Here is a 60,948-nt window from a genome sequence, read left to right as displayed (position 1 = left end):
TGTAGAGTCATAGCCCCAGCATCACAGAGAACGGTGTTGAAGGGGAGTGTCAGAGTGAGGGCACAAGAGCTTAATCACTTAAACACTCCCTATACTCTAACTCTATGACCCATCAGTTCCACTTTTTTTTTTAATTTTATTTATTTATGATAGGCACACAGTGAGAGAGAGGGGGGGGCAGAGACATAGGCAGAGGGAGAAGCAGACTCCATGCACTGGGAGCCCGACGTGGGATTCGATCCCGGGTCTCCAGGATCGCGCCCTGGGCCAAAGGCAGGTGCTAAACCGCTGCGCCACCCAGGGATCCCCCAGTTCCACTTTTAGATTTAGATGCTAAACATAGAAAAAATACAAATGTCTTGCACTAGGGGAATGGAGAGAGAAATGAACGAAACAGACCTAGATTTATCAACATAGATGGACCTTGGAAAGGTAACATTTCATGAAAAAAGCAAGCTACAGAGTTTCAACACTGTATGATATCCTTTAGGTAAAGTTTTTAAGAGCAATAGAGAATTATATATTGTACAATTCACACTATACACATACACAAAAACTCTTAGGTAGATGAAAAATTCTAAATGTTGAAAGGAAAACCTTAACCTCAGAGGAAAGGACAGGAGAATATTATCAACTTGAAACTGGTAATATTCAAACATAAAGGCTCAGCAGAAGAGTTAACAAAATTAAGTAACCAGGCACAGTCCATGAGCAGATTATCTGCAACACATATGACTGGAAAAAAAAAGATTTTTATATTCTCATATATTAAAAAACAAAAACAACAACATTTAAACCAAGAAGCAAATATAAGATAAGCAGCCCATTATAAACAATGAGCAAAGGATATAGAACAGTCAGTGCACAGAAGAAAAATCCTAATGGCCAATCAACAGGTAAGAAAATATTCCACCTCATCATTAATTAGGGAAATCCAAAAGAAATGAAATCAATGAGTTGTCCCATAAAGAGAATCAGGATGTATTTTCACACCAGTGTAGGAGCCAATTATAACAGGTATACTCTGTGTGTGTGGTGACTAGATGACCCAAAGGGATTGATCAAATGGTAATAGGAGTTTTCACAAAGAAGCTTTCTCCATAGTACAAGACAAGGGCCAGCCTATGTGAGTTCTCTGATGTTCTGTGAGGTGTGCTTTCCGGCAGAAGGCTTTCCCACATTCCTGACATTCAAAGGGTCTCTCTCCTGTGTGAATTCGCTGATGTTCAATGAGGCGTACTTTCACATAGAAGGCATTTCCACATTCACTACATTCATAGGGTTTCTCTCCTGTGTGAGTTCTCTGGTGTTGACAAAGGGATTTCTTCATACTGAAGATTTTTCCACATTCACTACATTCATAGGGTTTCTCTCCTGAATGCATTCTCTGATGTTCAATGAGGCGTGCTTTCACATAGAAGGCATTACCGCACTTATTACATTCATAAGGTTTCTCTCCTGTGTGAATTCGCTGATGTATCCCAAGAGATGAGTGCACCCTAAAAGATTTCCCACATTCATTACATTGATAGGGTTTTTCACCTGTGTGAGTTCTCTGATGATTATTGAGAGTCATTTTCATTCTGAAGAATTTCCCACATTCACCACATTTATATGGTTTCTCACCTGTGTGAATTCTTTGATGTTGATTTAGGGATTTCTTTGCACGGAAGTTTTTCCCACAGTCACCACATTCATATGGTTTCTCCCCTGTGTGAGTTCTCTGGTGTTGTGTAAGGGATATCTTAACTCGAAATGTTTTTCCACATTCACTACATTCATAGGGCTTCTCCCCAGTGTGAGTTCTCTGATGAATCATGAGGGTTGCCTTCTCAGAAAAGGTTTTCCCACATTCAGTACATTCATAGGGTCTCTCTCCTGTGTGCGTTCTCTGATGTAGAATGAGTTGTGACTTCCTGCCAAAAGACTTCCTACATTCATTACATTCAAAGGGCTTCTCCCCTGTGTGAGTTTTCTGGTGAGCAATGAGGTATGATCTTGCACTAAAGGTCTTTGCACATTCACCACATTTATAGGGTCTCTCCCCTGTGTGTATTCTCAGATGTTCAATAAGATTTGATTTCCTGCAGTAAGTTTTCCCACATTCATGACATCCAAAGTTTTTTACTCCTGTGTGTGTTCTTTTGTGTCCAACAAAGCCTGTTTTCTTGTAGAAGACTTTCCCATATTCGTTATATTCAACAGTTTGATCCAAAGCTTGAATTTTCTGATGCTGAAGGTCATTATCATGCCTGAGGGTATTACCCCCAACAGAACTGTTGCCACACAGCAGTGAGAGAGATCCTTTAAAAAAAAATCAGAAAAAATAAAATAAAATAAAAAATGAAAACAAATCAGATCATTCTTTCACTTAAATCTCAAAAATGGCATCAAATTAAAGTGCTTAACAAAGCCTATAAAGCATATCCTATAAAAAGTGCTTAACATATCCTAAAAAAATACATAATTTGGCCCCCAGCTAATTCTCTGATATTGCCTCTTACCACCCTCACTACCCACCATCAGGATACCCAGCCTCAAAAAAAAAAAAAAAAAAAGATACCTGGTCTCTTTGCTATTTTTAGGATATATCACTCAGACCAGGCCTGATACATACTGTTCTCTCTACCCAGAATTTGAAAATCTACATGGTTCTGTCTGTCTCCTATCACCGATGTTGGCACGCTAATTTCAACCTCACAAAAAAGTCTTCCCTGAGCACATTCTCCACAAGCACACAACCATCATTGTCTATCTTTCTTATCTTGAACTGATTTTCTTTTCACCACCAAACATTTGTTTCTGGTCTCTTTCCCTCATCAGACTGCAAGTTCCCGGAGAACAGAGATATCAACTTATTCACTGCTGGACCCCCACACCTAGAACATGACCAGATTAGAGTTGATACTCATTTAAGATTTGGTGGAACACTAAATGAATGTATGAGTGAATGCCTGACAACAGTAGCCATCCAAGACAATGGAGGGAAGGAAGGTAATTTAGAATACTAAAGAGAGACAGTCTAGCTAAGAATGTCTAAGATTAGGCAGGCAGGGATGGATAAGAGTGGTAGATAACTACAAAAATCAAAATAAAATAAGACCGAAAACTTAAGTGTGAGCATAATAATGGCATGTGTGATTTAGGTATCTGAAGTGTGTAGACCTTCCAGTCATTTTCAAAGAGCAGGGGCCTCTAAAAAGAGATTACTGAAAAACACTGTCCAAAGTGTTTTGCCCTGAATTTCTGGGCTATTATTTCCCCTGTTTCCATATGTCTGATTATTGCACACTCACCTGGGTAACAATGGCCTGAGGAGTCCTCCTCTAATATCCACAGCTCCTCGCCTCGCTCCAACTTGAAGATCATCTCTGGTTTGGCCACGCAGAGGCCTGTTAATGGGAAATGGCACAGGACATGGGCCAAGCTGTCTGAGCTTTAGGGCCTCTGATGAAGGAGGAAGGTGCATCCTCATGAGCTGCACAAGGAAGGGGGCCCATTTAAACCTTTCATTGGGGGAAGTGACAACACACACACTCTTCCTGATGCCCCAAACTGATGAATCATCTGTGACCCTTGAATCTAGCACTAGAGTATCATTAAAGTCTACAACAGTTGCACACATTACAGTAACCAAGAAAGGAAACACATGCTACTAGGAGTTACATGGACAATAATCCTCACCCACAGATGCCAGGTTGCTATAGTTCTCCAACATCACATCCTTGTGCATGGTCCTCTGAGCAGGGTCCAGTCTGTGCCATTCCTGTCGGGTAAAATCCACAGCTACGTCCTCAAATGACACAGATACCTGTAACAACAATCTACAATGATCAGAATGGGACACACAAAAGATGTATGGGAACTAATTCTCACCATAGAGCACCATTAGGAGTTAACTAGAAGCTACACTGGACATCTGACTTTCTGTCTTGCTTGATATACATTGTTGGGGGGGAAACTCCAGAACAGCCATGCTATTGTGTTAATTTACCAATCCATGAAGAAAAGACTACTAACTACTTAGTGAACACTTTGTACCCGGACTTGTCTCAGTTGCTGGTTAAAAGAAAAGTCAGAAGATGGAGTGCCTGTTGTTGAAGAGCTCATACCCCAAAATAAAGAGACTTGTATATAAAAACATTCTTGCAATGAGGTATTATGGGAGCTGTGCTAGACATGTATAACAGGGTGCAATGGGCTTTCATGAGGGAGGAATAGGATTCCACTTGGTGTTAGCAGATTTCACTTAATTTGAGGAGACAGAGCTTTGAATCCTTAAAAAAGAATATAATTTCCCTAAAAAATATGGGGCAATAGCATAAGAAAAGGCAGGTAAACATGAAATACACAGAGTGAGTTATAAAACTACACATAGAGAAGCATGACAGAAAAACAGCACTTCAGGCTCTGATGAAATAAAGTGCTGTAGAAGACATTTAGGGGCCAGAGAGTGGGAGGATTTTCGACTCTTTTTTCCTACGGATCCTCAGTCTCTAAGACTCTTGACTCCTTACACCATCAGAATATTTTCTGACCTTCCCACAATATATTTGTATCTATAGACTAAACAGAAGTACCTTCAAGTGGAAGAGAGGCACAGACTACTACTCCCAGGATAATGGCATGAGCAGATGGGTTGAGGCTAGCAAGATTAAAACTAGAGAGATACTGGGTTGGCAGAAGGGAAATTAAAATAGATCTTGGACCTCAGCTGGAGTGTTTATGACACATACTGATGGACATCCAGCTGGCAGGTGGATATATGGTTCTGAAGCTCAGAAGAAAAGGCTAGGATAGGCCAAGGATGGGGAGGCAATAGCATTTCAGTATGAGGCGAAGCCACCAGAATAAACTGGATGGCAAAGAAAAAAGAAAGAGCTTGAGAGAAGTACGAAGTACTGATTCAGCAAGGACACCTAAGTTACATGAAAATTGAAGGAAGAGGGTCCCGGTGGGACAGAGAAAATGAGAGAACTGTTGTTTTTTTAATGCAGTCCTTCCCCAGACCCAAAGCTCCAACCTTCTAGCAGAAGAAACCTCCTACTGTAAGGAAGAGAAATTCCTTTCCTTGGCAAGGAGAATAGTGGTCTGAAGAGTGTAGAAAGGATCCTATTGCCTTTTTTGTAACTGCCCACCACTTGGCCCCAAGGGCAAACCTAGTTACAGAAAATGAGTGCCAAAGCAGAGAGACTAAAGCCCTAACTGTCCAGCCAAAAGACCATGGAGGGGATCGTGGGGGAGCAGGATTGTGGAGAAGACTGTCCGAATAAAATGGTCTGAATAACATGAAGCAAAAATGACAGACCTGAAATAATTGGGCAAATCCACACTGAGGGCTGCTGACTTTCAACACTTTTCTTAGTATTAAAGGTAACTAGTAGACAGAAAATCAATAGGGATTAAAAAAGAAAAAACACAATCACCCATCAACCAATTGACTGTGCACACCATTCCTCTCAAAAATATAGAAATTAAGTTTCTCCAAGTACACGTGGAATACTCCTCAAGCTAGAACATACTCAGCATCCTAAAACAAACCTCACCACAAAGACCTACCGAGTACCAAGGAACATTGATCTGGAACAACCCACTCTGAGCTATATCTTAATCAGACAATTAGAATTTAAAGACAAAGAAAATTTTCCTCAGGGTCTCAAAGCCAAAAAGATGAAATAATGCCAAGTCAAGAGAATTAAACTGCCATTAATTTATCAAAAACAAAGTAATAGTAATACAGTATTGTCAAGAAAGTTAAGGGGGAAGAGTACAAATGAAGGAAATTATATCCAGCCAAGATACTCTTCAAGTACCAAGGCTGTTAGAAGAACAGCTGAGTATGCCAAAGTGCTTGTGACCTTCCTAAGGAATTTAATAGAGGTGCACCATTTAATTTGGCAGCCACTAGCCACATGTGGCTATTTATTTTTAAGTTTTGATTAATTAAAATGGAACAACACAGAAAATCCTGTCTTTCAGTCACATCAGGCATATTTCCAGGGTTCAACAGCCACACAGAGCTGGTTACAATCCTAGACAGCATAGATACAGAACATGCTCATCACTGCAGGAAATTCTGTTGACCAACATTACACCAAATAATGAGTTTCATCCAAACAAAACCAATGAATGGGAAAATGCTGGAAAAAGCCTAACAGCAAACATTTCATAAAGCTGTAAAGCTAAGGCTGAAACAAGGCTGGGGTCATGGGTTGAAGGATAATGCATAAACATTAAGTTGTTCTGACAAAATAAAAAAACAACCAAAAATAGAAGGAGAATAGAAAGAGAAAGAGAAAAGATGAATATGATCATTGACTGCTAAGGAGGAGGGAGGCAAGATGGCGGAAGAGTAGCGTCCTCAACTCATCTGGTCCCACTAACAAACCTCGATAACTTTCAAAACATCCTGCACACCTACGAATTTGACCTGAGATGTAAAGACAGAACAGGTAGAACGCTACAGAGAGAAAAGTTTTCACTTCTGACATGGTAGGAAGGTGGAAAAAATTAAGTGAGGGAGAGAAGCCATGACAAGCTGGGCAAAAGCGGAGCCACAAACGCCGCCAGGGCACAATAGCCCAGCCCTGGACGAGTGGGAACTATAAAAATCCGCCCCTGAGTTTTCCCTGACTGAAAAGTGCTCAGCAGGGAAATAGGGCAGAAACGCAGGAGGGCAGAGAAGCATCAAGATTCCAGGAGATACTGTAAGAGGAGGGGCGCCCAGGAGAAAGCTCACCGCAAACCATGGTCCACAACCTTCCAGGGCATTTGGGAGAAGCTGGCCGGTTATGCAGGGTGGCTCTGGAGCTCCCTTTACCCTAGAGCCCAGCAATGGACAGAAGCGGCTGGCCTCAGTTCTCTCTGGCAGAGGCGATCCCTGGGAGTGCGGGTCCCGTGGCACAGGGTCCACGATCAGAGGGCGCCGAAGCAGAAAAAGCCATCGTCCGTTACCCCAGGACAGGCGGAAGCAGGGAGGTCACAGGAAAGCGAGAACTCTGCCACTGGGTGCCTGGCAAGCTGTGCAGATCAGTGCATCCATGACTGACCCCAGGAGCATCTAGGCAGTGTGGACTGGGAGGCTGCGGTTAGGTACTGACAGGGTGCCCTTGGCTCCGGAGCTGAAAATCTGGCCACCACTTTTTTTCACTGGGAGAGGCGGGGCCTTTAAGGAACAAAGGCCTCACTGGATAAACAGCTTATACTGAGTCTGGCACCTGGCAAGGGGCCGGGCATCTCTGCCCAGGCACAGACACCTGGGAGTCAGCACAGCAGACCCCTCCCCCAGAAGAACTCCAGGAAGAACAACAGAAAAGCAAGTTTACTGAACAAGCAGCACTGTAAAGATCTAGGACTGAAGGAAAATAATATATAGAACTAGAGGGTTGTTTTTTTTTTTTTTTCATTACAACCCATTTTTATATCAGGTTAAAAACTTCCAATATTTTCTCTCTTTTCCCACCTTAACTATAATATTTTATCAACTCTTCGTTTTTAAGCGTCTTCCTTTTTGAATTTCATATTTCTACAATTATATGTCCTAGATATATTTTTTATTTCTGGATTCCTTTCAACATGCTCAATTTAATTTTGGTAGATATATGAGATATGGATTTTTGGTCTGCTGTTTTTTCCACTTTGTTTTGTTTCACAATGCTACAAGTTAGTACTTCCTAACACACAGACCAAAATACATCCGAAACCAAGTGGAACACCATTTTGGTTCATTATGTGAGACTATATTCTCTCTTCCTTCCCATTCTGCCCCCCTCTTATATTGTTAATGCTTGGGGAGTCGATGTTGGGTCTTTATATAAGTTTTACTGGTTTATATGAATTTGGAATTGAGCATCTTCTAACATACATAACAAAATACACTCAGAACCAAGAGGCTCACCCTCTAGGTCCCCTCGGGGAGATATTCTCTCTCTACCACCACTTCCTCACCACCACCACCCGTTCTTCTTCTTCTTTCTCCTTCTTCTTCTTCTTATTCTTTGCTTTTGGTTTCTTATTTTTACTATTTTGTTTTAAAATCTCTTTTTCATTTTAGTGGCCTTTTTGTTTTATTTTGTTCTGCTCTTCTTTTTCTTTTATTTTCTGGTCTCTGACCTTTTTGGAATTGTCTAGGGTGTATTTTTACATAGGTCATGGTTCATATTTTTGACTCAGCTCACTCATATAGCCACTCTGCACTAGACAAAATGACTAGAAGACAGAAATCACAAAAGAAAGAACCGGAAGCAATATGCTCTGCCACAGAATTACTGAACGCGGATTTAAATACCATGTCAGAAATCCAACTCAGAAGCAAAATTATAAACTTACTGGTGGCTCTGGAAAAAAGCATAAAGACTCGAGAGACTGTGTTACTACAGAATTGAGATCTAATCAGGCTGAAATTAAAAATACTTTAACCGAGATGCAATCGAAACTGGATGTTCTAACTCTTAGGGTAATGAGATGGAAGAGAGAGTGAGTGACATACAAGACAAGTTGATGGAAAGGAAGGAAGCTGAGTAAAAAAGAGAAAAACAATTAAGAACAATGAGAAGGGATCCCTGGGTGGCGCAGCGGTTTGGCGCCTGCCTTTGGCCCAGGGTGTGATCCTGGAGACCTGCAATCGAATCCCACATCGGGCTCCCGGTGCATGGAGCCTGCTTCTCCCTCTGCCTGTGTCTCTGCCTCTCTCTCTCTCTCTCTCTCTCTCTTTCTCTCTCTCTGTCATAAATAAATAAAAATTTAAAAAAAAATTTAAAAAAAGAACCAATGAGAAAAGGCTTAGGGAAATAAATGATAGCTACAGAAGGAAGAACATATGTCTAACTGGAATTCCAGAAGTGGCTGAGAAAGAGGACCACAAGGTGTATTTGAACAAATCATAGCTGAGAACTTCCCTAATCTGGGGAGGGAAACAGGCATTCAGATCCAAGAGATAGAGGAACCCTCCTAACAAAAACAATAAAATCCGTTAAACATCTTGACATTTAAGAATGAAACTTGCAAATTTCAAAGATAAAGAAAAAATTCTTAAAGCAACTCGAGACAAGAGATTCTTAACTCATATAGGGAGAAATATCAGATTAACAATAGACCTCTCAACAGACCCCTGGCAAGCCAAAAAGGGCTGGCAGGATATATACATGGTACTAAGTGAGAAAAACATGCAGCCAAGAATACTTTATCCAGCGAGGCTCTCATTCAGAATAGAAGGAAAGATAAAGAGCTTCCAGGATAGAAAGAAACTGAAAGAATATGTGACCACCAAACCAGCTCTGCAAGAAATATTAAGGGGGATCCTGTAAAAGAAAGAGGAAGCCCAAAGAAATAAGCCACAAGAACAGGGACTGTATAGGTAATATGCTGACATTAAACTCATATCATTCAATAGTTACTCTGAACATGAATGGGCTAAATGATCCCATCAAAAGACTCAAGGTATCAGACAGGATAAAAAAGCAAGACCCATCTAAATGCTGTCTATAAAAGACTCATTTTTGACCTAAGGACACCTCCAGCCTGAAAATGAAGGATGGAGAACCATTTACCATTCAAATGGTCCTCAAAAGTAAGCTGGGATGGCAATCCTCATGTCAGATAAATTAGAGATTATACCAGACTCTAATAAGAGATGAAGAACACTATGTCATAATTAAAGGGTCTATCCAACAAGAGGACCTAACAATCATGAATATTTATGCCCCTAATATGGGAGCTACCAAGCATATCAATTAATAACCACAGTGAAGACATGCTTAGGTAATAATACACTAATAGCAAGAGACTTCAACATGGCAGTTTCTGCAAATGACAGATTTTCTAAGCAGAACATCACCAAAGAAACAAGGGCCTTAAATGATACACTAGGCCAAAGAGATTTCCCAGATATACACAGAACATTCCATCCTATTGCAACAAAATACACATTCTTCTCAAGTGCACATGGTACTTTCTCCAGAATAGACCACATATTGGGTCACAAACCACGTCTCAACCGATACCAAAAGATTGGGATTGTCCACTGCATATTTTCAAACCACAATGCTTTGAAACTAGAACTCAATCACAAGAAGAAATTTGGGAGAAACGCAAACACGTGGAGGTTAAAAAGAATCCTACTAAATGATGAATGGGTCAACCAGGAAATTAGAGAAAAATTAAAAAGATCCATGGAAACTAATGAAAATGAAAATACAACCATTCAAAATCTTTGGGATATAGCAAAAGCAGTCCTAAGAGGGAAATATATCACAAATACAAGCATCCCTCAAAAAATTGGGAAAAAACCCAAATACACAAGCTAAACTCGCACCTAAAGAAATTGGGGAAAGAACCACAAATAAAGCCTACACCAAGCAGAAGAAGAGAGATAACAAAGATTTGAGCAGAACTCAATGAAATAAGAGACCAGAAGAACTGTGGAACAGATCAACAAAACCAGGAGTTGGTTCTTTGAAAGAATTAATAGGATAGATAAACCCCTAGCCAGTCTTACTATAAAGAATAAAGACTCAAATTAATAAAATCATAAACGAAAGAGGAGAGATCAAAACCAATACCAAGGAAATACAAATGATTTAAAAAAATATGTGAGAAGCTATATACCAACAAATTAGGCCATCTGGAAGAAATGGATGATTTTCTAGAAACCCACAAATTACCAAAACTGAACAGGAAGAATTAGAAAACCTGAACAGGCCAATAACCAGGGAGGAAATTGAAGCAGTAGTCATCAAAAACCTCCCAAGACACAAAAGTCCAGGGCCAGATGGCTTCCCAGGGGAATTCTATCAAAAGTTTAAAGAAGAAATCATACCTATTCTACTAAAGCTGTTCCAAAGGATAGAAAGGGATGGAATACTTCCAAACTCGTTTTATGAGGTCAGCCTTACCTTACTTCCAAAACCAGACGAAGACACCACCAAAAAGGAGAATTATAGACCAATATCCCTGATAAACATGGATGCAAAAATTCTGAACAAGATACTAGCCGGGCAGCCCGGGTGGCTCAGCGGTTTAGTGCCGCCTTCGGCCAGGGCCTGATCCTGGAGACCCAGGGTCGAGTCCCACGTCGGGCTCCCTGCATGGAGCCTGCTTCTCCCTCTGCCTGTGCCTCTGCCTCCCTCTCTCTCTCTGTGTCTCTCATGAATAAATAAATAAAATCTTAAAAAAATAAAAAAAGTTTAAAACAAAAAACAAAAAAAAAACAAGATACTAGCCAATAGGATGGAACAATACATTAAGAGGATTATTCACCATGACCAAGTGGGATTTATCCCCAGGATGCAAGGGTGGTTCAACATTCGTAGAACAATCAATGGGATAGATCACGTCAATAAAAGAAAAAACAAGAACCATATGATCCTCTCAATAGATGTAGAGAAAACATTTGACAAAATACAGCGTCAATTCCTAATTAAAACTTTTCAATGTGTAGGGATAGAGGGAACATTCCTCAATACCATAAAAGCCATTTATGGAAAGCCCACAGGGATTATCATTCTCAATGGGGAAAAACTGAGACCCTTTCCCCTAAGATCAGGAACACAACAGGGATCTCCACTCTCACCACTGCTATTCAACGTAGTACTAGAAGTCCTAGCCTCAGCAATCAGGCAACAAAAAGAAATAAAAGGCATGCAAATTGGCAAAGAAGAAGTCAAACTCTCCCTCTTTGTAGATGACATGATACTGTACATAGAAAACCCAAAAGACTCCACCCCAAGATTGTTAGAACTCATACAGCAATTCGGCAGTGTGGCAGGATACAAAATCAATGCCCAGAAATCAGTGGCATTTCTGTACACTAAAAATGAGACTGAAGAAAGAGAAATTAAGGAGTCAATCCCATTTACAATTGCACCCAAAAGCATAAGATACCTAGGAATAAACCTAACCAAAGAGGGAAAGGATCTATACCCTAAAAACCACAGAACACTTATGAAAGAAACTGAGGAAGTCAAAGAGATGGAAAAACATTCCATGCTCATGGGTTGAAAGAATTAATATTGTGAAAATGTCAGTGGTACCCAGGGCAATTCACACATTTAATGGAATCCCTATCAAAATACCATGGACTTCCTTCAGAGAGTTGGAACAAATCATCTTAAGATTTGTGTGGAATCAGAAAAGACCCCGAATAGCCAGAGGAAGAGTGAAAAAGAAAACCAATGCTGGGGGCATCACAATGCCTGATTTCAAGCTGTATTACAAAGTTGTGATCAACGAGAAAGTGTGGTACTGGCACAGAAACAGACAGATATATCAATGGAACAGAATAGAGAACCCAGAAATGGGCCTCAACTCTATGGTCAACTAATATTCGACAAAGCAGGAAAGAATATCCACTGAAAAAAGGACAGTCTCTTCAATAAATGGTGCTGGGAAAATTGGACAGCCACGTGCAGAAGAATGGACCATTCTCTTACACCATACACAAAGATAAACTCAAAGTGGCTGAAAGATTTATTTTTTTAATTTTTTATTTATTTATTCATAGAGACAGAGAGAGAGGCAGAGACACAGGCAGAGGGAGAAGCAGGCTCCATGCTGGGAGCCCGACATGGGCCTCGATCCAGGGTCTCCAGGATCACGCCCTAGGCTGCAGGCGGCGCCAAACCGCTGCGCCACCGGGGCTGCCCTGGCTGAAAGATTTAAATGTGAGGCAAGAATCCATCAAAATCCTAGAGGAGAACTTGGCCACAGCAACTTCTTGCAAGATACATCTAGGAAGGCAAGGGAAACAAAAGTAAAAATGAATTATTAGGACTTAAGATGAAAAGCTTCTGCACAGCAAAAGAAACAGTCAACAAAACTAAAAGACAACCTACACAATGGGAGAAGACATTTGCAAGTATCAGATAAAGGGCTAGTATCCAAGGTCTATAAAGAAGTTATCAAACTCAACATGCAAGAAACAAACAATCCAGTCATGAAATGGGCAGAAGACAAACAGACATTTCTCCAAAGACATACATGTAGCCAAGAAGCACATGAGAAAATGCTTCACACCAGCTGCCATCAGGGAAATACAAATCAAAACCACAATGAGGGGCAGCCCTGGTGGCGCAGGGGTTTGGCACCGCCTGCAGCCTGGGGCGTGATCCTGGGGACCTGGGATTGAGTCCCACATCAGGCTCCCTGCATGGAGCCTGCTTCTCCCTCTGCCTGTTTCTCTGCCTCTCTCTCTCTCTGTGTGTGTGTATGTGACTATTATAAATAAATAAAAATTTTTAAAAAATAAAAAAAGAAAAAGAAAAAAAAGAAAAGAAGGGTTGCAGAAGGGGAGGTAGGTGCGGGGATGGGGTAGCCGGGTGATGGGCACTGAGGAAGGCACCTGATGGGATGAGCACTGGGTGTTCTACTATATGTTGGCAAATTGAATTTAAGTGTACATAAATAAATAAATAAGAATTTTTAAAATAAAAATAAAAAATAGTGAACAAATTTTACATCTTAAAAAAAAGATCATGGACTGCTATAAAGGGAAAGGTGAGAGACAAATTAGATGGATTTGATAAGGTCGAGCCCCACAGTCCATGTAGAGATTACTTAAAAATAATCTTTAAAAAAGGTAAATTGCTACACCCATTATGGAAAAACAGTATGGAGGCTGTTCAAAAAATTAAAAATAGGCACATCTGGGTGGCTCAGCGGTTGAGCATCTGCCTTTGGCTCAGGTCATGATCCCAGGTCCTGGGATCAATTCCCACATTGGGGTCCCCCCAGGAAGCCTGCTTTTCCCTCTGTCTGTGTCTCTCATGAATAAATAAATAAAATATTTTAAAAAAATAAAAATAGCGCAGCCCAGGTGGCTCAGTGGTTTAGCGTCACCTTTGGCCCAGGGCATGATCCTGGAGCCCCGGGATCAAGTCCCACATCAGGCTCCCTGCATGGAGTCTGCTTCTCTCTCTGCCTGTGTCTCTGTGCCTCTCTCTCTCTGTGTGTCTCTCATGAATGAATAAATAAATTAATAAATTAATAAAATATTTTTTAAAAATTAAAAATAGAACTACTATATGATCCAGCAGTCCCACTTCTGGGTATATATCTGAAGGAAATGAAATCAGTATCCCAAAGATATATCTGTACTCCCATGTTCACTGCAGCATTAATCAGAATAACCAAGATATGGAAAACAACCTAAGTGCCCACTGATGGATGAATGGATAAAGATGGATATTTCTGAGTATTATTCAATTATGAGAAAGAAGCAAATTCAACCATTTGGAAGAACATGGATGAAACTGAAGGACATTATGCTAAGTGAAATGAATCAGACAGAGAAAGACAGATATTGTATGTTCTCATTTATATGGGAAAGCTTTTTAAAAAAATGTTAAACTCATAGAAGCAGAGTAGAATGTTACCAGAGTTATGGGGGAAATGAGATGTTGGTCAAAGAATACAAAGTCAATTATGTAGAATGAATGTCTAGAGATCTATGGGGCACCTGGCTGGCTCAGTCAGTGAAGCATGAAACTCTTGATCTCAAGGTTGTGAGTTCAAGCCCCACAATGGGTATGGAGATATACTTAAAATCTTAAAAAAAAAAAATTCTAGAGATCTAATATACAGGCATGAAGTCTATCTATACTTAATAATACCATATTGAACAATAGAAATAAATATGTTTTAAAAAAACTAAATTATAGGTGTACTCATCACACACACACAAAATGGTTGGAGGTGCCTGGCTGGCCCATTTGGAGGAGTATGCGACTCTTGATCTCATGATCAAGCCCCACATGTGGTGTAGAGATTACTTAAATACAAGTTTTAAAAAATGGTAACCATATGAGAAGATGTTAATTAGCTTGACTATAATAATCATTTCGATATGTATATGTGTATCAAATCATGTTGTATACCTTGAATATATATACAAATTTTATGAATAAGTAAATAGAAAGAGAGAAGGGTTGACTAAGGGTACTATAAGAAGTATTAACACAAAGGACGCTTGGGTGGTTCAGTCAGTTAAGCTTCTGGCTCTTGATTTTGGCTCAGGTCATGGTCTCAAAGCCATGAAATCCAGCCTATTATGGCCTCCATGTGAGCATGGAGCCTACCGAAGATTCCTTTTCTCCTATGGGGTACCTGGGTGGCTCAGTCAAAGGGCTGACTCTTTGTTTCAGCTTAGGTAATGATCTCAGGGTTTTGAGATCAAGCCCTGCCTTGGGCTTCATGCTCATCATGCAGTCTGCTTGAGATTCTTTCCCATTCCATCTTGCTCCCCCCTCCACTCTTCTCCCCACTTCTATGCTCTCTAAAACAAATAAATAAAATCTTTAAAAAAAATTCTCTCTCCCCCAGCCCCTCCCCTGTCCCATTCTCTCTCTAAAAAGAAAAAAAGTATTAACACAAAGGAGATTAACAACATAAAAATACAACCTTCCTTTTTTTTTTAAATACAACCTTCCTAATTACAAAAAAAAATTAAAAGAAACACTCAACAGAGAACAAAATACAGTGAATATAACACATATGCACAGTAATTACATCAGAAGATGAAAGAATTGAGATGAAACACATTTGAATTGTTTATATCATCAAACAGTAACACAAACAAGTGTAAATAGGCTTATCTCACCTATTAAGCAAGAAAGGTTTCCACACTGCCTCATAAAGCAGAACCCAGAAATGCTGTGCACAAGAGACATGTTTACAACACAGTCATTCAAACAGGCTAAAATTAAAGAGATGGACAAACATTTACCAAATGAAAACAATATAAAAGAAGGAACTGGAAAAAAAAAAAAAAAAAAAAAAGAAGGAACTGGAATCCTGATGTCAAAGTAGCATTCCAAAAGTTATATGAGCCAAAGGAGAATACTTTGTAATGTTAAAAGCCCTGTCCAAAATGAAGATTTAGGGACGCCTGGGCAGCTCAGTGATTGAGCATCTGCCTTTGGCTCAGGGCATGATCCCAGGGTCCTGGTATTGAGTTCCACATTGGGCTCCATGCAGGGAGCCTGCTTCCTGCTCTGCCTATGTCTTTGCCTCTGTGTGTGTGTGTGTGTGTCTCTCATGAATAAGTAAGTAAAATCTTTTTAAGAAATGAAGCTTTAACAACAAAATATGTGAAGATACCTATGCACAAACTTACACAGCAAAAGCCTATATAAACCAAAAATGTTAGGAATGCAAAAAACAAGCATTCCCTAAGGAAGGGGAGACTTTCAACATACCACTTACAAAATGAGACAGATTAAGTAGACAAAAAAATAAGTGAAGATACAAAAGACCCAAGCAATATAATCAATAAGGTGAAACTTTTGGATCTATATATATTGAACACTATACCCAGATCATACAAAATATAGTTTCTCTTGAGCACACATGCAGCAGTCACAAAAACTGATCATACAGTATGACACAAAAAAAGATAATCTCAGTAGGTTCCTTAAAATATTTATTACAAACACAAATTACAATCAGTAAAGAAATTTAAGAGTTACAAGTTAATAAGCTGATTCTAAAATTCATATATTAGGGATGCCTGGGTGGCTCAGCAGTTGAGCTTCTGCCTTCAGCTCAGGGCATGATCCCGGAGCCCCGGGATTGAGTCCCATGTCAGGCTCCCTGCATGGAGCCTGCTTCTCCCTCTGCCTGTGTCTCTGCCTCTCTCTCTCTCTCTCTGTCTCTCAGGAATAAGTATATAAATAAAATATTTTTTAAAAATTCATATATTAAAAAAAAAAAAAAAACGGGAATAAAGAGCCTAGATAGCCAAAGCAATTTTGAAAAAGAAGAAAAGGGGCACCTGGGCGGCTCAGTGGTTGAGCATCTGCCTTTGGCTCATGGCGTGATCCCAGGGTCCTGGGATTGAGTCCCACATCAGACTCCCTGCAGGGAGCTTGCTTCTCCCTCTTTTTATGTCTCTGCCTCTCTCTGTGTCTCTCATGAATAAATAAAATCTTAAAAAAAAGTTAAAGAGGTTATATTACCTCATTTTAAGACTTGTAAAGTTATCGTTCTCAAGACAGTGTGGTAGTTTTGTAAAGATATACACAAGACAAAGTAAGGTTTAGAAATAAACCCACATATACATGGTCAATTGATGTCTGACGAAGGTGTCAAGGATATTCAGGGAAGAAAGAATACTCTTCTCAACAAATCTCTCTGGACAACTGGTTAGTCATATCCAAAAAACTTCAGAATTTCTGAAGGATCTTACTCAACTGTTAAGACTGATTATCTCCAGAAGGTGAGACTATGAGGAATGTTCAAATTAAAATTTTGATATTTCTGGTCATTTAGTGAAGGTTGTAACTAACAGGTTTCTCCATTATAAAGTTACCAATTGTCCCTATGTAACCAATGACTAATCTGTGGGGATGTAACTTGAGACAATGTAAATATTTTGTTCCTCATTCAACTTTCACCCAATAACTTTGGCATCCATCAGTGATTCTTGCTTGACTCAATTATTACTTTAATAGTTTCAAAATGGTTATTTTTCTAACTGTCAATCTTCCCACATTATTAATTGGTGCTACACAAAACTGTAATTCCAAAATCTGCTGGCAAAGTCCTAACAGGGGCCATAGTCAGATCAGAAGGATAGAGGGATACAACAGTTGATGGAATTAAGGTGGAAGTTTGGATGAAAATAGGAATGTCTGAATGGACTTTACATGTAGATGCATCTCCTTCATCTAAATGTATTCCTAGGGGCACCTAGGTGGCTCAGTGGTTGAGCATCTGCCTTTATTTAGCTCAGGTCATGATCCTGCAGTTCTAGGATTGAGTCCCGCTTCAGGCTTCTCGTGGGGAGCCTGCTTTTCCCTCTGCCTATGTCTCTGCCTCTCTGTTTATCATGAATAAGTAAATAAAATCTTTTAAAAATTAAATAAATGTATTCCTAAGGTGGATATTATGTCTGACTAGGGAATATTTCTCCTGTCTAGTACGGTAAAACAAAAAGAATGTAAGTTCACCCTTTGGGCAGTATTAATTGTACATGATAAATGAGAATCTTTAGAATTGCCCAAACCCATACAAGTTGTTATTCTGAAGCAGTACAGAATACGTGGTGAGGGGGCACCTGGGTGGTTCAGTCGATCAGACTTTGGTTCAGTTTCACCCTGGGGTCCTGGGATAGAGCCCTACATCAGGCTCCCTGCTCAGCGGGGAATCTGCTTCTCCCTCTACCTCTGCCCCTGACTCTCCCCCTCCCTGCTCGTGCTCTCTCGCTATCTCTTTCTCTCCTTCTCAAATAAATAAATAAAATCTTAAAAAAAAAAATACGTGGTGGACAAAAAGAGATAACGACTTTAGTGGCATGTTAGAGGCTGAATTACTGGTCCAAAAAATTCTCCTAGAATAGCCCTGTGTGCCCTGTGAAAAAGGTGGTTGACACAGACAACACCACACTGTCACGGCTTAAATAAATTAGTAACACCTGACAGTGTTAGTAGCTCCTGATATGGTTTCCACAATGGAAAAACAAAGAAAGCTAAGGAGACTAGTTCTCAGTGACTGATCCTGCAAAGGCTTTGTCCTCCATCTGTTGAGATAGGAAAACAGTAAGCAGCCCTCTGCTTTCATATGGGAAGGATCCTAATTTACATTTACAGTACTACCACAGTGTTCTCTGAATTCACCAGATGTCATAATCCAACTGTCAAAACTTGGTTAGAAGAGATTTGGATTTGATACAGGTCCCAAGGATAATAATACACTACGTTGATGACATCATGATACGAGAGACACTGAAAATCAAGCCAGGACTGACCGGCAGTGAGTGACACACGGGGACAGAGGTGAGTTGATAAATCCAGCGAAAATCCAAGGGCCCACTCAAATGGTGAAATTCATCAGAATCCCCAGGGCAGGAGCTCTTCATGACATTCCACAGGCAACAAATAATGAACTACTGTTGGACTGTGAGCATGGGCGAGAGCCAGAAACTGGCTGTCATTCTTGGAACATAAGCAGGCCTCAGGCCCTGTATAAAGCATCTGTGATGAAATTTACATTTCTACCTGAAAGGAGGATTCTGCAGTCACTTTGTCAACCAGCACAGATATTTCTCTTCCTACGATAAAGACCAGGGATCTAAACTTACCCAGAGAGGGGGAGGGGCAAGATGGCGGAAGAGTAGGGTCTCCAAGTCACCTGTCCTCAACAAATTACCTAGAAAACATTCAAATCATCCTAAAAATCTACGAATTCGGCCTGAGATTTAAAGAGAGACCAGCTGGAACGCTACAGTGAGAAGAGGTCGCGCTTCTATCAAGGTAGGAAGACGGGGAAAAAGAAATAAAGACACAAAAGGCGTCCAAGGGGGAGGGGCCCCTCGAGGAGCCGGGCTGAGGCCGGGGCGAGTGTCCCCAGGACAGGAGAGCCCCGTCCCGGAGGAGCAGGAGCTGCACCAACCTTCCCCGCGGAAAGGCCTCCCGGGGAATTGGAGCAGGATCCCCAGAAAGGCGGGGATGCCCTCGGGCTCCCAGGGACAGTATCAGAGGAACTGCGCCCCGGGAGATGCGCCGAGCTCCCTAAGGGCTGCAGCGCACACGGCGGGACCCGGAGCAGCTCGGAGGGGCTCGGGCGGCGGCTCCGGAGGGGGCTGCGGGGCGGGAGCGCGAATTCAACAGCGCAGGCTCCGGAGCACAGGGCGACGGGACACAGCCCAGGATCCGCCCTCCCCCCGGGACAGGCAGAGGCCAGGAGGGCCCAGGACAGCGAGGACGCTCCTGCTGGAACTGAGCAGATGAGCGGCCCCGCCCGGAGCCCCCAGGCCCTGCAGACGGAGAGCCCCGGAGTTACTGCGGGGGCTGACTCCAGGGTCCCAGAGCTGCCCCCGCCACTGTGGCTTCCTCCCGGGGCCTCACGGGGTGAACAACCCCCACTGAGCCCTGCACCAGGCAGGGGCTGAGCAGCTCGCCCAAGTGCTAACACCTGAAAATCAGCACAGCAGGCTCCTCCCCCAGAAGACCAGCGACACGGACCAGTTCCAGGCGAAGTCAAGGGACTTAAAGTATACAGAATCGGAAGATACTCCCCCGAGTTTTTTTGTTTGTTTGTTTGTTTTTTGTTTTTGTTTTTGGTTTTTTTTGTTTTGTTTTGTGCTTTTTTTCCTTTCTTTCTTCTTGATTTCTGATTGCTTCCCCCACCGCACCCCCCCTTTTTTTTCTCCTTTCTTTCTTCTTTCTCTTTTTCTTCTCTTTTTCCCCTTCTTTTTCTTCTTTCTCTTTTTTCTTTTTCTCTTTTCTTTTCTTCTCTCTCTTTTTCTCCTTTTCCCAATACAACTTGTTTTTGGCCACTCTGCACTGAGCAAAATGACTAGAAGGAAAACCTCACCTCAAAAAAAAGAATCAGAAACAGCCCTCTCTCCCACAGAGTTACAAAATATGGATTACAATTCAATGACAGAAAGCCAATTCAGAAGCACTATTATACAGCTACTGGTGGCTCTAGAAAAAACCATAAAGGACTCAAGAGACTTCATGACTGCAGAATTTAGATCCAATCAGGCAAAAAATTAAAAATCAATTAAATGAGATGCAATCCAAGCTAGAAGTCCTAACGTTGAGGCTTAACGAGGTGGAAGAATGAGTGAGTGACATAGAAGACAAGTTGATGGCAAAGAGGGAAACTGAGGAAAAAAGAGACAGGCAATTAAAAGACCATGAGGATAGATTAAGGAAATAAATGACAGCCTGAGGAAGAAAAACCTACGTTTAATTGGGGTTCCCGAGGGCGCCGAAAGGGACAGAGGGCCAGAATATGTATTTGACCAAATCCTAGCTGAAAACTTTCCGAATCTGGGAAGGGAAACAGGCATTCAGATCCAGGAAATAGAGAGATCCCCCCCTAAAATCAACAAAAACCGTTCAACACCTCGACATTTAATAGTGAAGCTTGCAAATTCCAAAGATAAGGAGAAGATCCTTAAAGCAGCAAGAGAAAAAAAGTCCCTGATTTTATGGGGAGGAATATTAGGGTAACAGCAGACCTCTCCACAGAGACCTGGCAGGCCAGAAAGGGCTGGCAGGATATATTCAGGGTCCTAAATGAAAAGAACATGCAACCAAGAATACTTTATCCAGCAAGGCTCTCATTCAATATGGAAGGAGAGATAAAGAGCTTCCAAGACAGGCAGGAACTGAAAGACTATGTAACCTCCAAACCAGCTCTGCAAGAAATTTTAAGGGGGACTCTTAAAATTCCCCTTTAAGAAGAAGTTCAGTGGAACAATCCACAAAAACAAGGACTGAATACATATGATGACACTAAACTCATATCTGTCAATAGTAACTCTGAACGTGAACGGGCTTAATGACCCCATCAAAAGGCGCAGGGTTTCAGACTGGATAAAAAAGCAGGACCCATCTATTTGCTGTCTACAAGAGGCTCATTTTAGACAGAAGGACACCTACAACCTGAAAATAAAAGGTTGGAGAACCATTTACCATTCAAATGGTCCTCAAAAGAAAGCAGGGGTAGCCATCCTTATATCAGATAAATTAAAATTTACCCCGAAGACTATAGTGAGATGAAGAGGGACACTATCTCATACTCAAAGGATCTATCCAACAAGAGGACTTAACAATCCTCAATATATATGCCCCGAATGTGGGAGCTGCCAAATATTTAAACCAATTAATAACCAAACTGAAGAAATACTTTGATAATAATACACTTATACTTGGTGACTTCAATCTAGCTCTTTCTATACTAGATAGGTCTTCTAAGCACAACATATCCAAAGAAACAAGAGCTTTAAATGATACACTGGACCAGATGGATTTCACAGATATCTACAGAACTTTACATCCAAACTCAACTGAATACACATTCTTCTCAAGTGCACATGGAACTTTCTCCAGAATAGACCACATACTAGGTCACAAATTGGGTCTGAACCGATACCAAAAGATTGGGATAGTCCCCTGTATATTCTCAGACCATAATGCCTTGAAATTAGAACTTAATCACAACAAGAAGTTTGGAAGGACCACAAACACGTGGAGGTTAAGGACCATCCTGCTAAAAGATGAAAAGGTCAACCAGGAAATTAAGGAAGAATTAAAAAGATTCATGGAAACTAATGAGAATGAAGATACAACCGTTCAAAATCTTTGGGATGCAGCAAAAGCAGGCCTGAGGGGGAAATACATCGCAATACAAGCATCCATTCAAAAACTGGAAAGAACTCAAATTCAAAAGCTCACCTTACACATAAAGGAACTAGAGAAAAAGCAACAAATAGACCCCACCCCCAGCAGAAGAAGACAGTTAATTAAAATTCGAGCAGAACTAAATGATATCGAGACCAAAAGAAATGTGGAACAGATCAACAGAACCAGGAGTTGTTCTTTGAAAGAATTACTAAGATAGATAAACCATTAGCCAACCTTATTAAAAAGAAGAGAGAGAAGACTCAAATTAATAAAATCATGAATGAGAAAGGAGAGATCACTACCAACACCAAGGAAATACAAAAGATTTTAAAAACATATTATGAACAGCTGTACGCCAATAAATTAGGAAATCTAGAAGAAATGGACGCATTCCTGGAAAGCCACAAACTACCAAAACTGGAGCAGGAAGAAATAGAAAACCTGAACAGGCCAATAACCAGGGAGGAAATTGAAGCAGTCATCAAAAACCTCCCAAGACAAAAGAATCCAGGGCCAGATGGCTTCCCAGGGGAATTCTATCAAACGTTTAAAGAAGAAATCATACCTATTCTACTAAAGCTGTTTGGAAAGATAGAAAGAGATGGAGTACTTCCAAATTCGTTCCATGAGGCCAGCATCACCTTAATTCCGAAACCAGACAAAGACCCCACCAAAAAGGAGAATTACAGACCAATATCCCTGATGAACATGGATGCAAAAATTCTCAACAAGATACTAGCCAATAGGATCCAACAACACATTAAGAAAATTATTCACCATGACCAAGTAGGATTTATCTCCGGGACACAAGGCTGGTTCAACGCTCGTAAAACCATCAATGTGATTCATCATATCAGCAAGAGAAAAACCAAGAACCATATGATCCTCTCATTAGATGCAGAGAAAGCATTTGACAAAATACAGCATCCATTCCTGATCAAAACACTTCAGAGTGATGGGATAGAGGGAACTTTCCTCGACATCTTAAAAGCCATTTACGAAAAGCCCACAGCAAATATCATTCTCAATGGGGAAGCACTGGGAGCCTTTCCCCTAAGATCAGGAACAAGACAGGGATGTCCACTCTCACCACTGCTCTTCAACATAGTTCTGGAAGTCCTCGCCTCAGCAATCAGACAACAAAAAGACATCAAAGGCATTCAAATTGGCAAAGAAGAAGTCAAACTCTCCCTCTTCACCGATGACATGATACTCTACATAGAAAACCCAAAAGCCTCCACCCCAAGATTGCTAGAACTCATACAGCAATTTGGTAGCGTGGCAGGATACAAAATCAATGCCCAGAGGTCAGTGGCATTTCTATACACTAACAATGAGACTGAAGAAAGAGTAATTAAGGAGTCAATCCCATTTACAATTGCACCCAAAAGCATAAGATACCTAGGAATAAACCTAACCAAAGAGGTGAAGGATCTATACCCTAAAAACTATAGAACACTTCTGAAAGAAATTGAGGAAGACACAAAGAGATGGAAAAATATTCCATGCTCATGGATTGGAAGAATTAATATTGTAAAAATGTCAATGTTACCCAGGGCAATTTACACGTTTAATGCAATCCCTATCAAAATACCATGGACTTTCTTCAGAGAGTTAGAACAAATTATTTTAAGATTTGTGTGGAATCAGAAAAGACCCCGAATAGCCAGGGGAATTTTAAAAAAGAAAACCATAGCTGGGGGCATCACAATGCCAGATTTCAGGTTGTACTACAAAGCTGTGGTCATCAAGACAGTGTGGTACTGGCACAAAAACAGACACATAGATCAATGGAACAGAATAGAGAACCCAGAAGTGGACCCTGAAATGTATGGTCATCTAATATTCGATAAAGGAGGAAAGACTATCCATTGGAAGAAAGACAGTCTCTTCAATAAATGGTGTTGGGAAAATTGGACATCCACATGCAGAAGAATGAAACTGGACCACTCTCTTTCACCATACACAAAGATAAACTCAAAATGGATGAGAGATCTAAATGTGAGACAAGAGTCCATCAAAATCATAGAAGAGAACACAGGCAACACCCTTTTTGAACTCGGCCACAGTAACTTCTTGCAAGATACATCCACAAAGGCAAAAGAAACAAAAGCAAAAATGAACTATTGGGACTTCATCAAGATAAGAAGCTTTTGCACAGCAAAGGATACAGTCAACAAAACTAAAAGACAACCTACAGAATGGGAGAAGATATTTGCAAACGACATATCAGATAAAGGGCTAGTTTCCAAAATCTATAAAGAACTTATTAAACTCAACACCAAAGAAACAAACAATCCAATCATGAAATGGGCAAAAGACATGAAGAGAAATCTCACAGAGGAAGACATGGACATGGCCAACATGCACATGAGAAAATGCTCTGCATCACTTGCCATCAGGGAAATACAAATCAAAACCACAATGAGATACCACCTCACACCAGTCAGAATGGGGAAAATTAACAAGGCAGGAAACAACAAATGTTGGAGAGGATGCGGAGAAAAGGGAACCCTCTTACACTGTTGGTGGGAATGTGAACTGGTGCAGCCACTCTGGAAAACTGTGTGGAGGTTCCTCAAAGAGTTAAAAATAGACCTGCCCTACGACCCAGCAATTGCACTGCTGGGGATTTACCCCAAAGATTCAGATGCAATGAAACGTCGGGACACCTGCACCCCGATGTTTCTAGCAGCAATGGCCACAATAGCCAAACTGTGGAAGGAGCCTCGGTGTCCATCGAAAGATGAATGGATAAAGAAGATGTGGTTTATGTATACAATGGAATATTACTCAGCCATTAGAAATGACAAATACCCACCATTTGCTTCAACGTGGATGGAACTGGAGGGTATTATGCTGAGTGAAATAAGTCAATCGGAGAAGGACAAACAGTGTATGTTCTCATTCATTTGGGGAATATGAATAATAGTGAAAGGGAATATAAAGGAAGGGAAAAGAAATGTTGGGAAATATCAGGAAGGGAGACAGAACATAAAGACTCCTAACTCGGGGAAACGAACTAGGGGTGGTGGAAGTGGAGGAGGGCGGGTGTTGGAGGGGAAGGGTGACGGGCACTGAGGTGGACACTTGACGGGATGAGCACTGGGTGTTTTTCTGTACGTTGGTAAATTGAACACCAATAAAAATTAATTAAAAAAATAAATAAATAAACTTACCCAGAAAGGTAGAGAGGTACCATGTGTTCCCATTGGAATGGCGGGTCTTGCAGCATTTTGTGTGTATTATTTAAATTGAAGAGCAAGGCAAATGCTAAAAGGTTGTCTGTTCACCTGATCCACATGTGCCTGGCAGCCAAAGGCTTTGCTGTGGGAGCAATGACTCTTGGTATGGGCTAATCCTGCATAAGGAATTCTGAGCAAAGCCTAAACCTTAGAAGAAGAGATGCTTGGTGGTAGTTGCTTTAGCTAGACATCTCATTTTGAGGTTATATGTTCATGTTGAAAATAAATCATTAGAGGGCAGCCCAGGTGGCTCAGCGGTTTAGTGCCGCCTTCAGCTCAGGGCGTGATCCCGGAGACCCAGGATCAAGTCCCACGTCGGGCTCCCTGCATGGAGCCTGCTTCTCCCTCTGCCTGTGTCTCTGCCTCTCTCTCTCTCTCCCTCTCTGTATTTCTCATAAATAAATAAAATCTTAAAAAAAATAAAATAAAATAAATCATTAGAGTGGGTCAGACAAGAACATGGTGATTCGAATATTGACTTCCTTTCTTGCAGGCTTGATCTCCCTGGCCACCAAATTACTAGTGACTAGTTCACTAACCAGGTCATTCAGGGGAGTCACATTAGTACCAAAAAAAGTTACTTTTAAATGCACTTCATAGGGACGCCTGGGTGGCTCAGTGGTTGAGCGTCTGCCTTCAACTCAGAGAGTGATCCTAGAGTCCTGAGATCGAGTCCCACATCGGGCTCCTTGTATGGAGCCTGCTTCTCCCTCTGCCTCTCTCTCTGCCTCTGTGTCTCTCATGAATAAATAAAGTATTTAAAATAAATAAATACATAAATGCACTTGATAGTGGCAAAATGGTTACCTTCTTAAACTCTTCTGACGAAATTAGTTTTAAAGAGGACAACATGCCAGTACTGATGTATTTCCAGTTGCTGCAGAATATCACATGCATTTCATGTTATGTAGGAATCCTACTTATTGCAGTTAATTTAACTTTTTTCTGCCTGCTCTGTGGACTGAGTACTTTAGGGCTGGTAAGCTATTGATGATCCCTTTTAGAACAATGCATTAATATAACATTATAAGCCTCCCCGTAATTGAAAATGTGTGTTTAAACCAAACCTTAAAAAGCTGATAAAATGGCTGCTTAGAAGTAGTGCTTATTTCAAGAAGGATCATAGTTGCAAACATGAGAATAAGTTAACTATGGATCCCAGTTTAGCTCTTTTGCAACTGCAGAATTATATTTATGCTGCTGTTATATTAGAATAATTTTTAAATGTCCTTTTGAAATAGAAATGTCTTTTAAGTGCTAATGCAAAGGTAAATGAAAAACAATTTTTAAATGTATGAAGTATGTTTATTTCTCCTATAAGACTCATAAATGTTAACAAATTACCTACAGTGGAAGTGATTAATGACTTATGAGCAAGCTTGTTTGGTCAAACATTACACACAAACCTTGGTATACTCCAGAATATGTTATTGCAACTTGTGAAATTCTCTTGTCTAACCTGAATTTACATTCCATGGTGATAACATGGTAAATGTAGTGTAACTAAAATAAGTGAACACATTAAAAAAAAAAAAAAAAATATATATATATATATATATATATATATATATATATATATATATATATATATATATATAGTTGCCTACTGCTGGTATTAAACAAAACAACATAGCACCTAATCAGCTTACTTGGATTCTGCAAGACACATGTTCCATGTCTGTGGATATTACTAACTCCTATCTATAAAATTACCCAAATACGGTCATTTTCGAATAAGATCCTGGAAAAAAAAGTAAGCTGTCTCAATTGCAAAAAGCAGGAGCTCTTTTTTTAATGGTGAAAAAACTTATATTTAGATTTAGCCAGCTGGACTCAGTTTAGATGATCCCATTTTTATTGGCAACATCCAAAGCATCATAGTCAGAAGCAGTCAAACATATGACTTCTCTCCAATCGGCCTGATCAAGATGTTGATGTTGGTCACATCAATAACCTAGAGCTTCTTCATAGCCCGTGTGATCTGGTGCTTGTTGGCCCTGAGATCCACGATGAATACGAGTGTGTTGTCTTCATTTTCTTCATGGCTGTCTCGGTAGTCAGGGGGGAACCTGATGATGGCATAGTGGTCAAACTTGCAGCTTTGGGAGGGACATTTACATTTCTTATTTGCCTTCAGTGCCATCTTCACGAAAGGGAACAGTAGCTCTCTTGATGCCTTTGGCCATTATGATCCACACTCAGATATGATTTTAGAACTGTCTCCGATTTTACTAATGAAGACAGGAGGCCAGGAGGCTCATGAGCAAAATGACCATGGTGACAGGGATGGAGGTTATGTACAGACCCAGCAACATGGACTTTCACTCACCAAGGTTGACTTGGCTACAACCACAGCAGAGTGCCCAAGGTGCCAGCAGCAGAGATCAACATTGAGTCTCTGATATGGCACCATTCTCTGGGGTAATCAGCCAGCTACCTGGTGGCAGGTTGATTACACTGACCACTTCCATCATGGAAAGGGGAGCACATTCTTGTTACTGGAATAGACGGTTACTCTGGATATGGATTTGCCTTTCCTGTACACCATGCCAAAACTACCATCTGTAGACTTACATGATGCCTTATCCACTATGACGGTATTCAACACATTGTTAATGATGAAGGAATTTACTTCATAACAAATGAAGTGCAGCAATGAGTCTGCTCATAGAATTCACTTGTCTTACCAGGTTTCCCACCATCCCCAAGCATCTGGCTTTGACAGAATGGTGGAATAGCCTTTAGAAGACTCAGCTGCAGTGCCAACTAGGTGGTAACACCTTGCTAAGCTGAGGCAATGTCTTCCAATAGGCTGTACACCCTCTGAATCAGCATCTGATATATGGTACTGTTTCTCCCATAGACAGGAGTCAAGGATCCAGAACACAAGGGGTGGAATTGGAAAATGGCACCACCCACTATTACCCATAATGAAAAACTAGCAAAAATTTCCCTTTTCATCCATATGACCTTATGCTCTGCTAGTATAGAAATCTTATTTCCAAAGGGATGAATGCTTCTACCAGGAAACACAATGATTCCATTTCACTAGAACCTAAGATTGCCACCCAGCAGAAAATTGGGCTGCTGCTACACAACGGAGGTAAGGAATTATATGCCTGAAATACAGAAGACCCCTTGGGCACCTGGGTGATGGCTCAGTCAGTTAAGCATCGAACTCTTGATCTCAGCTCAGGTCTTGATCTCAGGGATGTGATTTCAAGCCTTATGTTGGGCTCCACACTGGGCTTGGGGCCTACTTTTTTTAAAAAAAGGCCCCTTAAGGCATACTCTGTGTCATGTTCTGTGATTAAAGTCGATGGAAAACTATACAACACAATTCAGGCAAGACTATTAATAGCTGGACCCTGCAGGAATGAAAGTTTGGGTCACTGCGCTAAATAAAGAACCAACCAAGGTACTTACTGAGAGCAAAGGGAATATGTAATGGGTAGTAGGATTTACTTATAAATACCAGTTATGACTACCTGACCAGTTAGAAAAATAAGTGCTATAATTTTTTTAGTATTTCTTCCTTGTTTTGTTATGAACATTGTGTATAAGACAATTATTTTTGCTTTGTGCCCTCTCTTATCCTCTATCACCCAACATAAAATCTATTAATAACACTTAGCTTTGGGGCACCTGGGTGATGCAGTCAGTTGAGCATCTGACTCTTGATTTCAGCTCAGGTCGTGATACCACGTAGGGCTCTACGCTCAGTGCGCAGTCTGTTTAAGAGTCTCACTTCCTCTGTCCCTCCTGCTCATGCTCTCTAAAATAAATAAGTCTTGGGCAGCCCTGGTGGCTCAGTGGTTTAGTGCTGTCTTTAGCCCAGGGCCTGATCCTGGGGACCTGGGATCAAGTCCCACATCAGGCTCCCTGCATGGGGCCTGCTTCTCCCTCTGACTGTGTCTCTGCCTCTCTCTCTCACTGCATCTCTCATGAATAAATAAATAGAATCATAAATAAATAAATAAATAAATAAATAAATAAATAAATAAATCTTAAAAAAATAATAATGGTTAGCTTTATGTCACTTATGTAAATGCATGGTATATCAAAGAGAAGAGTAAACATCACTCAATGACTTTGCATCCTCTTCTGAGGAAAGAATTAGCCTGTTTTCGGTTATACACAAGATGGCTGTATCATGTTAGGCAGAAGGATGACTTTGTTGTCTTTATTTGGGGACTGAGTATGGTTCAGGATGATGCATGTGGGCACCACGTTGACAAGGGGTGGACTGTGATGGGTCAGTTTTATGTGTCAAGTGGGCCTGCTATAATCCTGAGTTACTCAATCAAAAACTAATCTAGGTGTTGCTGTGAAGTTCTTCTGTAGATGTGTTTAACATGTACCATTAGCTAACGTTAGTAGAAAAGATCATCCTTGATTATCTGGATCCAATTTTATACAATCAGTTGAAAGGCCTTAAGAGCAAAACTGAAGGGATGCCTGGGTGGCTCAGTGGTTGAGTGCCTACCTTTGGCCCAGGGCATGATCCTAGAGTCCCAGGATCGAGTCCCACATCAGGCTCCCTGCCAGGAGACTGCTTCTCTCTCTGCCTCTCTCTGTGTGTGTCTCTCATGAATAAATAAATAAAATCTTTTTTTTAATGATAGTCACACACACAGAGAGAGAGAGAGGCAGAGACATAGGCAGAGGGAGAAGCAGGCTCCGGGAGCCCAATGTGGGATTCGATCCCGGGTCTCCAGGATCGCGCCCTGGGCCAAAGGCAGGCGCCAAACCGGTGCACCACCCAGGGATCCCAGTAAATAAAATCTTTAAAAAGATAACCACAAAACTGAAGTTTCCCTGAGGATGAAATTCTACCTGTGGATGGCTATGTCAGCTCCTGCCACTTTCCTGCTGGCCTGCCTATGGATTTTGGACTTGCCTTGCCAACTCACACAATTACTTAATCCAATTCCTTGCAATAAATCTCTTAAAGCACTACACGTGTATATCCCCTACTGGCTCTATTTCTCTGGTAGAACTCTGACTGATACAGAGTACCCAGTTGGGCCTTTAATCCTTGTAAGACACAGAAGAGGAGAAGGCAGACACAAAGGAGAGGGTCTTGTAACAAAAGCAGAGATTACAGTGATACAGCCACAAACCAAGGAATATGTATACCCATAAGAAGGTGGAAGATGCAAGGATGGATTCTCCCTTACAACCTTCAGAGGGAGCATGGCTCTGCCAATACCTTGATTTTAGATTCCTGGCCTCCAGACTGTGAGAGAAAAAACTTTTGTTGTTTAAGCCACCAAGTTTATGGTCATTAGTTATGGCACAACAATGAAAGCAACACAAATTTTTCTTACTGGGAAGTCAGGTACTGCTATAATAAATACCTAAAAACGTGCAAGTGGCTATGGCTTGGGCTACTATGTAGCAGCTAGAAGAATTTTCAAGCAAGTGACAGAAAAAAAAACAGACTGCCCCGAAGAGACTGTTGGGAAGAAATATGGACGTTAAAGGCACTGCTGGAGAGGGTTCAGAAGGAAGTGAAAAAGACAGTAGGATAAGTTTCTATCATTTTATTTTTTTAAGATTTTATTTATTCATGGGGGGGGGGGAGCATGAGAGCACAAGCAGGGGGAGGGGCAGAGGGAGAAGAAGAAGCAGACCCCCAGCTGAGCAGGGAGCCTGATGTGGGCCTTGATCCTAGGACCCTAAGATCATGACATGAACTGAAGGCAGACATTTAACTGACTGAGCCACCCAGGCGCTCCAGTTTCTATCATTTTAAAGAATACATATATCACAAACAGAATGCTAACAGACATATGAACATTAAAGGTGCTTCTGGTGAGGTTTCAGATAAAATGAGGAACATGTTACTGGAAACTGAAAGAAAAACTATCCTTGTTATATAATGGCAGAAAACTTGGGAGAATTGTGTTCTACAGTTATGTAGGAACTAAAACTTGTAAGGAATGAACTTGGATATTTAGCTGAGAGATTTTCAAGCAAAGTATTGAAGGCGCAGCCTGGGTTCGTCTTGCTGCTTATAGTAAAAAAGTAGGACAAAAGGAATACATTGAGTAAGGAACTATTTAACAGAAAAGAAACGACACTTGATGATTTGGTATATTCTCAACCTACCCATATTGTAATGAAGGCTAAAGTTAGACAATTCATTGTTGAGAACAATGAATTGTCTGTGGAAATTTTCTGCGGAAAGCCAAGGGTGTAGCTAGATAATCTTTTCCTGGAAAGATTAGGTATATGGCCAATGGATCCACTGAACCATCTCAGCAAGATCCAGGAATAGAGGGTGCCTGGGTGGCTCACTAGGTTAAGCATCCAGCTCTTGATATTAGCTCACGTCATGATCCAAGTCCAGAACATCATCATGATCCCATCAAGTCCAGAACATCAGGCTCCTTGCTCTGTGGGGAGCCTGCTTCTTCCTCTCCCTGCCACTCCCCCTGCTCGTGCGCACGCTCTCTCTCTCTCTGTCAAATGCATAAAATCTTTTTAAAAATCTAGGAACAGAGATGGGATTATCCAGTACAGATCATTGGGGTCCCTTTTGTCTAATGCAGACATACATAAGAGAGTCACAAGGCTTTTGAGAACATTATATGCATAGAAACACTGCCAGCTTGAACTGAAAGAGAAAGATACAGGACAAAATGAGAAAATGCTGAAAGCTTCCAGGTTGGTGAACATGTGGAGGTGGGGAGACTGGTGTGCCTAAAGAGCATGGCTGCTTTGCACCCTATCCCCATACCTTGCTTTATGCATCTCTTCATCTGGCTGTTGGCTTGCTTACTTTATCCTATCCTTTAATAAACTGGCAAACATCAAAAAAAATGAGACAAGGCTGCCAGCCTTCCAAAACTTTATAGGCAGAAAACCAGCTGATGGAACTACCTAGCTATAAATGTGTGCCACTGTGCCAGAAAAAAGGAAGAATGACTTAAAACGCAGAGAGCGGGATCCCTGGGTGGCGCAGCGGTTTGGCGCCTGCCTTTGGCCCAGGGCGCGATCCTGGAGACCCGGGATCGAATCCCACATCAGGCTCCTGGCGCATGGAGCCTGCTTCTCCCTCTGCCTGTGTCTCTGCCTCTCTCTCTTTCTCTCTGTATGACTATCATAAATAAATAAAATTAAAAAAAAAAAAAAAACGCAGAGAGCCTCAGGTGCATCAGAGTGGGACCAGAAGCAGAGGCCAATGGAGCCACTGCAGGCATTGCAGAGGCTAGAAGTGTTGCAATAGGTGCACAAGATCAAGGAAGAATCTTGTAAGCTCAAGAATTATGCAAGAGAAAGAAATACTATTGTGATAACTCAATTCTGTCTTCCTGATGGTTCTTCCTTTATAAATCAGTTTCCCCTGGACTCTAATCAGGGAAAAAGCACGGCAGTTTGCTGCACAGGCAGAAAGTCAAACTATGGTTTGGTTTCTATGGTTCACTCTTCCAATGGGACATTTGGGCACTGTTGGGGACAGTATTTTATCCATGACTTGTCATCTGAATATCGATTAGCAACTGGATACTGATTACCTGCACAGACTGGACAACATCATCAGAACACCATCACAGCTCTCAAGTTGTGCACCATACAGAAATTCACAAAAAAAAAAACTAAAAAACAAGTTAAAAAAAAAAAAAACAGCCAGGGATGCCTGGGTGGCTCAGCGGCTTGCCTGCCCTCAGCCCAGGGCGTGATCCTGGCGTCCTGAGATCGATTCCCACATCAGGCTCCCTGCATGGAGCCTGCTTCTCCCTCTGCCTGTGTCTCTGCCTCTCTCTCATGAATGAGTAAATAAAATATTAAAAAAAAAAAAAAAGAAAGAAACAGCCAGAACAGAGTGTCAGAAAAGCACAGGAAAGACTTAAAAAATGAAAGGTAATAGATTAAGGACTCAAGATAATGGTGAAGATGAAAACACTTGGAATTCAAATTCTACTCAACAGATGTAATGAGATTAGTACAATATGTACACTAATAATTGTTTCACTTATAATTTAATGCAACTAGGGCAGCCCGGGTGGCTCAGCGGTTTAGCGTGGCCTTCAGCCAGGGTGTGATCCTGGAGACCAGGGATCGAGTCCCACATCGAGCTCCCTGTGTGGAGCCTGCTTCTCTCTCTGCCTGTGTCTGTGCTTCTTTCTCTCTCTCTGTGTCTCTCATGAATAAATAAAATCTGTTTAAAAATAAATAAATAGGGATCCCTGGGTGGCGCAGTGGTTTGGTACCTGCCTTTGGCCCAGGGCGCGATCCTGGAGACCTGGGATTGAATCCCACGTCGGGCTCCCAGTGCATGGAGCCTGCTTCTCCCTCTGCCTGTGTCTCTGCCTCTCTCTCTCTCTCTCTGTGTGACTATCATAAATAAATAAAAATTTTTAAAAATAAATAAATAATTTAATGCAACTAAAATTCTACTGGGAGAATTAATGAAGTGCACTTGTGATGAGCACTGGGTATTATATGTAAGTCTTGAATTGCTAAATTGTACACCCAAAACTAGTATTATACTGTAATATACTATTACAGAATACTATTATTTTTTTGAGTTTCTTTTTTTAAAGATTTTATTTATTTATTCAGAGAGAGAGAGAGAGAGAGAGGAAGGCAGAGACACAGGCAGAGGGAGAAGCAGGCTCCATGCAGGGAGCCCAACACAGGACTCGATCCCAGGTCTCCAGGATCACACCCCGGGCTGCAGGCGGTGCTAAACCGCTGCGCCATTGGGGCTGCCCAATTAACTGGAATTTAAATAAAACTTTAAAAAATTCTACTGGGGAAGTAGAACTCCTTTTCCTTTTTCAAGGAAACTATATTTTGAAATGTATCCTTAATCCCCTTAGTGGGTGTGGGTAAAAACACATGATCAATAGAAGAGGATAGAATGTCCAAAAATAAACCCACACATACATGTCAATTAATATTCAACAAAGAAGGAAGAATATACAATGGGAAAAAGACAGTCTTTACAACAAATAGTGTTGGGAAAAATGGACAGCTACATGCAAAAGAATGAAACTGGACCATTCTTTACACCATACAAAAAAATAAAATGGATTAAAGACTGAAATGTGAGACCTAAAATAATACAACTCCTCAAATACAACATAGGCAATAACTTCATGGACATCACCCTTAGCAACATATTTATGGATATATCTCCTCAGGCAAAGGAAAGAAAACAAAATATTGGGACTACATCAAAATAAAAAGCTTCCACACAGCAAAGAAAACCATCAACAAAATGAACAGGTAACCTGTTAATGGGAGAAGATATCTGCAAATGATGTATCTGATAAGGGGTTAATATACAAAATACACAAAGAACTTATACAACACAACACTAAAAAAACTGATTAAAAAATGGGCAGAAAGGGGCACCTGGGTGGCTCAGTGGTTGAGCATCTGCCTTTGGCTTAGATGGTGATCCCGGGGTCCTGGGATTGAGTCCTACATAGGGCTCCCTGCAAGGAGTCTGTTTCTCCCTCTACCTATGTCTCTGCCTCTGTGTCTCTCATGAATAAATAAATTAAATTTCTTAAAATAAATTAATTAATTAAAAATTAAAAATGGGCAGAGAACTTAAAAGACATTTTTCAAGAGAAGACAGGTGGAGAGCCGACAGACACCAAAAAGATGTTCAAAATCACTCATCATCAGGGAAATATAAATCAAAACCACAATGAGATAGCACCTCACACAGTCAGAATGGCTAGTATCAAAAAGAAAAGAAACAGGGACGCCTGGGTGGCTCAGCGGTTGAGCATCTGCCTTCAGCTTAAAGCGTGATCCCAGGTCCTGGAATCGAGTCCCACATCAGGCTTCCTGCATTGGAGCCTGCTTCTCCCTCTGCCTGTGTCTCTCTGCCTCTCTCTCTCTCTGTGCCTCTCAAGAATAAATAAATAAAATCAAGAAGGAAAGGAAAGAAAGGAAAGGAAAGGAAAGGAAAGGAAAGGAAAGGAAAGGAAAGGAAAGGAAAGGAAAGGAGGAAGGAAGGAAGGAAGGAAGGAAGGAAGGAAGGAAGGAAGGAAGGAAGGAAAGAAAGAAAGAAAGAAAGAAAGAAAGAAAGAAAGAAAGAAAGAAAGAAAGAAAAAAGAAAAGAAGAAAAGAAAAGAAAAGAAAGAAAAGAAAAAAAAGAAAAGAAAAGAAAAGAAAAGAAAAGAAAAGAAAAGAAAAGAAAAGAAAAGAAAAGAAAAGAAAAGAAAAAACAAGTGTTGGCAAAGACGTGGAAAAAAAGAAATCCTAGTGAACCTTAATAGGAATGTAAGTTGGTGCAACCACTGTGGAAAACAGTATGGAAGTACTTTTAAAAAAATTAGAAATAGGGGTGCCTGGGTGGCTCAACCATTTAAGTGTCTGCCTTCTGCTCAGGTCAGGATCCCAGGATCCTGGGATCAAGCCACACAATGGGCTCCCTGCCTGAGAACTCAACTTCCCCTCTCCCTCTGTCTGCCCCTCCTCCTGCTCAGGCTCATGCATGCTGTCTCTGACAAATAAATAAATAAAATATATTTTTTAAATTAGAAATAGAAATACCATTTGATCTAGTAACTCCACTAGTGGCATTTACCCAAAGAAAATGAAAACACTAATTTGAAAAGATATATGTTTACTGCAGCATTATTTACACTAGCCAAGATATGGAAACAACCCAAGTGTCCATCCACAGATGAATGGATAAAAAAAAATACGGTATGTATATATACACACACACAATGGAATATTGCTCAGCCGTAAAAAAACAATGAGGGATGCCTGGATGGCTCAGTGGTTGAGCATCTGCCTTTGGCTCAGGGTGTGATCCCAGGGTCCTGGGATTGATTCTCACATCTGGCTCCCTGCAGGGAAACTGCTTCTCCCTCTCCCTGTTTCTCTGCCTCTCTCTGTGTGTCTCTCATGAATAAATAAAATCTTAAAAAAAAAAAAAAAGAATGAGATCTTGCCATCTGCGAAAACACAGATGGACCTAGAAGGTATTATGCTAAGTGAAATAAGTCAGGCAGAGAAAGACAAGTACAAGTACCATATGATTTTACTTATACATGGAATCTAAAAAATAAAACAGACTCAAAATACAGAGAACAAACTGATGGCTGCCAGAGTATATATAGCTGGATGGGGGAACAAGCTAAATAGATAAAGAGGACTAAGAGGCAGAAACTTCCAATTATAAAATAAATAAGTCACACAGATGAAAAGTACAGCACAGAGGGGGCACCTGGGTGGCTCAGATGGTTAAGTGTCCGACTCGATTTCAGTTCAGGTCATGATCTCAGGTTTGTGAGATTGGGCTCCACGCTCAATGAGGAGTCTACTTGAGATTCTTTCTCCCTCTGCTTTCATGCTCTCTCACTCTCTCTCTAAAATAATTAAATAAATCTTTAAAAAAAAAAAGAACAGCATAGGGAATATAGTTAAAAATAATGTAATAACATAGAGAGACAGATAGTGACTACACTTATGTGGTGAACAGAGTCAAATATAAAATTGCTGAATCAGTTCTGAAAAATAGTTTTGCTGGATATTAGATTGCTGGTTAACTGTTATTTTCTTTCGTTATATTGAATATGTTATCCCACTGCTTTCATTATTGAGATTCTATTATTTGCTGAGACATTGTCATCAAACCTTTGTTAAAGTATGATTTTCTTTTGTTGTTTGAATATATTTAAAATAAGTGCTTTGGGGGCTCCCAGGTGGCTCAGTGGCTGAGCATCTATCTGCCTTTGGCTCAGGTCGTGATCCTATAGTCCTGGGATTGAGTCCAGCATTGGGCTCCCCATAGGGAGCCTGCTTCTCCCTCTGCCTATGTCTCTGCCTCTCTCTGTGTGTCTCTCATGAATCAATAAAAAAATCTTTAAAAAAATTACTGAATCAATGTTGTACACCTGAAACTAATATAACGTGGTATGTTAATTATGCTTTAATTTTAAAAATCTGTATATATAGGGATCCCTGGGTGGCGCAGCGGTTTGGCGCCTGCCTTTGGCCCAGGGTGTGATCCTGGAGACCCGGGATTGAATCCCACGTCGGGCTCCTGGTGCATGGAGCCTGCTTCTCCCTCTGCCTATGTCTCTGCCCCTCTCTCTCTCTCTCTCTCTCTCTCTCTCTCTGTGTGTGTGTGTGTGTGACTATCATAAATAAATAAAAATTTAAAAAAATCTATATCTATAATCTATAAATTTCCCTGGGGTAGGAGTAACTTGAAAAAGTCAAAAGAAAAAAAATAAAAAATAAAAAAAATAAAAAAATAAAATAAATAAATAAATAAATAAAAAGTCAAAAGATAAATAACTAACTGGCTATGAAGTCCCTGCATATGGTAACCAACTGTCAGAAGCCTAAAGAGTCTAAAGGTCTGACACAAGTAACTTCCAACAGCTTTCTTATGTAGTATATCATATACCCAGTATCACTATGCTTTTAGATGGCATGTTTTGCTTAGAAATATTTTGCCCTGCGGATCCCTGGGTGGCGCAGTGGTTTGGCGCCTGCCTTTGGCCCAGGGCGCGATCCTGGAGACCCGGGATTGAATGCCACGTCGGGCTCCCGGTGCATGGAGCCTGCTTCTCCCTATGCCTGTGTCTCTGCCTCTCTCTCTCTCTCTCTCTCTCTGTGACTATCATAAATAAATAAAAATTTAAAAAAAAGAAATATTTTGCCCTAAAACTCTTAAGTCCACACAAAGTAACTGGTATATCAATGAATAACTTGCCTCTCGGTCAGATACATTTTCATTAACCAATCATATGATAATCTGTTTTAGCCTTTCTTTTATTATACAACAACTGCAAGGAAAATCTTCTCATTTTTAATTATAAACACTGAATGAAAAATCTTTTCAAAAATAAAAAAAGCCACAGAAAAGCTGTGATACCATTCATACAAGACTGTAATTAAAGAGAGATGTCGGCATGTCTCAGTCCATTAAGCATCTGCCTTCAGCTTAGGTCATGATCTCAGGGTCCTGGGATGGAGCCCCACAGAGCTGGGAGCCTGCTTCTCCCTGCTTCTGCCTCCTTTCTCTGTCTCTTGTGAATAAATAAATAAAATCTTTATAAAGGGGGCACCTGGGTGGCTCAATGGTGATCACCATTGGTTCAGGTTGTGATCCCAGGGTCCTGGGAGCAAGTCCCACATCAGGCTCCTCACAGGGAGCCTGCTTCTCCCTCTGCCTAGGTCTCTGTCTCTCTTTCTGGGTCTCTCATGAACAAATAAATAAAATCTTTTAAAAAATTAAAATTTTAAAAATAAAATCATTAAAAATAGATTATAATTGAAGATCTTATTTCCATCATCCATATGAAGATCTATCAAAAGATTTTTTGACCCTCAAGTATCATGAAATCTTTACTATAGAGGAATTATTGATTTCCCTATGGAGGCATTGTAATACATGTGTCTGATTGCACTTCTTACTCTGTTATGTCTTCCCAAAATGTCAGAGATCAATCTAGACATCTTTGTCTTCTTCCGGATCTTAGAGAAAAGCTCAGTTAATCTTCACACACTGTTGGTGGGAACATAAATTGGTACAGCCACCGCAGAAAACACTATGGTGCTTACAAACACTGAGAAAAAAGTACATAGCACTAAATGCGTACGTTTAAAAGAGAGAAGTCGGGGGATCCCTGGGTGGCGCAGCGGTTTGGCGCCTGTCTTTGGCCCAGGGCGCGATCCTGGAGACCCGGGATCGAGTCCCACGTCGGGCTCCCGGTGCATGGAGCCTGCTTCTCCCTCTGCCTGTGTCTCTGCCTCTCTCTCTCACTGTGTGCCTATCATAAATAAATAAAAAATTTAAAAAAAATAAATAAAAATAAAAATAAAAGAGAGAAGTCTCGAAAAGTCTAAGGTCGCACCTCAAAAACCTAAGAAAAAAGACCATATTAAGGATATGTTGCTTAAAGGTACAAATTTGAAACTAGTAGATAAATAAGTACTAGAGAGCTAACGCACAGCAAGTTGATGATAGAATACAATATTATAAACTTCAAAGTTGCTTTTTCTTAAGATTTTTTTTATTTATTCATGAGAGACACAGAGAGAGAAAGGCAGAGACACAGGCAGAGGGAGAAGCAGTCTCCTTGCAGGGAACCCAATGTGGGACTCGATCCCAGGACCCTGGGATCATGTCCTGAGCCCAAGGAAGACGTTCAACCACTGAGCCACCCAGGCATCCCTCAAAGTTGTTTTTTAAAGATTTATTCATTTATTCATTTATTTGAGAAAGAGAGGGTACAAGGTGGGGGGAGGGGGAGCAGGAGAGGGAGAAGCAGACTCCCAGCTGAGCAGGGAGCACAACTCAGGGTTCCATCCCAGTACCCTGGGATCATGACCTGAGCCAAAGGCAGATGCTTAACCGACTCAGTCACCCAGGCACCCCAAACTTCAAAATCGTCAAGAAACTAGACCTAAATTGTTCCCACCACAAAAAAGAAATTATAATTATGCAATGAGATAGAGATGTTAGCAAACACAATAGTAATCATATTGCAATATATAAATGCATCAAATCAGTATGTGTATACCTCAGGGGATCCCCGGATGTCTCAGCGGTTGGGCGTCTGTCTGCCTTCGGCCCAGGGCATAGTCCAGGAGACCCGGGTTCGAGTCCCGTGTCGGGCTCCCTGCATGGAGCCTGCTTGTGTCTCTGCCCCTCTCTCTCTCTCTCTCTCTCTCTCTCATGAATAAATAAATAAAATCTTTAAAAAAAATAAAAATAAAAATAAAAATAAACCAATATGTGTACACCTCAAACTTTGTTATATAACAATTATATTTTAGTTTTTTAAAAAGACCAAAATAAACCCAGAGCAAGCAGAAGGAAATAGAAAAGAGCAGAAATTAATAAAGTTGAAAACAGAAAAATAATAGATAAAAAAATCAATGAAACAAAGAAGTGGCTCTTTGAAAAGGTCAATAAAATTGAGAAACTTCTGGCAAGACTGAAAAAAAGAGAAGAATCAAATTACCAATATCAAGAATGAAACAAAGGATATCACCAAAGACCCTGCAGACACCAAAAGGATGAAGCAAGTATAAACAACTCTTCATATATACATTTGATAATTTAGATGAAATGGACTGATTCTTTAAAAAAAAAAAAAAAGCACCAACTACCACAAATTGACTGATATGAAATGGATAATTTGAATAGCCCTAAAACAACTAAGGAAATTTAATCCATAATTTAAAACTCACCAAAAAAGAAATCAGTCGATCAATCAATCTGTGGCCTAGATGATTTTCCTGGAGAATTTTACCAATTTTTTTTTAAAGATTCTATTTTAGGGATCCCTGGGTGGCGCAGCGGTTTGGCGCCTGCCTTTGGCCCAGGGCGCGATCCTGGAGACCCGGGATCGAATCCCACATCGGGCTCCTGGTGCATGGAGCCTGCTTCTCCCTCTGCCTGTGTCTCTGCCTCTCTCTCTCTCTCTGTGACTATCATAAGTAAATAAAAAAAAAAAAAAAAGAAAGATTCTATTTTATTCATGAGAGACAGAGAGAGAGGCAGAGACATAGGCATAGAGAAAAGCAGGCTCCATGCAGGGAGCCTGATGCACACTCCATCCTGGGGCCCCAGGATCATGCCAGGAGCTGAAGGCAGATGTTCAATCGCTGAGCCACCCAGGCGTCCCTTACCAAATTCTTTTAAAGAATTAACACCGGCAGCCCGGGGTTTAGCGCCGCCTTTGGCCCAGGTTGTGATCCTGGAGACCCGGGCTCCCTGCATGGAGCCTGCTTCTCCCTCTGCCTGAGTCTCTGCCTCTCTCTCTCTCTCTGTCTCTCATGAATAAATAAATAAAATCTTTAAAAAAATTAACACCAATTACAACACCTCTTACAGGAAAAAGAGGAAGTAATTCTTCCAAACTCATTCTAGGATGCTAGCATTTGCCTGTGACAGGCTAAAAAGGGACCTCCCACACACAAAGATATTCACATCCTAATCCTGGCAACCTGTGAATATCACCTTTATAGGGCAAGAACAAAAGAGTCTTTGCAGATGTGATTAAGGATCTTGAGATGAGAGGAGTACCCTGAATTATCCAGGTGGGTCCTAAATGCAATCACATGTATCCCGATAAGAGAGAGGCAAAAGAACTTGACACACACACACAGAAGGCAGTGATGTGAAGACAGAGCCAAGAGATTTGAAGATGCTGGCCATAAGAATAAAACAATGAAGCCAAAGAATAGCTGCAGCCAGCCAGAAGCTAGAAGAGAGGCAAGGAATAGATTCTCCCCTAAAGGCTCCAGAGGGAGTACAGACAGCCCTGTCAAAACCTTTATTTTGGCCCAAGGATACTTACTTTGGACTTAAGGCCTCCTTAAGAACTATGAGAGAATCAATTTCTGTTATTCTAAGCCACCAAGTTTGTGGTGATTTGTTGCAGAAAACACATGAAACTAATACATTCCCTGATTACAAAATCAGACAAATACAATATAAAAAAGAAAACTACACACCAATATCACTCATGAATATGTAGGAAAAAATTCTTGATAAAATATTAGCAAATATAATTCAACAATATATTAAAAGAATTATACACCATGACCAACTGGAGTTTACTCCAGGAATGCAAGGCAGGTTCCATATTCAAAAATCAATCCAGGTGAGGGACACCTGGGTGGCTCAGCAGTTGAGCGTCTGCCTTTGGCTCAGGGTGTGATCCCAGAGTCCTGAGATCGAGTTCCACATAGGGCTCTCTGCATGGAGCCTGCTTCTCCTTCCTCTTCCTATGTCTCTGCCTCTCTCTGTGTGTCTCTCATGAATAAATAAATAAAATCTTTTTAAAAAATCAATCCATGGGCAGCCCGGGTGGCTCAACAGTTTAGCGCCGCCTTCTGCCCAGGGTATGATCCTGGAGACCTGGGATCGAGTCCCACGTCAGGCTCCCTGCATGGAGCCTGCTTCTCCCTCTGTCTGTGTCTCTGCCTCTCTCTCTCTCTGTGTCTCTCATGAATGAATAAAAAAAGAAAAATCAATCCATGTAATTCACATTAACAGGATCTTAAAAATCACATGATAACTAATGTAAAAAAATTTTTGACAAAATTCAACTCATTTCCGCCAAAAATATGAACAGAAACAGGAATAGACAGGAACTTCTTCAACTTGATAAAGAGCATCTAAACCAAAACTACAACTGATATTATATTTAATGGTGAAAGACAATATTAACAGCAGGCAAGAATATCCAAGGGGCATCCCGGGTGGCTCAGTGGTTTAACGCCACCTTCAGCCCAGGGCCTGATCCTGGAGACCGGGGATCGAGTCCCACATCAGGCTCCCTGCATGGAGCCTGCTTCTCCCTCTGCCTGTGTCTCTGTCTCTCTCTCTCTCTCTGTGTCTCTCATGAATAAATTTAAAAATCTTAAAAAAAAAAAAAAGAATATTCATTCTCACAATTCTTATTCAACATAGTCCTAGAAGTTCTAATAACGTAAAATTAGGCAGGAAATGGAAATGACAGGTATACAGAATAAAAAAGAAAAAAGCCCCTATTTATAAATGAAATGATTGCCTATGGAGAAAAATCACCAAAAAATCTCTAAAAACATAAAAACCTCAGGACGCCTGGGTGGCTTGGCAGTTGAGCATCTATCTGCCTTCAGCTCAGGGCGTGATCCCGGAGTCTGGGATCAAGTCCCACATCAGGCTCCTTGTGGGGAGCCTGCTCTTCTCTCTGCCTGAGTCTCTGCCTCTCTCTGTGTCTTTCATGAATAAATAAATAAATAAATCTTTTAAAATAATAATAATAAAATAAAATAAAAATAAAAACCTCCTGGAGCTAATAATTGAATTCAATGAAGTCACAGGAAACAGGATACAATACAAAAACTCACTGTATTTGTTTGCAATGAAAATGTGGACTTCAAAATTTAAAAATATAAAATCATTTATAATCACTTAGAAATATGAAATACTCAAGTATAAATCTAACAAAACATGTAGAAAACTTATAAATCAATAACAACATGCTAGCAATCTTGAAAAGAAAAGGATAGGACTGGAGGCATTGTGCTGATTTCAAACTATCATACAAAAGCTATATAGTAATCAAAACAATATGGTATTGGCATAAAAACAGACACATAAGTTAACAGAATAGAACAGAGAACTCAGAAATAAACCCATGCATATATGGCCAATTAATTTATGACAAAGGACCCAAGAACTTTCAATGAGGAAAGGACAGTCTCTTCAATAAATGGCATTGGAAAAATTAGACAGCCAGTTCAGAAAAATGAAACTGGGGACCACTAGCTTATATCATACACAAAAATCAACTCAGAATGGATTAAAGACTTGAACCTAAGACCTTAAGCCAAAAAATCCAAGAAAACATAGGCAGTAAGCTCCCTGACAGTCTTGGTGATGCTTTTTTGGATTTAATACCAAAAGCAAAGGCAACAGAAGCAAACAAATGGGACGACATCCAACTAAAAAGCTTCTGCACAGCAAAGGAAACTACCAACTAAATGAAAAGGCAACCTACTGAAGGGTAGAATATATTTGTAAATCATATATCTGATAAGGGGCAATATCCAAAATATATAAGGAATCCATACAATTCAATAGCAAAAAAAAAAAAAAAAAATACTTATTTAAAAACAGGCAGAGGGATGCCTGGGTGGCTCAGCAGTTGAGTGCATCTGCCTTCGGTTCAGGGCATGATCCCAGGGTCCTGGGATTGAATCCCACATCGGGTTCCCTGCATGGAGCCTGCTTCTCCCTCTGCCTATGTCTCTGCCTCTCTCTTTCTGTGTCTCTCATGAATAGATAAATGATCTTTCAAAGAAGACATGCAGATGGCCAACAAGTACATGAAAATATCCCAACATCACTAATTTAGGGGCACCTGGCTGGCTTTGTCTGTAGAGCATGTGACTCTCGATCTCAGGGTTGAGTTTAAGCCCCACACTGGGCATGGAGCCTACTGAAAAAAAAAATCACTAATCTAATCATTGGAGAAATGCAAAATAAAACCAGAGTGAGACATCACCCCACACCTGTTAGAATGGCTAGTATCAAAAAGACAAGAAATAACAAGTGTTGGTGAGGATGTGAAGAAAAGGGAACACTTGTGCACTGTTGGTCGAACAGAAACTGGTATAGCCACCGTGGAAAACAGTATGAAGTTTCCTAAAAAAATTAAATCTAGAACTATCATATCATCCTGCAATGCCACTTGAGTATTTATTCAAAGTAGAATAAAACAGTAACAAAGAAAAAAAAAACAGTAACAAAGAAATATATGCAGCCCATGTTAATTGCCACATTATTTGCAATAGCCAAAATATGGAACCGATCTAAGTGTCTATTAACAGATGAATGGATAATGAAAATATGGGGTGTGTATGTGCGGTATACACACAATAGAATATTATTCAGCCATAAAAGAAAAGGGAAATCTTGCTATTTGCAAGAATATGGATGTACCTTGAAGGCATTCTGCTAAGTGAAATAAGGGAAATATAAAAAATAGTGCAAGGGGAAAAAAGGGGAAAGGATAGAAAATGAGTGGGAAATATCAGTGAGGGTGACAGAACATGAGAGACACCTAACTCTGGGAAATGAACAAGGGGTGGTGGAAGGGGAGATGGGTGGGGGCTTGGGGCGACTGGGTGATGGGCACTGAGGGGGACACTTGACGGGATGAGCACTAGTGATAAGCTATATGTTGGCAAATTGAACTCCAATAAAAAAATATATTAAAGACCTATATTAAAATGCAAAAAAAGAAAGAAAGAAAGAAAGAAAGAAAGAAAGAAAGAAAGAAAGAAAGACAAACACTGTATGAGGTCACTTATATGTGGGTTCTAAAAACAAAACAAAACAACAAAAAACAAGTTCACAGTACAGAGAACAGATTGGTGGATGCCAGATATGGGGCAAAATGGGGGAAGGGAGTCAAAAAGTACAAACTTCATTATAAAATAAATTACGTCATGGGGATGTAATGTACAGCATGACAACTATAGTTAATTAAACTGTATTGCATATTTAAAAGTTGCTATGAGGCTAAATCTTAAAAGCTCTCACCACAAGAAAAAAATTAACTATATATGGTGATGGATATTAACTAGCCTTATTGTGGTGATCATTTTGCAATACATACAAATATCGAATGATTATGTTGTATACCTGAAATTAATATAATGTTGAAGTCAAGAATACCTCAATTTAAAAAGAGCATGGTAGGGATGACTGGGTGGCCCTGCAGTTGAGCGTCAGCTTCAACTCAGGACATGATCCCGGGATCTGGGATTGAGTCCTGAATCGGACTCCTGCATGGAGCCTGCTTCTCCTTCCCCTGCCTATGTCTCTGCCTTTCTCTATATCTCTCATGAATAAATAAATAAAATCTTTTTAAAAAAGAACAACATATTGGAGAAAGAATAGACAATTTTATCAATGGAACAAACAGAAAGAAAGTAGACTTGGGCGCCTAGGTGGATCAGTCGGTTAAGCATCTGACTCTTCATTTCAGCTCAGGTCATGATCTCAAGGTCTTCAGATCAAGGTCTGCATCAGGCTCCACGCTCAGTATCAGTCTGCTATCCCTCTCCCTCCACTGCCCCCCCCCCCCGCCCCGCATCGCTTGCACAATTGTGCACACTCTCTCTCAAAATAAATAAAATCTTTAAAAAGAAACAGGAAAAAAAAAAAGAAAAAGAAACAGGAAATAGACCCACACAAATATAATCAACTGATCTTGGACAAAGGAGAAAAAGCAATTCTTTTTTTTTTTTTAATTTTTTTTTTTTTTATTCATGATAGGCACACAGTGAGAGAGGCACAGGCAGAGGGAGAAGCAGGCTCCATGCACCGGGAGCCCGACGTGGGATTCAATCCCGGGTCTCCAGGATCGCGCCCTGGGCCAAAGACAGGCGCTAAACCGCTGCACCACCCAGGGATCCCCGAGAAAAAGCAATTCAATGGAGAAAATAAATAGTGCTGAAACGACTGGACATCCATATGCAAACAAAAAAACTAGACTCGGTCCTTTTATCTTTCACAAAAATTAACTCTAAATGGATCTTAGACCTATATGTAAAATGTAGAACTATAAAGCTTCTACAAGATAATAAGAGAAAATCTAAGTGACTTGGGTTTGGAAATGTTTTAAAATACAACACCAAAATTACGATTCATGAAAGGAAAACTGACAAGTTGGACTTTATTAAAATTTTAAAATTCTGCTCTATGAAAGACACCATTAAGAAAATAGACAAGTCACAGAATGAAAGAAAATATTTACAGAACACACATCTGATAAAAGGACTTGTATTTAAAACATACAAACAATTCTTAAAACTCAACAATAACAAAATAAACAACCCAATTTAAAAATGGATAAAAGAGGGACGCCTGGGTGGCTCAGTGGTTGAGGGTCTGCCTTTGGCTCAGGGCGTGATCCCAGAGTCCTGGGATCGAGTCCCACACTGGGCTCCCAGCAGGAAGCCTGCTTCTCCCTCTGCCTATGTCTCTGCCTCTCTCTGTGTGTCTCTCATGAATAGATAAATAAAATATTTTTTAAAAATGGATAAAAAGGGGCAGCCCAGGTGGCTCAGCGGTTTAGCGCCGTCTTCAGCCCGGGGCCTGATCCTGGAGACCCAGGATCAAGTCCCACGTCGGGCTCCCTGCATGGAGCCTGCTTCTCCCTCTGCCTGTGTCTCTGCCTCTCTCTCTCTGTCTCTCATGAATAAATAAATAAAATCTTTTAAAAAAATGGATAAAAAGGGGGGCACCTAGGTGGCTCAGTCAGTTAAGTGTCCAACTCTTGATTTCAGCCTAGGTCATGATCTCAGAGTTGTGAGATAGAGCCCTATGTTGGGTTCCATGCCCAACAGGGAGCCTGCTGAAGATTCTCTCTCCCTCTCCCTTTGCCCCTCCCCTGCTCATGTTCTCTCTCTCTCAAATAAATACATAAATCTTTTTAAAAAGGACAAAAGATCTAAACAGACACTTGACAAAAGAAGATATACAGATGGCAAATGAGCACATACAACTATATTCAACATCATTACAGAATTGTAAACTAAAACAATGAGATACCATTACACACCTATTGGAATGGTTAAAATCCAAAAATCCGACAATATCAAATGCTGACAAGGATGTAGAGCAACAGGAATGCTCTCATTCATTGCTGGTTTGAATGCAAAATGGTGAAGAACTTTGGAAGACAGTTTGGCAGTTTCTTATAAAGCCAATCTTACCATATGACCCACAATTGCACTCCTACTTATTTACCCAAGTGAATTAAAAACTTACATCCAGGGATGCCTGGGTGGCTCAGTGGTTGAATATCTGCCTTTGGCTCAGGGCATGATCTCGGGTCCAGGGATCGAGTCCCACATCGGGCTCCCTGTGAGAAGCCTGCTTTTCCCTGTCTCTGCCTCTCTCTGTCTCTCATGAATAAATAAACTAAAAAAAAAAATTTTTTTTTTAAACTTATGTCCAGGGACAACTGGGTGGCTCAGTGGTTGAGCGTCTGCCTTTGGCTCAGGGCGTGATCCCAGAGTTCCGGGATCGAGTCCCACATTGGGCTTTCTGCATAGAGCCTGCCTTCTCCTCCCTCTGCCTGTGTCTCTGCCTCTCTATGTGTGTCTCTCATGAATAAATAAATAAAATCCTAAAAAAAAAAAAAACTTATGTCCACACAAAAACCTGTATACAAATGTTTATAGCAGCTTTATTCATAATTGCCCAAAACCAGGAACACATAAATGTCCTTCAATAGATGAATGGATAACCAAATTGTGGTACATCCATACAATAGAATTATTATTCAATGATAAAAATGAGCTATTAAGTCATGAAAAGACATGGAGGAAGTTAAAATGCAAATTGCTAAGCAAAAGAAGCTAATCTGAAAAGGCTACAGACTGTATGATTACAACTATGACATTTTAAAAGAGGTAAAACTATAGAGACAATTAAAAAAAAAAAACAGTGGTTGCCAGAAGTCCAAGCATAGGAGAGAAAAGATGAGTAGCTGAAGCACAGATCAAACTGCTCTGTATTGAAACTATAATGTTGGATATGTGTCATTATGCTTCTATCAAAACCTACAGAATGTGCAACACAAAGAATGAACCTTACTACAAAACCGTAGACTATAATTAATAATAGGGTATCCGAATCCATTCATCATAACAAATGTACTAAACTAATGCAAGAGATTAATCATGGGGAAACTGGGGAAATACAGAGTGGTACATGGAAGTATATGTACTATTTTCTCTATTATTTTGTAAATCTAAAATTCTACTAAAAAAATTAAGTCAATTAATTGTTTGACATGCACTTAGCATACAATCCAGCAATTGCATTCAACACATACAAAATCCTTACACAAACAATCATAGCATCTTTTTTTAAAAAGATTTTATTTATTTGACAAAGAGGGAGGGAGGGAGAGCACAAGCAGGGGGAGTGGCAGGCAGAGAGAGAGGGAGAAACAGACTCCTTGCTGAGCAAGGAGCCCAATGCAGAGCTCAATGCCAGGACCCTGGGATCTTGACCAGAGCCAAAAGCAGATGCTTAACCAACTGAGTCATCCAAGCGTCCCGAATCATAGCACCTTTATTCATAATAGTCAAAAACTGGAAACAACCAATAGGTCCTTCAACTAGAGGTTGGTTAAGCAAACTGTGGTACATTTATGCCATGGAATACTGTTCGGTAATAAAAAGGAACAAGCTATCCATATACACAACAATCTGCACAAATCTCCAGAGAATTATGCTGAGTAAAAAAAGCCAGTCCGAAAAGGTAATATACCATATTATTCCATTTATATGTCATTACTTGAAGTGACAAGACTATAGAATCAGAGCACAGATTAATGATGGCTACAGGTTAAGGACAGAGTGGGGGAGAAGTGGTTGTGTCTATTAAAAGGCAAGATGAGGGGTCCTTGTAGTGATGGAAATGTTCCCTATGTCAATATCCTGGCTGTGACACTATACCAAGGTTTTGCAGGACGTTCCTACTGGAGGACACTGAGTAAATGGTACATTGCATTTGTATCTACAATTATCTCAAAATTAAATTTATCTTAAAAAAAAAACAAAAGAAAAAAATTTTAAAGTAGGCTCCTCCTCCTTACCTCAAATGATCTGCCAGACTGTCCTGGAACCAAGGCAGGGAACCTCTGGGGTGATTTCCCATTAGCTGGCATGTTCACCCTGGGTCTCAGACCACCTTCCAAAGCTGGAGGGGAGTCTGTATGTGGGCTGCGATCAGAATGAATGGAAGATCCCGCAGCCTCCAGTAAGGAGAAAGCTCAACAGCTCCACAGAGACACCAAGAAATCCTAAAAGGACAGTATCCATGTCATCAGTGTTATTCCATATCTACACCACAAAGTTCAGCAACCCCCACTCTGAGTGTTAGGGTGGATTATGGAAACAATCATGATATTTGAAGTCAAATTAATGATCTCAGAGTCCTTTATACTGGGGTGGCTCCACAGGGAGCTTCATACCTTATCTAGCCAGCCTATTCCTCAACTCCAGGTTCAAGGTAGATCTGGGTTTGCAGGCAGAAATGGGGCAGCAAATGGTGCTAAAGCCCTAAGCCGTGGACAGAGGGAGGGCTTGTCCATGGGGACTTGGTGGGTGTCTGTGGAGGCAGGAAACCTGGAGACCTGGCAATCTGAATGAAAGGTATCTCTTTCTGCTCTCTTTAATTATCTTGCCATTTTAGGGTGAAAAATCCCTCCTGAATTCTACAGGAAGCTCTTAGCCTCTTCTTTCCAGAAGACGGTTCAACATCAATAATGTTATTTATTAATCAACAAATGGGGGGACGGCCATGCTGCTATGAACTTACACCAGAAAAGCATATGACACAATTCAGGAGACATTACCAATAAGACTCCCAATTAAAATTAGGGAAGATGTAAATCACTTAAATATCACAAAAATCATTTACTAAACATAGCCCTGAACTATGATGCTAAAAAATACAATGATGCCATTAAAATTATCAACAACATAGGGATGTCTGACACAGCTCAAAATTGTTTTGCTGGCTCTAGCTCACACTATGGAAGATGAAACAATCAGAATGAATGTTGTAAGGAAATGGAAATGTGGCTTTCTTTGCCAATGATATGATTTTATACATAGAAAAAGACAGTACTAGCATTCATAGAGCAATTTGATAAGGGGCTGGATACTGCATAAATTTATAAGAGCATATAGTTTTTCCTCTATAATAGCAATGGTCAAATGAAAACGGGGGGGGGGGGGGGGGCAACGACCAATTAGTAACAGCAGGAAATACGCAAAATACATTGAAGGAGTTGAACTTCTACGATTAAAAAATTGACAAATATAAAGTAGTCACACAAATATACCATATCCTTGGATAAGAAGATGTTATAAAAATGTCAACCCTCCCAAAAGCATTATAGTAATGTAAATAATAAATTTAGGGTAGCCCTGGTGGCTCAGCGGTTTGGCGCCACTTTCAGCCCAGGGTGTGATCCTGGAGACCTGGGATTGAGTCCCACGTCGGGCTCCCTGCATGGAGCCTGCTTCTCCCTCTGCCTGTGTCTCTGCCTCTGTGTGTGTGTCTCTCTCTCTCTCAAAATAAATAAATAAATAAACAAACAAATAAATAAATAAATAAATAAATAAATAAATAAATAAAATCTTTAAAAATAATAATAAATTTAAAAAAACACAACTCTCAATAATAAGATGGTGTATATAGAATGTTGTGGAATGCAGCTAAAGAGATCCTTAAAGAAAAATTCATGTTCTAAATGGCTTATAACAAAGAAGAAAGACTGAACATTAGTGAATTAACATCCTATTTAAAAAGTTAAAATGGTACAGAAAAGAGCAGAAATTAAGGAAATATAAAACAAAGGTACATCAGAGAGGATCAACAAGGCCAAAAGTTGGTTCTTTGGAAAGACTAGTAAGATCAGCACACCTCCGGGGAGGGAGACTGATAAGGAGAAATCTAAACACACACTCTATTAAGACTTGACAAGACGCAGCGAGGAATCTGAAACCTGACTGCCCCAGAAGCCCCATCCCCTGACATGCACAGATTCCCATTCACCAGTCTTTAACTTCCCACCAATGGACCTTCACGAACTGACAATTCATCATTCCCAAAGCCAACAAAGCCATCACCTCAAAATCACTGATGACTGTCACTCCATAAAACCTCGTGCACTCGCTTTAGCGCCGCGCGCCAACAAGACTTAAACGTCCTCTGAGGGCCACTTCCGTTTCCTGTCCACCCCGACAGTGCCCCTTCTGGGGTGCTGGTCTCGCACAGGATCCTAAGGGCTGTGATGCTGCGGTCTACTTGCTCTGAGACGTGCGCTTACGGATCTGCGGAGACTTTGCCCTTGAGTGGTGGTGTCGGGAAAGGAACATGGCTGTGCGGAGGCGTTCCTCCGTGGGGGCCGCCATCTTTGCGCCCATTCCGTACAGTGGGCTGTTCCATGGGAGGCGGGGGCTGGGGGCGCAGTTCCGGGGTAGAAACCTACGGGCAAGCATTCCGGGAGGAGCTGGTCTTTGGAACTGGGTTCTCTGGGTCTGTACAAAGTTTACAAAAGCAGAGGTGCCGAGGCTCGGGGAGAGGTGTCCTGATCTTTAAGGGAGATACCACACGGCGTGGGAGGGGGGAGTCAGGATTAGTTTCCCCTGGGAAGATGTCACTCGAAGGAAAGGAGAAATTAGAATGGTACAGTCCCCCTCCTGGCAGATACCGCTGGGCAAGAGAGGGAAGGCGTCGCTGTGGTTCAGCCCTCTTCCTGGAGGTACCGCTGGAGAAGAGTGGGGAGGAGTCATGGGGATACATTGTTTTGATGTGCTGGACAGTTGGTTGGAGGGTAATGGAAACCCCCTCAATCTCCATTACCTCCATTATCCCCACTAAAATAATAATGGCTAGGAATAATAATAATAGCTATTGATATGGACAACTAATATTTTTAAGCAAATTATCAATAGAAAAATATTTAGAAAACATCATAAATGTACTTTCTCTGAAAACACATCTCCCGGACACACTCCTAACTCCTCCTGTCAACCAGTTTGCAGCCCCTTAACCTCTCTTACGTGGGAATTTAGGAGCTACTAGTACTCTTGGGAGAAAGGGAGAAATCTTCGGGCGCCTGGGTGGCTCAGCGATTGAGCGTCTGCCTTTGGCTCAGGGCCTGATCCTGGGGTCCTGGGATCCAGTCCCGCATTGGGCTCCCTGCGAGAGTCTGCTTCTCCCTCTGCCTATGTCTCTGCCTCCTTCTCTGTGTCTCTCATGAATAGATTAATAAAATCTTTAAAAAACGGAGGGGGGGGGATTCTTCACCTCTGAACTCCTATCCTAAACATGCTTCAAAGCCTACTCCTACATATACTCCTCAGTAGGCCTTCTCTGACAAGAGGTAGAGGGCTCTTTTGCCTGCTGCAGGCATTTCAAACAGAACAGATAGGCAGGCCCTAGCTAAACTTGGGTATGGATTGCTGGGTCCCCTAAGGACATTCATACCCTCTCTCTGGGTCTCAGCCCAACAACCTGGAAAGTTAGAGTGTAACCCTCTATTTGTGAATTGAGTGGAAGAAAGTAGCAAACGTGAGAACATTTTTGTAACACACACACTTCTACAGAAATTTCCAAAACATTCTTGTTGTGACTTCTGGGCAATATCTCAAATCCTGGTACAAGTGCATTCATGGTAGAAGACTGCTCACAAGCTGGGACTTAGAGCCAGTAAAACAAGATGGTAATTTCTGGCAAAACCATAAACATGTTTTTAGCTCAAACCAGGGAGACTGATAGAAATGTTGAAAAGTTCATGTTTTCCTAAGGTATAGACATGGAATGGTTAATGGAGGCCCAGAGTTCAAAGGCAGAAATGATGGTCTGTCACTTAAGAGAATAGATTATAAAAGACTGAGGCTTCCATCTTGTTCTCTCTCTCTCCTTCTATCCCTCATATCACACACTCTGGGAGAAGCCAGCTGCTATGTCATAATGACACCCAGGCAGGCAGCCTTTGGAGAGGCCCCAGTGCCAAGCACACCTGCCCATAGTCAGTGAGGAGCGGAGGCCTCTAGCCTCTAGCCATCTAAATGAGCCAACGTCCAGCCTCAGCTGACTACAGCCCCAGGCTACAATTTTAAGATAGCATCAGTTGAGACCCTGAGACAGAATCTCTAAGCCAAGCCACTCCCAAGTTCTTAAACCCACGGACACTGTGAGATAATAAATGTTTGTTAAATTTCTGTGTTTTAAGAGTAATTGGTTGTGCCACAATAGGTAACAATAAGGGCATTTTAAGTTTTAGTATTTTGTTCATCGTGGATTTTTGTATTGATTCTGACTTTTGAAAACACTGCACTAAAATGTTGTTTATCTTGATTACTGAGGGTTTTTTTGGTGCCCCCTTAAATTTTGTACTTTGAGGTGAGTGCCTCGCCCTAGTCCCAGCTCTGCCAAGAAAACTTATTCTCTGTAATCAAAGACTATCAGAAACTTTGCTATTTTAAATTATACCAGTAAGGGATCCCTGGGTGGCGCAGCGGTTTGGCGCCTGCCTTTGGCCCAGGGCGCGATCCTGGAGACCCAGGATCGAATCCCACATCGGGCTCCCGGTGCATGGAGCCTGCTTCTCCCTCTGCCTGTGTCTCTGCCTCTCTGTCTCTCTCTGTGTGACTATCATGAATAAATAAATAAAATCTTAAAAAAAAATAAAATAAAATAAAATAAATTATACCAGTAAGAATAAAACATCCTACTCTGCCTGGAGGATCCAGGTCACTTTGACATAGAGGAGCAGCCTCAATTTCCAACCCAGGTTCAGAGGCTCCAATTAGGGGCATCTGAAGTGAACATGTCACATCTATTTTTCCTGTAGTGTTTCTTTTTCTTAATTTTATTTATTTATTTTTAAGATTTTATTTACTTATTCATGAGGGACACAGAGAGAGAGGCAGAGACAGGCAGAGGGAGACGCAGGCTCCATTCAAGGAGCCTGACCGGGAACTCCATCCCGGGTCTCCAGGATCATACCCTGGGCTTGAAGGCAACACTAAACCTCTGAACCACCCAGGCTGCCCTACTGTAGTGTTTCTAAATAAAAAGGCCCCTGAATCCATTTCACAGTCCAGACTTAACTTGACTCTTTTGTGATGCCTGGGTGGCTCAGCACTTGAGCAGAGATCTGCCTTTGGCTCAGGGCGTGATCCCGGAATCCCAGGATAGATTCCCACATCAGGCTCCCTGCATGGAGCCTGCTTCTCCCTCTGCCTGTGTTCTCTGCTTCTCTCTTTCTGTGTCTCTTATGAAAAAATAAATAAAATCTTTTAAAAAAAGAAACATTGACTCTCTTATATACCAACTTGCTTTGCTTTGGCCTAATCCAAACTCTGCTTTCAATTAAAAAAAATTTTTTTTCATTTAAAATTTTAACTAAACTCAACTCTTCCCCAAAACCCTATAGTAATCCCATTTCCTCCTTTGTTTGCAAAGACTAAGGTGATTGACCGTCCCTGTTTGCCCAAGACCGAAGGATTAACTGAGACAAGGGACAATCATTGCTGAAACCAGGAAAGTCCCAAGTAAACTTGAACAAGTTGGCCACCCTAGGTGAGATTCTCCTCAGTTCTTATGATGTGTGGTCTCCATTGCTGCAGCAAGTTAATAAGCCCATTAATGTCAGACTATGTATGTGACCCCAGGGGTCTTTATCAGGTAGGCTTTATCAAGGTCGTTAATGTTGGAAGGGTTTACAGAGGTCATGTTTGAGATCAGTCCTACTATGCACTGATGGTGAAAATTTTCACAGACCTGGACTGAAGCTCCAGATCAAAGGGGCATTGATGGAGGAATGATTAATTGTAGGCTGAACGTTAAACCATGCCAGAAAAGCACTGAGTTATCCGAGCTCTAAAGTCAGAGACTAGAACAATATTCTATAAAGTTAGAAACGGGTCCAGAAGTGGTAGAAGTGTTAAAAGGGGCCTGGATTTTAGATTTTGACAAGAGAGTTATTGATGGTGGATTAGATAACAAATGACCAAGTTCAAGGGCCAGCTGGATGAGAAGTGGTGGGGGAAGAGTTAACAGAAGCCAGCAATTTGAGCTCTCTTGTCTAGACCAAGTCTGTGGGTTGTAGATAGATGGTACAACTGGCCAATGGCTGTGTAAGAGAGGTGGGGTCTAGTCTCTGATGGCCAATGAGATGAAGCAGCAGCCTGTTACTAAGGCGAAGCCCCTTTTGCTATGTGCCAAGGAGAAGCAGGGTCTAACTTGAGTAGCTCCAGACAAATAGCCAATGACTGCTGGAGAAGATGGACTTTAGCCTCTTCAGCCTATGGTGAACTGTTACTATGCCACAAGCGCCAAGACCATGGGAAATGAGGCAGCCAAAGTGGCACCTGAGAAACTGTAGACTGAAGGTGCACTTAAGGGAGTTGCTGAGCGTTAAGAATCTGGCTCTGGCCTCCCTACTCAAATAAGGCTGCTAGGTCTGTAAACCAGCAAAGTCCCCATGGTCCAATGCAGGGAGGGGGCAGGGCATAGTCTGAGGCGCTATGCGAGGCAGACTCTAGTTTCCTTGGCCAATGAAATGTGAACATCCCTGTTACTATGCAGCAATAATTTTGCCGTTCCAAATCATATCAGTAAGAATGAAGCCTCTCACTGTTGCCTGGAGAATCTAAATCACTTTGATGCAAAACGACAGTCTCAGTGTCCAACCCAAGGGTAAGAAAAGGAGGAAACTTAGCATGAGGGGCTGCAGACAGGTGACCTGTTGAAAAGAAAAAGAAACAAATGAAACGTAATAATGTGTTTTATTTAAACTACATATCCCAAACATCATTTTGACCTGTCATCAATTCTTTAAATTATGAATGAGATTAATTGGTGGGTTTTTTGTTGTTGCAAATAAGTCTACAAAATCAGATGTGTATTTTACACTTACAACATGTCTGTTGGAATATTGAATTTCCACCAGAAATACTTGATCTGTCTTTAGATTTCATAAAATTTAAATTTGAAAACCTAGATTAATATTCACAGATTAGGGATCCCTGGGTGGTTTAGCAGTTTAGCGCCTGCCTTTGGCCCAGGGCGTGATCCTGGAGTCCCAGGATCGAGTCCTGCATCGGGCTCCCTGCATGGAGCCTGCTCCTCCCTCTGCCTGTGTTTCTACCTCTCTCTGTGTCTCTCATGAATAAATAAATAAAATCTTTAAAAAAAAATTCACATTTTAGTTCAAACGTACTTGAAAAGTTTTCCATTCACTGAATTGAGTATCTATTTTAAATGCTTCATTAATTAAAAGAAATAAAATTTAAAATTTGATTCTCAGTCTCACTAGCTTCATTTCAAGTACTGCATAATCACATGTTATGCTAGTGTCTCCCATTTCAAATGGCATGATTCTAGACAATATGCCACTGATGGTGGTCGAGTTAAAAAGGCATGGTTTTGAGTTGTGGACCAGGTAGGCATGGATGGTAAAAGTGTTCACAGAGGCCAGGGTTGAAGATCTATAAAAGATGGGAAATGGTGATGAGTTGTTGACAGAAACCCACGTTCAAGGATAGATCAAAGCAGCACTGGTGGTGGAAGAATTAACAGAAGCTTGGGTTTGAGGCCAGCCCCGAGAGGTGTTGATGGTTAAAAAAGAGGTTTCCAGTCTCCACAAGATAGACAAGGTAGCATAGGCCTGTTTCTCCCTGCTAAGCACAACTATCCACCCTAGAAATAAAACAAGAAAGCATCAACAGAAAACTAGGAAGGGTGGCAAAAAGAAGGTGAATTCGGGGATCCCTGGGTGGCTCAGCGGTTGAGCGCCTGCCTTTGGCCCAGGGCATGATCCTGGAGTCCCAGGATCAAGTCCCACATGGGGCTCCCTGCATGGAGCCTGCTTCTCCCTATGCCTGTGTCTCTGCCTCTCTCTCTCTGTGCCTCTCATGAATAAATAAATAAAATATTTTTTAAAAAGGTGAATTCATTTAGGATAGGACTATTCCTGGACTAGAGGAACAGTACAACTGCAGGGCATCTTATATCCTCCCCACCCAACAGAAGGGAATTCAGGCCCTGCCTAGCAACATGACGCCCCACCTAGCAACATGAGGCAGCTTAAGTGGGTTCATTTCTCCCCTGGATCAAAAGAAAGTCCCTCTGACAACATGAGGCAAACCCAAGAACCACAACGGGATGGATTGAGAGTCTGCTTACAGTAAGTGGCCATGAGAAGTTCTCTTTCTCCACTGGGCCTGAGACTGCCCTCCCCCACCACACTGCAGCAGGCAGGGGAAGCTGTAAGAGGAATGTAGACACAGCAAGAGACCAGCCTGGAAAACTTCCTTTCCTTTGAAAGCCCCCAAGACCTGAGATTCCCTTCTCCCAACAGGAGGCACAAGGCTAGTGGGTGAAATCAGCAGGAAGAACTCAATCACACAGCCAGACCTGGAAATCCTTTCACCTGACCAGAGGTCCTGGAATAGTAAGGTGGAACCAGCAAAAGGGGCTCAGCCACACAAGCATTATGCCCCAGGATGCCACTTTGAACTTGTAGGCCTAAGATTCCCATTCCCTGCACAGAGACACCTGGGCAACCATGAGGCACTGGTCAGGGGAGCCCATCACATTCCTCTACCACTGAGGGACACCCAGAGGTCTGGCTTGTAGAAATTTCTTCTGCCCCTTCAGTCAGAACCAGCAGAGACAAATGGGAGCCCCAGAGACACCAGAATGAGCAGGCAGATGAAAATAACACCACAAAAAAAAAAAAAAAAAAAAAAAAAAAAAAAAAAAAAAGAAAATAACACCACAAAGTTTCTGAAAATTAAAATTCCATTGGAACTACAGCACAAAAACTAGGCCAAAATACTACATAATATACCTAAACAAGGCAATGGGCCACTGAAATAAAAGATTTTAATAGGACTCAGAGTCTCCTAACATCATAAACAAATGCCTGGGATACAATAGAAAGTTATCCATCATTGGAAGAGCCAATAAAATCACAATTTGAATAAGAAAAGAAAACCTGATGCCAGGGCACCTGGGTGGCTCAGTCAGTTTAGCTTCTGTCTTTGGCTCAGGTCATGATCCCAGGGTCCTGAGACGGAGTCCCACATCAGGCTGCCTACTCGTTGGGGAGTCTGCTTCTCTCTCTCCCTCTGCCTACAACTCCCCCTTCTTGTTCTCTCTCTGTATCAAACAAATAAATAAAATCTTAAAAGGGGCACCTGCGTGGTTCAGTGTTTGAGCATCTGCTTTTAGCTCAGGTCATGATCCTGGGCTCCTGGGATCAAGTCCTACATCAGGCTCCTCACAGGGACCCTGCTTCTCCCTCTGCCTATGCCCCTGCCTTTCTTTCTGTGTCTCTCATGAATAAATAAATAAAATCTTTAAGTAAATAAAATCTTTAAAAAAAAAGAAAAAGAAAACGTGATGCCAATGCAGAGATGACTCAGATGTTCAAATTATCTGACAAGGTCTTTAAAGCAGCCATCATCAAAATGATTCAGCAATCATAAATTCTGCAAATTTTCATGGAACAAATGAAAAACAAGATAAATCTCAGCAAAGAAATAGAAGCCGGGATCCCTGGGTGGCGCAGCGGTTTGGCGCCTGCCTTTGGCCCAGGGCGTGATCCTGGAGACCCGGGATCGAATCCCACGTCAGGCTCCCGGTGCATGGAGCCTGCTTCTCCCTCTGCCTATGTCTCTGCCTCTCTCTCTCTGTGACTATCATAAATAAATAAAAAAAAATTAAAAAAAAGAAATAGAAGCCATTTTTAAAAAACCCAATGAAAATTATAAATTGAAAAACACAACAAAGGAAATAAAAATCTCACTGTACTGGGCTTTAAAAAAAAAACCTCAACTGAGCAAATTTAAAGCTCTAATTGGTTTTATTTAATCATTAACGAATCTAGAAGCATCCCATGTACCAAATACAAAGGTGCTCCAAGGAGCTGTACAAAACAGAAGATTTTTATAGGTAGAAGGAGGCAGGACAAGGAAGTTTCTAGCAGAGTGAATTGTTTCAAGCAAGGTCACCTTTCTTTGAGGGGTCACAGAGGTCTACAGCTAATTACCTCATTAGTGCTGACCAGGAAATTCCAGACTGACTGGATTATATTACATTCCTGGGAGAGACTGAAATTGCAATTAGGTTAGGTATTAAGTCTCTAAATTGGTGATGTGAGTTTAGCACAAATGGCTTCATTTGGGGCCCGTTGTCTTTTTTTCCCCATAGGCTCAATAGTAGAGTGGAGATGACAGAAGATAGAATCAATAAATTTAATTAATAAATTTAATCAATCAATAAATTTAAAAACTGGGGGCATCTGAGTGGCTCAGTCAGTTAAGTATCTGTCTTCAGCTCATGTCTTGATTCCAGGGTCCTGGAATTAAGCCCCACATCGAGACCCACATGGGGTCCAGGAATTGAGCCCGGCTTCTCCCTCTCCTTCTGCCTCTCCCCACTGTTCCTGCTCTCTCTCTCTCTCAAATAAATAAATACAATATTTTTTTAAATTATAAATAAATAAATAAATTTGAAAACTGGACAATAGAATTAACCCAATCTGAACAGAGAGAAAACTGATTGAAAATATGAGACAACGGGATCCCTGGGTGGAACAGCGGTTTAGCGCCTGCCTTTAGCCCAGGGCACGATCTTGGAGACCCGGGATCGAATCCCACGTCGGGCTCCCGGTGCATGGAGCCTGCTTCTCCCTCTGCCTATGTCTCTGCCTCTCTCTCTCTCTCTCTCTGTGACTATCATAAATAAATTTTAAAAAAATAAAAAAAAAAAAAAGAAAAAGAAAATATGAGACAGTAACAAAAAGCCTAGCATTCAAATCAGAGACATCCCAGAAGGGTAACAGAAAGACAGTGAGGCCAAGAGTGTTTGAATAAATAATGAAATGAATAACTAATGAATAAATAATGAAATTTGGCAAAAGACACAAACCTGCAGATCCAAGAAACCAAGGCAATCTCAACAGGATAAAACCCCCAAAATTCACATCAAAATATGTCATAATTAAACCTTTGAAAACTGAAGACAATGAAAATCCCTTTGAAAGCAACCAGAGAGAAACAAAGCATTACCTCTAGGGAAACACCAATCTAAGTGACAGCATAGGGGATCCCTGGATGGTGCAACGGTTTAGCACCTGCCTTTGGCCCAGGGCGTGATCCTGGAGACCCAGGATCGAATCCCACATCGGGCTCCCAGTGCATGGAGCCTGCTTCTCCCTCTGCCTATGTCTCTGCCTCTCTCTCTCTCTCTCTCTGTGTGACTATCATAAATAAATAAAAATTAAAAAAAAATTTTAAGTGACAGCATACAGGATGAGGGAATTGGAGAGATGTTGTTTAAGGGTACAAACTTGCAAGTAGTAGATAAGTTCTGGAGATGTAATGTACAGCATGATGAATATAGTGAATAGTACCATAACCATATCTGATGTGAAAATTTGGGAGTTCGGGAGTAAATGGTCAAGAAAGAATTCTTGAGATGTCTTCAGTGCAAAAAGATGATTTTGTTAAAGCATGGGGAC

The 60,948-nt window shown here is 41.1% G+C and overlaps 1 protein-coding gene across 5 annotated transcripts; it reads right to left on the bottom strand.

The window, feature by feature from the left end:
* Positions 1 to 202: 202 nt before the first annotated feature.
* ZNF157 (zinc finger protein 157) lies at positions 203 to 51,734 on the bottom strand. Of its 5 annotated transcripts, none has more exons than XM_041740269.1 (5): positions 51,536 to 51,734; positions 49,492 to 49,698; positions 3,685 to 3,811; positions 3,297 to 3,392; positions 203 to 2,304 (listed from the first exon to the last, which is right to left on the bottom strand). In XM_041740269.1, the coding sequence occupies exons 2-5, from the start codon at positions 49,561 to 49,563 to the stop codon at positions 1,082 to 1,084; spliced, it is 1,518 nt and encodes a 505-aa protein (XP_041596203.1). In that variant the 5' UTR covers positions 49,564 to 49,698; positions 51,536 to 51,734; the 3' UTR covers positions 203 to 1,081. The 5 variants fall into 5 exon arrangements, with proteins under 5 accessions (XP_041596203.1, XP_041596205.1, XP_041596204.1 ...); XM_041740271.1 differs by having other exon boundaries at positions 3,685 to 3,766; XM_041740270.1 differs by lacking the exons at positions 49,492 to 49,698; positions 51,536 to 51,734 and adding an exon at positions 25,310 to 25,622.
* Positions 51,735 to 60,948: the final 9,214 nt, after the last annotated feature.

The sequence above is a fragment of the Vulpes lagopus genome, chromosome X (genome assembly GCF_018345385.1).
Source record: "Vulpes lagopus strain Blue_001 chromosome X, ASM1834538v1, whole genome shotgun sequence".
NCBI lineage: Eukaryota > Metazoa > Chordata > Mammalia > Carnivora > Canidae > Vulpes > Vulpes lagopus.
Note: the sequence above shows the minus strand (reverse complement) of the source record. Positions and strands in the feature narration are given on the sequence as shown.

Bases quoted from the DNA above. Each gene is read 5' to 3' on its own strand.
- ZNF157 (XM_041740269.1), bottom strand. From the start codon at position 49,563: ATGCCAGCTAATGGGAAATCACCCCAGAGGTTCCCTGCCTTGGTTCCA. The intron at 3,812-49,491 runs GTAAGGAGGAGG...TTGTTGTTACAG, and splicing joins AGTCTGGCAGATCATTTGAG to GTATCTGTGTCATTTGAGGA. The intron at 2,305-3,296 runs GTGAGTGTGCAA...TTTTTTTTAAAG, and splicing joins CTCAGGCCATTGTTACCCAG to GATCTCTCTCACTGCTGTGT.